The sequence below is a fragment of the Galeopterus variegatus genome, unplaced genomic scaffold (assembly GCF_000696425.1).
Source record: "Galeopterus variegatus unplaced genomic scaffold, G_variegatus-3.0.2 Scaffold4835, whole genome shotgun sequence".
Lineage (NCBI taxonomy): Eukaryota > Metazoa > Chordata > Mammalia > Dermoptera > Cynocephalidae > Galeopterus > Galeopterus variegatus.
The window spans coordinates 106,310-175,113 of NW_007730946.1; the positions used below are offsets into that span (position 1 = coordinate 106,310).

Here is a 68,804-nt window from a genome sequence, read left to right on the forward strand (position 1 = left end):
TAATATTGAGTGAAACGAGTCAGGCAGAGAAAAAGAAATACCACGTTTTCACTTATTGGAGGGAGCTAAAGGTGAATGAATCAATTCACACACATACATACACACACACACACTCTCACACACACAAAAACAAACAAACAACAACCACAACAACAAAAACCCCCCAAAAACCCCCAAACAAGCGATCTTTTAAATAAGAAAACCCTCAGCTCACCTCTTCCTCAGCAGACCTTGTTAGTGATCACCTTGGCCCTTGCACAGAATGATACTCACACTGACGACGGGCTGGAGCCATCCTAAAGTCTTGATGATCCTTCTGAATTGTCAAAGGAATATTGAAATGTACAATGACAGCTTTAATATTTGATGTACTTTAATTATTCTAATTATTTGGAAGCTGGTAATCGATGTCCTCACTTAAGCTAGGTCATTCGATCCGCCAGACCACCCATTGCCTGAGCACATGGAGTAACTAAAAATACATTAAACTACTTCCTTCAATGCTTCTCTCTCACAAATACGAATAATATGCTAAGTTCAGACACCAAAGAGTAGAATCATTACAGAACCCAAATTCACAGTTACTGTTTTCTAAGTCCTAAGTCAGCCCATCAGACAGCACCTCCTGCTTCTCAGCCTCAGCTCCCTGCCCTGTTAGCACATGCCCTATGTTTCAGCCATACAGACTTCTTTGCAGTTTCCCGAATGCACTATCCTGTTCAACAATTTTGTGCCTTTGTATGTGGTGCTCTGTCTGCCTTCAACATGCTCCCCACAGCCCTCATTCATCGGGAAAGCTCCTAATCATCATGGGCATTATCCCCAGGGCAAAGCCTTCCCTACTTCCCTACAGATAAGTCATCCTCTCTCCCTCTGTGGCCTCAATACTCCTCCATGGGAGTTACAAGGTGTTTTACAGATGTGGTCCCACAAGGCTGCAAGCTACTAGAGGGAAAGGAGAGTGATTTGTTCAATTTCCCATCGCCTTTCTCACCTAGGGTCCCACACAAAGGAGTGCTCACAAAATCTTGAAGGGCTCATGAATGCAGGAAGTCTCCAGTCTGATTCATTTCTCTGAAGGAGCCACACTGCCCCAATCCCCTGTTCTGAGTATTTCCTGATCGAAAAGGATCAGAAAAACAGGTTTTTCCTTAAGACAAATGGGTGTGGATTATGAAAATATTATCCAGGATTAGTCAAATGCTACACTGTTTCCTTCAGGAACCATCCAGACATACAACTTTCAGGCAGTTCAGAGGTGGCACTTTTGCGGCAGGTTGATGGAGCCAGTAGAGGGTGCTTTGGTGATAAGCTTCTTTAGAGGATGAATGTCGCATGTCTCCAGAGCTCTACTCCAACCGGGGAAGGTAAGGCTGTTTATCAGGAACGTTTTGTGTGTGTGTGTGTGTGTCTGTGTGTGTGTGCGTGTGTGTGTGTGTGTCTGTGTGTGTGCGTGTGTGTGTGTGCCAACTTAAATATCCTCCCTGATCACTGAAAGAAAAAGCACAGAATGTCTGCTTTTCTTTCTCCCTCTTCTGACTGTGAGAATCTTTGGTCTGTAACCTAGCTAACAGGCATGTGTTAAATGCTGGTGAAATTGATTAGATTGGAGTTGTTAGAAACAAATAGAATGACTTTAAATGCTTTTGGTGGTGAAGGGGTTGAAGACTTCACTGGGGAAGATATATAAGAAGGAAAAATAAGTTTGGGCCATTTTTGCCTGAACGGTAGCAGAGGAGAATAAAAACTAATCTGGAGTAGTGGGGGCTAAAAATTGACAATTGAATGGCGTGGCCAAGAGAGCTAACCAATTTTAGGGAAATAAATAGAGACAGAAAGTCCATGAGGTAAGAACTGCTTTTAAGCATGGTGTTGCTCCATTTCTAGCTCCCAGCTGGTGGTATTTTTGTGTGATGATGTCATTCCAGAACAATTTTCAGAATGCCACAAGTCAGAATGGTATTTTTGTACCTCATCTTTAACAGATATGAGTATAAGTTGCTAATTAATAAAATATGCTAAACACTAATGAAACTGAATATTCCAATCAGACAATAGAACACATTCACACATATATTTACATGTAGACATATATATATATATATATTACTTTTATATAAATAAATATATATGTATTTTTAGCAGATACTTCTCTTCAGTCAGTCAGGGCTCCCTCTCATTTCTCCTGGTTCAGACATGAGAGCCTGGGTCTCTTCAATCACCATCAGTTGGGAATTTTCAGAAGAGAGGAGAGTGATAATTTAGTAATTACCTATACTAGTTTGATAATATGCAGCTAAATAATAGCTTTACTGGGCTATTCCCCTAACTCCTCCAAGGCAAGAGATCAGGAAGTGAGGGAGTGTATGTGGGGGCTGGTTTTTTAAAGAAAATTGTTGTAGGATTGCCTTTTTATTCTTTTCATTACTTCTCCACTGAAAGAATAGTTGAAGTTATAAATGTAATGAAGGGAAGACTGCTTTCTGCAGCAGCAGTAAAGAGAGACCAGAGAGAATCAAACTGTGGTATGTCCATGCGATGGATTACTATGTGGCCACTAAAAAATAAGTCACATGTATGTGCTTGGACTTGGTGTGATATCAACACATGCTAAGTGAAAAAGTCTGGGGGACAATGATTGGTGACAACTTGTGATGATTACAAGACTGAGAAAGTGGGGAGATGAATTTTTCACTTCATTTTATACACATTGTACTGTTTAAAATGTTTGCGATGAGCCAAACTGTTACATTTCTTATACAGAGAAAGAACAATGGAAGGGGGGAACGTGGGTGGAGAATAAAGGAACCAGGAAACAGATCCCAAAACTGTGATCAAGATGTGAAGCTTCTGGGGGCTAATCAGCTTCTGTTTCATCTTAGGAGATGATGATGGTATTGTGTTAAGAAAAGAAATGGGCTATATATTTTGAGTCATCCTTAATAGATTTTTAGGTTCTTAATTAAACATTGACCTTTTAGCAAATGAAATATAGTATTATTAAGAGGAAGGAAGGAGCTCATTTGGGAACCATGGGCAACGCACAACAGCTCAGACAAGTTTCAGAGAATCAGAGACCCATAGGGTTGAGTAAGGGTAGGGAGGGGTCAGAAGATAAATAACAAAACCCTCTTCTTATTAAATATCATATTTTATAATGTGTACAATATTTTATCACCTGAGTGTTTTATTGGACATTTGAGTACTTTTCAAGGCAGTTTATGTGTACGGGGCGGGGGGTGGTGGTGCATGTGTGTATTATCAGTTCTGAGAAATAATTATTGAAAATATTTTCAGAGAAAAGGAGAATTAATGTATCAACCTATATTCATGAACAAAGCCCACCCAAATCACATGATCTTATTTATTTTCTGCTTATTTATTACTACTAAATCTATGAAGTTCAATTATGATTCTTACCATATAATTTAATCCACTCAGGATATCCCTCAAATCTCACATAGAGAAATCTCAGGGATGGTGGGTGGAGTGTAAGGGTGGTAGACAATGCAGCTGACTTTGAAATGACATAGCTCTGGAAAAGAAAGGAGTTTTCTCTAAGTGACACAGGTAATAGACAGTGGAGTCCAGATTTAAATCTATCTGTCTCACCAAAGCTTATATGCATAAGAAAAAAACAAATTTTGTCTAAATGCAAAAGTATTACATACTCCAGTAGCTGTAATTAGAACCCCACATGTTATTTGAATTTTCTAAATGAGGAGTCTTTCTAGAACTGACAAGGTAGTGACTTCTTTGTGACTGGATGTAACTGGTACCAAAAGTGCCATGCTCACAGGTTGCTGTGAAACTAGAGTTCAGCACAAAAGGTGTCCACCTTGCCAGATAACGGGAGAAAGATGGGTGTGTGGTAGATAGAGTGATTGCCCCCATCAACATGTTACTTTACATGGCAAAAGGGGCTTTGTAGATGTGATTAAGTTAAGATCTTGAGATGGGGAGATCATCCTGGATATTCTAGGGATGGGGGGAGGGACAATGTAATCACAAGTGTCCTTATAAGAGGGAGGCCGAAGAGTCAGAGTCAGAGAAGATGTGATGAAGGCAGCGGAGGGTCAGAGTTGGAGCAAGATTTGAAGATGCTACGCTACTGGCTGTGAAGGTGAAGGGGCCATGAGCCAAGGAATGTGGGCAGCCTCGAGAAGGTGGAAAAGGCAGGAAAAGGGATTCCCCTAAAGCCTCCAGAAAGAATGCAGCCCTACTGACACTGTGATTTTAGCCCAGGGCAATCTATTTTGGACTTCTGACCTCCAGAACTACAAGATCATAAACTCGTATTGTCTTAAACTACTAAATTTGGAGTAATTTGTTACAGCAGAAACAGGAAACAAATACAAACTATAAATAGGGTCTTCTTGATGAACTTGATTATTTCAAGTGATCGGTGCCCGTGGAGGACAAGAATGGGATAGCTGGAGAATGCTGCTGAGTAAGAGATGGCAGAATCACCAATCAACCTCAACAGAGGGCCTTTGAGTTTGACTATGAGATGTGTGGACCATGAATTGTGCTTTTCCATCATTTCTCCTTCATCCCAAGTCCAAGGAAAAAGCAGTATAATTAGAATGACACACATGGAGAAATATGCTCACTTCATCATGCAGGATATTTTCTGCATATTGCAGAAAAATTTAAGAAACAATTTTACCAAGGTCTTATGATATAATTACCCTTGTATTTAATCCTTCCGTATTTTAACCATACTCCTTTATTTAGGGCTTTCTAAATTTGCAAGGACACATTTAGATGCAAATAATAAATTATTTAAAACCTATGGAAAAGGCCTTCCGAGCCAACTCCCACAGAGCAGACATTTCCTGAATCTCAATCTTCCGTCACCTTCCAGAAGAGACAAAAGAAGTCAGGCAAAGTCACATACTTTCCCTGAGGTTCGAATTTTGTGAAATTTTGTGTAATTCATTGAGACAGGCAGAGAATCTTGAGTCTTAGATCTAGAAGGAGCCCCAGAGACGACAGTAGCCCAAATTTCCTATTTTATACATGAGAAAACAGAGGCAGTTACTAATCCAAAATTGTACACCAGTTGTACTCTGCATGTGCCCCAAATGCACAGCACACCAGGCTCTATACCAAATAGTGGGGATGCAGAAGTGAGAGGATGTTTTTGTCCTTAAGAAGATTATAATTGAGGAAAGAAGACAGACCAATAACAAAAATATATAAAATAATTTCTGAAGTATAATGACAAACGTAAACACAGAGCATTGGTTTGGCTTGGAGGAGGAGCACGTAGCTCAAACAGGCATCACTCACCGTGACTACTCATTGATGTTTTAAGTAAAGGTTTTATTGACTTTTTTTTATTTTACAAAAATAATTGTGTCTTTGGTCAAGTGTTTTGAAAATGCAGTCAAATAAAATGAAGAAAATAAAAATTGTCCACAATAATATCACCCAAAGATAACTATGTATTCTTATATAGTGATATTCTCCTATAGTGGTATATTCTTATATAGTGATATTACATCTTCACATAGGTATACACACAACCATACATATATGTATATATTTCCCGTATCTGTCACTATATATTTGTAATAAAATCCTGCTGCTATATATCACTTTGCACGCTATAATAAGCATCTTATTTTAGAATCACTGAATCTCAGAGTTGGAATGTATATACTAAATATCTTCTACTTTTTATTTTTAAGTAAGTTTTAGATTTACAGAAAAACTGCAAAGTGAGTTCCTCATACTCACTTTCCCTATTGTTGACATCTTACATAGTTTGGCACATTTGTTACAATTAATGAACCAATATTGATTGATACATTATTATTAACTAAAGCTCATACTTTATCTAAATTTCCTTAGTTTATACCTAATGTCCTTTTTCTGTTCCACCATCTCATCCAGCATACCACATCACATTTAGTTGTCACATCTCCTTAGGCTGTCACAGTTTCTCAAACTTTCCTTGTTTTTGATGATCTTGAAATTTTTGAAGAATACTGATGATGTACTTTATAGATTTATTCAATTGGGGTTTGTCTGGTGTTTTTCTCATGATTAGACTGGGGTGGTAGGAGGATGATCACGGTCGTAAAGCAGCACCCCATTGGATTATATCAAGGGAGCACACTATCAACATGACATCACTGTTGATGTTAACCTCAATCACCTGCTTAAGGCAGTGTGTGTCAGGTTTCTCCACTGTAAAGTTACTCTTTTCCACTCTTTCCATACTTATATTTTAGAAAAAAGTCGTATTCACAGCCCATACCCAGGGAGTAGGAAGCTATGTTCTATCTCCTTGAAGGTGGAGTATCTATACAAATTATTTGAAATTCTTCCATGCACATTTGTCTATGCTCCCACAATTATTTATTTATTCATGCATTTATTTATATCAGTATGGACTCATGGATATTTACTTCGTACTTTGGGTTATAATCTAATACTGGCTGATTTTCTTGCTCAAATTGTATCAGCTTTGGCCATTTAGAACTCTTTTAGTTAGCTTCTGTGTCCTTTTGATATATCACATTACTGTATGTGTGTATGTGTGTTTGAGAGAGAGAGACAGACAGACAGAGAGAGAGAGTTAACTTAGCACTTTCTTACTTTGTGGCACTATAAGCTACTACAAGTTCATCATTTGTATTTCGTGCCTTAGACTCTAAATCAATATGGTATTAGATACCAAGATCTGGATGGTTGGTGTGCTCATTATTAATGGGGTGGTTTGCTTCTACGTCCTCTCAGCAGACAGAGAGAGGAAGTATGTATGTGTATGTTAACCCATGTATATATACATATCTATAAATATTTCTATGTGTAACCTTCTATACCTATATTAAGGTAAGAATGAGTTAATACCAATGTCTCCAAATCTAATTCATTATTACATGGATCATTCTAGACTTTTCTGCTTGCTTATTTGTAAATTTCCACTCCAACTATTAGAAACCTGACTTTGCCATTACAAGGGGTGTCTTCCCTCCTTCTATTCTCAGTTAGCCTGGGTAGAGATTTATCCATTTTACTGATTTTTTCAAATAAGTAGCTTTTGGTTTCATTATTTTTTCTCTCTTGTTTTCCTATTTTCAATTTCATTAATTTCTGCTCTCTTTTTTTTTTCACTTTTTTCTGCTTGATTTGGTCTTTCGTTGCTCTTCTTTCTCTATTTTCCTGACATAGAAGCTTAGATCATAGATCTTTCATTTCTAAACTATGCATTTAATACTATAAAAATCCCTTTAAGCACTGCTTTCTCTTCTAAAATTTTTGATAGGTTGTATCTTTATTTACTTCAAAATATTTTTCAGTTCTCTTGAGACTTCTTCTTTAATCTATATGTTATTTAGAAGTGATTTTTAAATTTCCAAATATTTTGAGATTTTTCAGTTGTTTTTCTGTTATGGATTTCTAGTTTGATTCTATTGTGGCATAAGAACATATTTTGTGTGATTTCTATTATTATAAATGCATTAAGGAGTATATGGCCCAGAATATGGTCTGTCTGGTTGAATGTTCCATGTGAGCTTGAGGAGAATGTGTATTCTTCTGTAGTTGAATGAAAATTTTTATAAATGTCAATTAGATCAAGTTGGTTAATAGTGCTATTCAGGCCATCAATATTCTTCTGATTTTATAGCTGCTTAATTACCAAAAGGCTGGTGTTGAAGTGGAGTTTTACTTTTATCTGCCTTCTGCAGTGTGGACAGAGTCTATATCACTCACTTGGAACAATGCATTCCCTATAGGATCTTATTTATCCAGTACCAGTCTCTATTGGAAACTTTCTCCTTGCTTATGATTTAGTTTGAATGTGTTCCCCTGAATTTTCCAGGCCTGTTTCCGTGATGCTAGGGTATGAGGCAGAAATTCCAGGTGTAGCAAGCCATGTAGAACACAACCCCAAATTTTGAGAGAGTTAAAAAATAACAATAAGAAAAAAACCTCAAAACCACCACACTCATTGTTTGGTAGTTCAGAATATGGCAATTGAGTGTTCTTTGACTTCTAGGTATACAACTGTATGAACCACATTTACCACTCTTCCCAAGTATATGGCATAGTGGAAAAATAAGGGTTTTGTAGGTAGTAACGTGTATTCAAATCCTCCCACCTATATGGTATGGGGAAATATACTTAACCTTGCATCTTCAATTTCTTCATCTGTGCAATGTAAGTAGTGATTTCCTACTTCACAGGGCTAATGTAGCTTTAAATGAGATAATGTCTGTAAAGCATTCAGCACAGTGCCTTGCATTTAGCGGGTACCCATAGTTAGCCCCTTTTTATGTTTGCCTTAACATAAGTTTTTTAATTAAGACAACAAGAAAGCTGGCAATGGTGGTGGGGGGTTATGTTTGCTAAACTGCAGAAAGCATTCTAGTTTTAGTAATCAAGGAAGACTTTAGCCATTTTGATTCCTGTACACAAGGTTGAGATATCTGAATTTGACTAAGAGGCAGATAGCAGGAAAAAAAATGGACATAAAGGCTTCTTTGATTCTGGTATCCAGATTAAACCAGTTGGTTCTTTGAACTGCTGGCAGAAGAAGAATGTCACATGAAAGGAACCTTGATGTCAGCCCTACATTGTGTCCCTACTAAACTGAGGGTGATTGGTTGCTCAGAGAGGCCCAATAGTGATCCAGGAGAGATCTCAGTTGCTCTCAGACAGTTTCATATTCATAGTGTTCATGGTGTGTAATAGTACACATGTAAACTATCCCTCATTAGGATTGTATTAGAAGCCTGAGCTTTTTCTTACTAATTATGTGAGGTTTATTGACATGTTAGTTGTTGGTTCTCCTGATGAGCCCTTAGGACTAAGATGGCTTGGAACCACTGGCCCAGGCAATACTGAGTACATTCTAAGTCAGGAGATCCATGGAAGGAAATATGACAAAAGACAGTATAGGACGTATGTTTCAGTAATAAGACAACTATTCAAAGATCCTGATATTGTTGAGTACCCAAGACAATGTGGATGCAAGATGAGTCCTCTCACCGTTTTCTATAAAATGTCCCTGTATATTTGGTACTCTCCCTTACAACCAAATGTGGTGGCTTGGTAGAGAAAGAAAACTAAATTGCTTTTTAGTTTTCTAAAAAACTAGAAAGTCATTGCCCACTTCCTGTGTTACTGGGTCAGTTCAGTCCAGTTTATCAGACTCATTGAGCAGTCATTTATTTCCTTTGAGCAAGATAACTGCGAATACTGCCCAGCTGCCTGAAGCATTCTAGAAAGCCTTCTCCAAAACATTCACATGCATTCTGAAGGCATTTTATATCTCAGTCACAGTGATGAGCAATTCACAGCACACACAGCCATTTTGAGTCATGACTAGTGGTTCCATTTCAGGATTAAAGATTATAGAGATGCCTCCATTTTGATACTTTTCTATATGGCCAGAATGAACATGTTCGTTGTTAAAAAGCAATTTAGTTTTCTTATTGACTTTCATCTATTCTGTAGAGTGGATAATCTAAGTCATAAGAATGTACATTTCCCCCCATGGGGATCAGTAAATTAAGGTAGTAAGGGAAGATTTTTTGTTGCCGGTTATGATTCAGCCCATAAACTTTTTCATGTCTTCAATTGGCCTGATTCTAAAACACTTCCTTCACCTATCTTCTGCTGTCTTAGTTTACTTTACACAGTATTACAACTATCCATTTATGACTGTATCTTCATCTTACAAAAAGAGCGCCCTAATTCAGGGAGAATGTTTCATTTTTCTATCCACAGTACCTAGAAGAGTGCTAGCCCAGAGATGATACTCAATAAATGATTGTTGAGATGAAATAAAAAGGAATAATATTCAGGTTCAGATTTGAAATTCATCCCAGATTTCATTATTAAGCTCTAGACCTATGTATCCAAACTGCCTGCACAATTATTATTGTTACAGTCATCATTATACATATACTCACGATATGTACAATGATGTTTGTAATAAGCTTGCAGGCAATTTATTATGCGCTATTGCATTGGTCCCTATAATAATTCTGTGAAGAGAGCATCTGTAAAGGAAATATTGTACTGATGAGAATGCTGAGGTGCAGACATTGAGAGCAGCCTGATGTCTCACAGCTGGTAAGTGTTGGAGCCAGAGCTGGAACTAAGCATTTGTGTTCTAAGTCCTAAGCTCTTCATATCTTGTCTTTGATTAATACAGGGTTTGTCAATCTCAGCACTTTGTTTTTAATTTTGTAAATGATATAATTTTATAAGCTCATCTTACCAATTGGGTTTCTGTCATATTTTTGGTTACAGATCAGAAAGAAACATAAATAACACAAAATGCACAATGATTATTGATTACTGAGGTAACTAAGAGGACTTCTCTTGTTATAATATTGTATATAACATCACAACACAGTTGCTTTAATGATAAAAAACAAACATGTGTATCCTACCTGTCAACCTCAGCACTTTTGACATTTGGGGCTAAAAACTTCTTTGATGGGGGTGGGGGCTGTTCTGTGCATTATGACATATTTGACTGTGTCCTCAGCCTCTATCCACTACATATGAGTAGCATCCTCCACCCCATGTGACAATGACAAATGTCTCTAGACATTGCCAAAGGTCACATGGAGGCAAAATCAGTTTCAGCTGAGAATCAATGGTCTCGTAGCAGGCACAGTGTGATAAGTGTTCTGGAATAGGCATAAGTGAAATGATGGGAAAAGATGGGAGTCCCTTTCCTAGTGGGAAGCATTTGATTTGGATCTTTACTGTAGAAAGATTGAATTGACCTGGCAGGATTTATTGTGACAAGAATGAACATCAAGTATTTGTAGAGCATGCACGATGTGTCAAATTTAAGTCTAAGGGGGAAAATATAATAAGCATTGTTAAATGTCTTCCTAAAATGAAACACCATCTTAAAGTCCATCTAGTGGAACATAGAGCTATTTGGGGACACTCAATCTCAAGCTATGCATTTAGCAGCTAGATTTATCATATTATCTACTAAAGATTACTTAGAAAAGAATTGCCTCTCATTTATTTTTGTAGTCTGCTAACCCATAAATCAGTCCCAATCATCATTTAATTGTACTGTACATGGAGATTGTTTTCTAGTAAATTTCTGGCTCATTGGGAACGATAAAAAATTATTGAGCTTGAGTCTCTTTGCATGAATGTGGAAGGAAGGAAAGCTTACCTTTAGTGCTCTTCTCCATTTAGCCAGGGCTCTTGGACCTACTTGGAAACTCTCTCAACAAACACGACAACCAATTCTCTGGCTTAGTTTGGTGGACAAAGAAGAGCTGGGATAAATCGTCCACTTCCCTCCTATTTAGAAGCATTGGAAAACTGAAATTCTGATATCTTTGGAATAATATGCTCTCTTTCGCAAAAATAACCATTTAGAAAGTACATAGGTGCTGTTGATATACTCTTTTTCTGAGTCTGAGCATGTATATAATGAAGAGTATGAATTTAGGAGTCAGATAGGCCTACTCACATTAGTCATGTGATTGGCAACAAAGTGTTTAACATCTGTGAATTTCAGTTTTCTCATCTATAAAATGGGATAATAACAGCTTCCACCTAAATTTTTTGGGAGAATCAAATAAGAAAATGTTGTAAAACTTTCAATGTGGGGCTTGACACAAGCCCAAAATGAATGATGGCTGTCATTATTATCATCTCATCATCTTATTTATTTTTAAGACAAACCCCACCAGATCCTTCCATAAACCTATACCTCCTTCTGTAATCCCTGCTCAGTAAATGAAATGGTGTTAATCACTAGCCCAAGCTGGAAACCTGAGGACAATTTTTGATCACTGCCTTCCCCCACAAAGTGGATCAGTCAGTAAAACCTGCTGATTTTTTTCTTCTATATGGTTCTAAAGTGCTCACTGCTCCATTTCTCTACTCTTGAGGGCCTGGTTGCAGTCACCATCATATCTCACCTGGTCCCCAGGCTCTGTCTTCTGTCTTTTTGCTCCCATTCATTCCATTCTCCATATTGAAACAAGAAGACCTTTCTTAGAATAAAAGTCTGATCAGGTCACTTGCCACTGCTCTCAGAATCAAGTTCAAAGCCCTTACTGGCACGCCAGATCCTTCGTGTTCTGGGTACTCCTTCACTTTCCAGTTACATCGCTTGACATTGACTCTTCATATATTATGCATCAGCCATGCTAAGATTCCTGCCGTTCTCCAAGTGGATCCTTCTCTCTCTTGCCCCCAGACATTTGCACAAGCTGTTCCCTCTCCCTAGATCACCCTTCTTCTCCCCTCTCCGTGCGCAGGATAGGCGCTTACATTTCCTTACTCGTACACTTATGAAGGGTACCCCAGCCAGAGATAATTACAGGTGAACTCAGTGAATTGGGAAGACATTAAAATTGTGCTTCTTCTTTTAGCTTGGTTTTCCAGGACAACCCACTAATGGTAGAAGCGGTGTACAGGGATTCCAGAGACCTTCACCTTAGTATTTAGTATGTCGAAAATTCATTTTGGGATACTGTCCATCTCAGCTTTTCTGGGTCTCTCTTTCCTTGTCCCTGCCACCCTGTTGTAGGATTACCATGTAGGCCCAAGGAGGTCAGCTTTATAAGAATGGTTTACTTATTGAAAGTATGGAAAATGCATGGCATCACTTTTCCAGTCTCACCTTTTGCTATCCTCCTCCGCTTTTAATTTCCTTCCCTTTGCCCCTGCCTCCTAGGCTGACTCTCTCTTCTTGTTTAGGATCAATGCACACCGTCTCTTCTTTTCCATCATTTCAAACTCTGATAATGTAGCTTATCAAAATAGAGAGTATTGTTGGAATGCAGGACTCAAGAAAAGTATTATTTTTAGGTAGTGCTTTCGCATTACTTCATTTATAAGAATGTATGTGAATGTGACCATAGAATTTAACTCAAAAGATGAGGTTGATAACATGCTTACTTACCTTCCTAATGTGAGACTGTCTTATCTTTCACCTAAAATACTTCATAGATACGTTGGGGGTATGTGTGCATGTTTATGGTTTTTCCCTCTGAGCTTTCCATTAGAAGTTCCTGTGAATTAAATCTCTCTACTCTGAACATCAAGTTCTACTGTCCTCATTTCCAGTGACGGTTTGCAATGCAAATCATTGGATCCTTAACACAGTGCCATAACCATGGAAACCAAATGAAGACAAGTTTGCTTTATTTCCTCAGTGAAGTGCGCTCCAGTCCTGCATTCAGACCTGATGCCACGGCCAGCAGGTCAAAGAGCATTAAAGGAACAGCAAGAGATTTCATAGAAATAAAAACACAATTGCCGCCATTGTATTCATTCCCCATACACCCTTCCTCCGAGTCCAGGATTTGTTACTAATAACTCCTGCCATTCCTAATGATTTCTTTGCTTCTTTCTTTCCTGTAGAATGGAGATAATATCATCTTGTGTGTCTACCTCAACTTAAACATGGCTTTTGTCAAACAGACTGTCCTGGCTTTCTATGGCTAACTTTTAAATAGGAGCAGATAGAAACTTGGGTCACAGTTCTGTGGTCACAAGGACTTTTTAGTCTTAGTAGCTGTGACATTCAGAGAGACAGGAAGGCACCCAAGACCTCCTCAAACACTTTTGAGAACAACTACAGCAAGCTACAAAGGCCACTTCTCTGCTAAGATTCCTTCGTTCTGGTACAGTAATTCTTATAATCTGGTTTTTTCCTTGCCTGGGACGGGGGTGGGAGTATTAGCTCTCCTCATTTTCTCTCGGTTGGAATGAAAGGGCAACTATGACATGTTCTGAAACTTCTTTACCTGCAGCTGTGTGACTGGGTGGTTCCTGGCAAGAAAAACTACTAGCAATAAGGTGAAGTGATCTGCTTGTCACGAATTTGGGCCTGGATGACCTCAGTACCCCCAAGACTGCCTAGGTGGTTGACATTAACGTGGAAAGGTCTAAAACACAAGCCATGGGAATGCTACAGACTCAAAATTGTTAGGTTATGCTCCCTATGTTATGAATTCTATTTCAAGCAATACTTCTGAGGAATGGTACAGAAATTATATTTTCCCTTACTTTCGTAGCTAGTCTTTGCATCTCTGGAATTTTGTGTGTTATTTTTTCTTTACCACCCAAGGAGGGAGGTCTAATTTATTGAGATAAAGCTAAAGAGTTGAACTCTTTCATTTTAAATTTATCAGTGAATTCATTAAATATGAAGACTTGATATACTGGAGCTATGTGGGATGTTTTGGTAGAGGTGAAAATTTTGGTATAGATGAAAATATGGAAGTGAAAATTTTTCCTTTTGACAATAGAAAAAGCTGATCAGAGACAGAGTTTCCAGGTAAAATATAGGACACCCAGCCATATTTGACATTTAGATAAACAGCACTACTTCTTTGGTGTACATATGTCTCAAATAATACATGGGCCATGCTTATGCTAAAAAAATTATTTGTTTTTGATCTGAAATTCAAACATAACTGAGTGTCCTCTTTTTATTTGCTAAAGTAGACAACTTGATTCTGGGATGAAAATTGAAGAAGGGTTTAGGAAAACAAAAGAGCATCCATTTCTCACTATAAACTTTTCAATGTAATTTCCCATTGAAAAACTGCATAATTACTATTATCTTAATACATCATATTGGGCAATGTTTTAATGCTGGAGTTCAAACCTTAGCAATAGTCAAAATAATCATAACAAGTCCAGAGTTCAATGATACTTGCTTCATGATGTTAACACATGAGAAGGTTTTTTTGTTTGTTTTTGTTTCTTTTTGATTGGTTTCCCAAGTAGATATTGAAAATGATACAATCATGACTGTATGTAGGATCTACACCTGTTTGGTAGTTAAGACACCAGAGTGCTGCCTGCATAGCCATGCTTGGAGTTCTTTACCAATGTGCCCAAGAAATAAGGAGAAGAATGAGGAAAGGTTATGATTTTTATTGTTATGATTTCCTTCTAACTTGGTCTTGAGGTCTCTCTCTTGAGAGTGACCATTAGTCTAGATAGCCATGTTCCAGAAGAGCCCTGACCAGAATAAAAGTTAAGTTCAGGTGTGTTGGTCAGGTGAGACACAATGAAGAAGTTAAACCAAAATGCATGAAAAAGAAGAAATTTATTGCTCAGTTTCCAGATAGGTTAGGGGTGCTGAAGTGAGGCCTGCTGGAAGACTAGAGGCTGTAGGAGACCACAAGGAACTCAACCAGAGGGTGGGGAGCAAGAGAAAGAGAGAGAGAGAGAGAGAGAGAGAGAGAGAGAGAGAGAGAGAGAGAGAGAGATCTGTGAGATAACGCTTTCGTTAAGGTCCTTGGGTGTTATCCTTAGACTTTCCTGCAGGGGCTGAGGATTGACTAGTTTAAAGAAAACAAGTGTGAAGCTAGGGACCTGACTTTGGTGTAGACCATTAGGTTTTATTGCCATCAGCAGCTGTGGGTTGCCTTGGGTTTTGTGTCAGTGGGATGAGGAGCAAGCAGGCCAAATCTGAAACCACCACACAGGCAGGGGAAATTTACACTAGGCCAATGGTGACAGGGTGTGACTGGGTTTCAAACAACCTACATCAGGCCTAAAAATGGATGCCAGGGCAGCAACTATATTGTACAAACTTATGACAGGAAGAAAATAACCATCATCCTGATCCATGAAGAGAGGTTCCCTATTAGCATTCTAGATTAATGCCTTTCCGTTTTGAGAGAATGTCATATTACGTATATAATTTTATAACATGCTTTTTTACTTTGTTGTACATATGTTTATTGTATTATAAATATTTTTTTATGACATTAAAGTTTATGGTAGCATCCATTTTCATACTGGATATTTGAATGTTAAAATTGAATAATTCTGCGTCATTTATTAGAAAGAGCTTTCTTTTCTGCATGCTGTCTGGGATAAGGACAGTTTTATTTCTTCTTTTCTAATTTTATTTCTTTTCTTGCTTTATTGAACTGATGAGGACATCCAGGAAAAGGTTGAGTAGAAATGGCAAGAGCAGACATCCTTGCCTTGTTTGCAATTTGTGGGGGAAGTGCTCCATCTTGCACTATTAGACATGATCTTACACAATTATACATGACCTTGGCTTTCAGATTTTCAGTTTGAGGAAGTTCACTTCTATTCTTACTTTGTTAAGAGTTTTTAATCAAGAATGGGTGTGAATTTTGTCAAATGCCTTTTCTGCATCTGTTAAGCGATCATATGATTTTATTCCTTTATTCTGTTTTGCTGTATTATGTTGATTGATTTTTGGACGGCCTTAATGCTTTATTGGAAGATGGAATCTAGGGCAGCAAGGGTGAGGGGAAAAAAGTGAGGTTAAGAAGAATGTGGACCAAATACAAGGTGATACTTCAATAAGCTGGCCAAGCAAGCTGGCCACTGCAGAGATGCACTAGTTATTCAGCCATTCAGAACATGTCTGGCTGATATGTTAATAATAGACCAATCTTGCATTCCTGGGATAAACCCCACTTGGTCCTAATGTATTATCCATTCTAAATATTGCTGGATTTATTTGCTAATATTTTGCTAAGGATTTTTGTATCTATGTTCATTAAGGATATTGGCCTTTAATTTTATTTTCCTGAAATACTTTCATCAGGTTTTCGTATCAGAGTTATGCTGGTCTTATACAATAAATCATAATGGGTTTCTTCTTTTTCTATGTTCCAAAGGAGTTTGTGTAGTATTGGTATTATTTCTTCCTTAAATGTTTGGTGAAGACATCTGGGCCCAAGCTTTCTCTGGGAGAATTTTAATTACAAATTCAGTTTCTTTCATGGACATAGAGCTACTGAAAATCTCAATGCTTTTCATGTATTAGTTTTAGTCAGTAGAAAAGAAGAAATTTGTCATTTCATCTATTTTGTCAAGTGTATTGGCATAGTTTCTCAATAATATATTCTTATGTTTTTTAAGTCTGTAGAATCCGTTGTGATGACCCCCTCCTTTTGGGGGCTTTTATGAAAGTTTTTAAAACTTTTCAAAGAACTAACAGTTGAATTGTAAAGTTTTCTTTATTATCTATTTTCTACTTAATTGATGTTTATGCTTATTTTATTATTTCCTTTTATTTACTTTGTATCTTAGTTCATTTAGGCTGCAATAACAAAATACCTTAGACTGGGTAATTTACAAAAAACACATTAAATTGCTCATAGTTCTGGAGACTGGGAAGTCCAAGATCAAGGCACTAGAAGGTTCAGTTTCTGATGAGGGCTTCTTTCCTACAGATAGTGCCTTTGATGTGTCCTCACATGGTGGAAAGGACAAACAAGCTTCCTTGGGCCTCATTTTTAAGGGCACTAATCCCATTCGTGAGGGCTCTGCCCTCCTGACCTAGTCATCTCCCCAAAACCTCACCTCTTAATAATGACATGCTGAAAATTAGATTTCAACATATGAATTTTTGGAGAGACACTAACATTTAGACCATAGCACTTTGGATTTCATTTTTCCTTTTTTTCCTGTCTTCCTTAGATCATTTACTTTATAAATTTCTTCTTTTCCAATATATGCATAAGTTCTTCTCTAATTACTTCTTCAGCTGCATCCTACAGATTTTGATATATTTTAGTTTAAATATTTTATAATTTTCTTGTGATTTCTTCTTTGATCCATTGGTTATTTGAAGTGTTACATTTTAATTTCCAAATATTTGGAAATTTTCTAGGTACTTTATTGTTGTGTGTTTCTAGTTTATTGCTTTTTTTCAACAGAGTACATGATCTGTATTATTTTCACATTTTGAAATTTATTAACATATGTTTATAGCCAGTAGATGGTCTATTTTCATGAATGTCTCATGTGCACTTGAGAAGAATTTGTATTTTGCTGGTGGAGTGTTCGATAAAAATGTCCATTAGAACAAGTTGGCTCATAGTGCTGCTCAAATCTTCTATATTCTTTCTTAATTTCTGTATACTTTTTTTCTATTATTCTTAAGAGGAATAGTAAATCTACAGCTATGAATTTGATTTGTCTATTTCTTTAGTTCTGCTAATGTTTGCTTCATGTAGCCAGGAGCTGTTTTATTAGATGTATGGTAATCTTGTTGATTTGACCATTTCATTATGATATAATTTTTCTTTTTATTCTGCTTATAGTCTTCATCCTGAAACCTACTTTATGTGGTATGTATGTAGCTAAATCAGCTTTCTCATGCTTAGTGTTCATTTGCATGTTTTGTACTTTTTGCCCTTTTCTCTCTTTCTCTGTCTTTGTGTTTAAAGAGCTTTCCTGTAAGCAACATACACTTAAATCTTGCTTTTTAAAAATCCAATTTGACCATCCTCACTTTGCATCTGGGTGTTTTTTTCATTTACATTTAATGCAATTATAGATATGTTTTGCTAAAATTTACCATGTTGGTAATTCTACTTGTCCATCTATTTTTTATTTCAGTATTGCTTCTTTTCTGCCTTATTTTGGAGAGGGAGTTGAATTAAGTAATTTTTAATTTCACTTTATATTCTCTTTTTTATTTTTATGCTTCTTTTAAATTTATTTTTATTTTATTTTTTAGTGGTTTCTCTAGAGCAGCACTGTCCAATAGAACTTTCTGCTCTATCAATGGAAATGTTCCAGTGTGCACTGTGCAATATGGCAGTCACTAGCCATATGTGCCTATTGAGCACATGAAATGTGGCTTTTGCAACTGAGGGACTAAATGCTTAATTTTATTTCATATTGACTAAATTAAATTTAATTAGCCACATATAGCAGGGGCTACTGTGTTGGACAACATAGAGAAAGTGATGTGTCTAACATCAGAATCTATCTTTAAGATATATTATACTATTTCACAATGTAAAAAGCTCACAACAGTATACTGCCAAACATTACTCCCATACCTTTTGTGCTCTTATTTTTATATATTTTGCTTCTACATATGTATAAATCTCACAATACCTTGCAAAAATTTTTGCTTTAATCAATCATTAATCTTTTATAGAGATTTAAATTTATTTCTATCTATCAGTAGGATTACAAGCAGACAGACTCAGTAGATATGTAATTAATATATTATGTAATGTGTGTGTATAATATTCCTATACATAATAGGAAAAAATTTTAAGTCCTTTATCAATTTTTTGCCTTTTCAGGTGTTATTTATTTCTTCTTGCTGAAACAATTTTCTAACTGGTATAATATTTTTTTGGCAATCTAAACCACTTTTTAAAACATTTTTTTTTTTTTATAATATGGATCTACTGAAGAGGAATTCTTTCAGCTTTTTTTTTTTTTTTGTCTGAAAATGTTCTATTTAAGAGTCATTTTTGAAAAGTATTTTAACTGGCTATAAAATTACAGATTCACATTGGTTTGTTGCTTTGTTTTAATTTCAGAATGGTAAATTTTTCTTTCTCTTGTCTTTTAACTTCTTTTGCATCTGATAAGAAATTAACCATCATTCTTATGGTTGTTTCTCTCTACGTAATGTGTAGTTTTCCTCTGATGCTTTTAAAATTTTTCTTTTATCATCATTTTTAATGAGTTTGACTATAATGTAACTCAGTGTATTTTTCCTGCTTGGGATTTATGGAGCTTCCTGGATCTGTAGATTGATGTCTTCAATTTTTGAAAATACCCAGACATTCTGTTTTGAAATATTTCCTCTGCCCCATTCTCTTTCTCCTTTTCTCCTGGCACTCCAATTACACTTACAGTAGATAATTTGATATTTTCCCATAGATTTTGGGTACTATGTACCATATTTAAAATCTTTTTTTCTCTTTATATTTCAGTTTCAGTCTGCTGCTATAGCCATAACAAGAATTCTTCATTTCTGGTACCATATATATTTTTTTATTTCTATCATTCCATTTGGGGCTTTTTTTCCCAACATTTTTAATCTTTCTTTTGAAATTCCCCATCCTTTCACATATTTTCCACCTTTTCACTAGATTCTTATTTATTATAGTTATTTTAAAGTCCCTGTCTTGTATTTCCACCATTTGGTCTATCTCTGGATCAGTTTCATCTCTAATGATGGGTCTCATTTTCTTCCTTTTTTTGTTTCCCAAATTTTTTTTATTAAATGCTAAATGTTGTATATAAAACCAAAAAAAGAGTAGAAACTGAAGTAAACCATTTTATGCTCTTGGAAGGGAACATTCCATTTTTTAATCAAGCCTCTTGTACAGAGCATTGAGTCAATCTAGTCTGTAATCTTGATGGGTCTGGGATTTGCTGTTACTTTTGTCCATTTTAACTCACCACTGGCTCCAAATGATTGGAAGATGTAATTAGAGCCTTCCCTTTATCAGGGATGGGTATTTGAACATTTATAGAACTTGTCTCTACTCTGCCTTCAGTCTTAAGCAGGACTCATTCAACTGTGCCTCAGAGATCATTTCTCTTAGCTCTTCTTCTCCTTCTCCTCTCCCCAGCACAGGTAGCTGCCGCCTCTTCATCAGGGTAAGTCTTGGAAAGCATGGGGGAGTTTTTCTTTGTTATCCTGCTCCATCATGAGACATCCAGCTGTTTATGCTGCTTGAGCCTAAGAGAAACTCTTGCTCAGCTCTCCTGCCCTTCTCCCAGCCATAGTCTTCTGCTGCTTCGTATTTTGTGTAGTGACTGGAGGGTTTCTCTGTTTTTTTGCCCTTTCCAATGACTTCAGCAGCCCTCATGCTTACACCTCTGAGAGGAGCTGCTCTCTTAACCCTCTTACTTTGCTCCCAACCTTTCTTGTGAGTATGCACTAAAGGCCCATAGAAAATATATTATGGGTAGTAACCACTTCTGTCTGGGATCCCTAAAGGTTCTAAAGTGTTAGATAAGCCCAGAATCAACCTTTAAGTTTTTGGTGAAATTATGTCATTTTATCTTACTCATGCAGTCTCTTCCTTTTAGTGCTGTACAAAGATGAAAACAGACATGGGTCTTTTCTCTGCTATAAAAGACTTGTCACTTTCTGGATTTTAATTTCTTAGGGTTTTTTGTTTGCCTGTTTTTTGTGAACTTAACTTAAAACTCTATGATTTTTTTTTAGGCTATATAGCCTAAAACAGTGTTCAGACACATCAGAATTAACAAAATAAGAATGAAAATCACCCATAAAGCCTACCATCCAGGTATAACCACATTTAGCACTTTGAGTTAGTATCTTTCTAATATAAATATTGATTATTTTTCTCTCTGCAAAAATGAGATCATACTCTACATATTTTTCTTAGACAATTTTTTTTTTCCTTTTTGTCTTTTTTCGTGTCCGGCAACGGACCGCAACCCTCAGTGTCACGCCCGTACCGGACCAGGACCGGCAACGGGATCGCAACCCTCGGTGTTGCGCCCACCCCTCGCTCAGCCAGTGAGCGGGAACCGGTCTGTATCTGGGATCCGAACCCTCGGCGAGAGCGCCGCCGCACTCCCAAGTGGCGCACTGTAGCAGTGCGCCACCGGGCTGGCCCCTTCTTAGACAATTTTTTATCTAACAAAATATTACAGACATTTTCCTAAATCAAGAACTACATTTTCACAATCATTTCTCATGGATGCATCATATTCCACCAAACAAAGTCCACAATTTATGTCAGCAATTTATTACTGATGTCCATTTAGGTCTCTTCTAACCTTTTGCTACTATAGTCAAGACTGGACTTATCTTCAGAAATATTTATGACTATTTCCTTGGAAAAACCTATTTGAAATAGAATTATTGGAAATAGACAGTACGTAGGACTCCCATGTATTCTTCAATCATATACCTTAATTATTAACATTTTACTTCACTTGCTTTATTATTGTCTATACACACATGCAGATACACATGCATGCACACACTCACACTACATATGTGTATATTACCTTTTGAGAGTAAATTGCAGATATAATGCTCTCTTTTTCCCAAATATTTTAGTGTTTATTTTCTAAAAACAGTAAAACCAGTTTTTTACGTAATCATAGTATAACTATCAAAATCAGAAAATTTACATTGGCACAATACTAGAATCTATAGACCATATTGATATTTGACCCATTGTCCCAATAAAACCTTTAAAGCAAACATAAAAAATATGGTACAGGGCCTAATCTAGTTGTCATATCATTTTAGGTTTCCTTAAACTGCAACAGTTCTTCAGCCTTTTTTTCATCTTTGTCTTTCATGATATTTATATCTTTTTAATAGAATAGATTAGTCATTTTTTAAAATATCCCTCAATTTGGATTTGTTAGATATATCTACATGATTAGATTTAGCTAATGCATTTTCAATAGAAATACCACAAAAATGATGATATATCCTTCTCAGTGCATTATATCAGGAGGAACATAATGTTGCTATGTTTCATTACCAGAGATGTGAGTACTGATCACTTGGTTAATGTTGCATTTGCCAAGTTGCTCTACTGTAAAGTTGTTATTTTCTCCTTTGTATTTCTCGAGGAGACATTTTGAGACTATTTAGACATCCTATTCCTCATACAGCCATCACCCACTAATTTTTACACCCAATTATGATACTGATTAAAATTGTTTATTTCTATGATGGGGTTCACTTAGTGTTTTTCTAACTCCATCATTTCTTCTATCATTGTTGGCATTCTCCTTTAGAGAATAGCTATTCCTTCTCATAGGTGTGCATCCTGTAGACATTGGTACATATTCCACAATGATTAGTGTAAATTTTCCCCACAATCTAGATGTTTTCACTCTAATGAATTTCAGTCTGAAAAACCAGTATTCTAACTTATTGTACTTTTATTTTTTGTTTTCTTGAATATTAATAAAGTTTAACATATTTACATTTCCAGTCATTCATATATTTTCTATTTTTGAATTGCCTGATCATTACATTGCTTCTACTTGCATATATCTTTTTCTTATTGGTTTGTAGTTGTACTCTACACGTTAAATTATAATAACTTTTAATGTCATAGACACTGCAAATATTTAACAGTTGTTATTTATTTTCTAAATATTTTGACTTATGTATTGTTTTTGCCACAGTAAAACTTAAATTCTTACCTGGTTAAATTCATGATGATTTCCCCACGAGTATTTTATTCTAGGACTATTTTTATTTCATTTTTTCAAATTAAATTCTTAACTCTATTAGAATCTATTTTGATGTATTGTTTGTTGAACTCCACCTAGTTTTTGTTTCGTTTTCTATTTTTTAATTAGATTTTTAATTTAGAAATAATCATAGGTTTACATGTAATTGTAAGGAATAATGCAAAGAGATCCTTTTACCTAGTTACCTCCAATGTTAACATCTTGCAAAACTACCGTGTAATATCACAATCAATATACACAACTTTATCATCAGTACAAGGACCCTAGTGTGGCCCTATAATAACCACACCACTTTGCTCCCATCCCTATCTCCCCCTTAACCCCTGGCAACCACTAATCTATTCTCCTTTTCTATAACTTTTGTCATTTTAAGAATGTTATATAAATGGGATCATATAGTAGGTAAATTTTGGGGATTGGCTTTTTGCTTGTTTGTTTTGGCAGTTGGACAGTACAGGAAGAATTTTTAACTCAACATAATGCTCTGGAGATTCATCCAAGTTGTTGCATGTCTTAGTCTGCTCAGGCTGCCATAACAAAAATCATGGACCAGGTGGCTTAAACAACAGAAATTTATTTTCTAACAGTTCTGGAGGCTTAAGTCCCAGATTAAGTTGCTGGCAGATTCAGTTTCTGTGAGAGCTCTCTTGCTGTCTTGTAGATGGCTGCCTTCTCTCTGTGTCTTCACATGGTAGAAAGAGAAAGCTCCCTGGTGTCTCTTCCTGTAAGAACACCAGTCCTATTGGATCAGGGCTGAACTCTTATGACCTTGTTTAACCTTGATTACTTCTATAAAGGCCCTATTTCCAAATACAGTTATGCTGGGGGTTAGGGCTTCAACATATGAGTTTGGGGGACACAAAATTCAGCCCATAGCCTTGCATACATCAATAGTTTGCTCTTTTTATTGCTGAGTAGTATTGCAAGACATTGATGTACCAGTTTATTTATCCATCTACCCCTGGGGTTATTTCCATCTTTTTGCTATTATGAATAAAGCTACTATAAACATTTATGCACACGATTTTGTATGAACATTACTTTTTATTTCTCCAGGATAAATGCCCAAGAATGCAAATCTGGGTTATATGATAGTTGCATATTTGGTGTTATTAAAAATCTGCTGTGCTGCTCCTCAACTCCCAAAGTCTTTAGGCAGCCTACCTTCTTCTTTCCAACTTCCAGAGACATACCACACTTGCTTTTTGTGTATGTTCCTGGTTTTTTAATTGTAGGGAAGGGACCTGGGAAGAATCAGCCTACTTTATTTTGGTGGAACTGGAAGGGCTTCTATTTTTTTAAATGGTTTGTATAAGTACCAATTTGTCCTCATCTAATCAACCCTTGCTATTATTATTCCTTATAATTTTTGTCAAACAAATATTTTTCTATTTCCCTAATTACAAATAAAATTAAGCACTTTTTACCAAGCTTATTAACCACTGGATATCTATGTATCACCCATTTATAATTTTTGTGCTCTTTCTAGCTAATTTTTTTTTATTTTTCATACTTTATATAACCTATTTACTCATGCTTTTCCAGTGTCATTTGTTATTCAGAAGCTTTATATTTGATATAGCCAAATTTAATAATCTTTTGTTTTAAATCTTTTGAATTTTTATCATGTTAAGAAGGCCTTTTCTACTCTAAGTTGTAAACATACTCTCCTATATTTTCTCATAGTTTTATTTGTTTTGAAGGTTACTTTATTATTTCATCTGGAATTTATTTTAGTTAATAATATGAGGTCGAGATTTAAATATTTTTTCCAAATGAGTATCTTCTTGTCCCAAGAAAATTTATAGTTGATCTTTTTAACACTGACTTGAAATTTCATCTTCATCATATTTTCAGATTAATTTTGGACTAATATATGATCTCTTTTTGTTAATATTTTATCTTGGGGTTAATAATGTGCATCATTTAAGTACAAAATTATAGGTGTATTCATACATATACTTCCCCAAAAAGTTAAATATGCTTACTAAATATAATATATCTCTATTCACTCTTTTTTCTCCTTAGTCTGTCAAATTCTGAGAGTGCTGTATTATAATCTCTCAGTGTGATTTAAATTCTCATATTCTATTCTATTTTCCTCTTTTTCTTTTGGTTTATGAGTTCAGAAGTTATGTATTAGGTACACAAGTTCATTACCTATCTTTTTAGAATGTAGATATTCTTATAATATGATGTATATTATCTGTCATTTTAAAATACTTTTTACTTATTATACAATATTAATATAAAGACAGCTTTTTTCTTAAAGCATTTGTCTGAGGTATATTATTCTTCATTTTCAGCCTTGTCCTGTTTTTTTTTTTTTTCCATAGATGTGTCTCTTGTAACTACTATTAGCTGCATTTAAAAAAAAAAGTACCACCTGAGATTATCCATAATTTAATGTGTAAATTTAACTCATTTATTTTTATTATTGCAGATATGTAAGAACTCATTGTTGTAATCTTATTTTGTATTTTCTATTTTCCTCAACTTCTTTTATCTTTTCCCATTTTTGCCGTGTGTTTATCTGATTATTGTTTTTTTTTTGTTGTTGTTGTCGATATTCTCTATTTATTTTTAATTTTTACTTTTAAAGGATTGAAATAAATAAATAAATGTCTGTTTTCTATTGGTTATGCTTACATTTTTAAAGCACTTACTTAAACAACTTCTAGATTCACTCAGGCCTTTATTCTCCCCTAAAAAAAAAGAAAAGAATTAATCTCAAATTTCAGAAATCATAATAAATATTGAACACTACTGGCAATGCCTCTGATAATAAAAATATGAGTATAATATGAACAACTTTATGTCATATACTTGAAAATTTAGAGAAAATAAGCAAACTCAGGAAAATGCACATAAATAAAACTTATGAAAATTAATAGAAAATCTGATAGTATTACTACTAAAATACTGAATCCATAAATGGAAACCTTCCACAAAAGGAAAATCAAGGTACAAATGGCATTACTGGTAAATACTTCCAAACATTTAAGGAAGAAATCTCACAATCCTAAACAAACCCGTTCAGAGAATAGAAAAATAGGGATCATTTTTCAAAACACCTTATGAGACTGATATATCTTGCTACTTAAATTTGACAAGAAAATTATGAGAAAGAACAAATACTGGCCAATCTCTTTTATTAACATGGAATAAAAAAGACCCTAAGCAGAGGGAGGGGGAAGAGGAACAGGTAAAGGGTTATGAAAATCAACTACAATGTATATTGAGAAGTTAAAATAAAAAAATAAAATAAAAAAACCCTAAGCAAAACATTAGCAAATTGAATTCGATTGATATATAAAAATCAAAATACATCATGGCCTAGTTTATTTTACTTTAGGATTGCAAGAGTTACATAACATTCAGAAAATCAGCCAATGTAATTTTCTACATTAACAGAAGAAAGTAGAAATATTTTATGATCATCATGGTGGAAAAATTATTTTATATAAATCAACATTTACTTATGATTTTTTAAAAACTTAGTAAACTAAAAATAAAGCATTTAAGCTAGGATTAAAGGATATTTTGAAAGTCCTATGGTAAAAACATTTCATATAAAACTTTCCTTCTATATTTGAGAGTGAGACAAGGATGTCTAAACTTTGTTCAAACATATATTTTATAGGTCTAAACATATAAACATATAATATTCTATATTTTGTGCTTATAAACCAATCTTCCCCATTGTTTCCAAATACCCCATTCATTTTATTTCCTAAACACCTCAGAACTACATCCCATGCCACCTAGTGAGGATTTTTTTCCTGGACACCCACTTATTCTAAAAACCACATTAAGTCTGTGACCCAGGGCTCCATTGACCAAGCTGTTGCCAATATTTTTTTGGCATATGTTTCTGAGCCATCTACCAAGCCTCTTGTTAATTGCCTATGTATACCTCATTCCCTATTCTATTCTTGGCCTTCCTAGTCTCCTGCAGCAATAGGGAAAAGTTGCTTTGAATTTTTTGATAGAGATTGATAAGCAAACCTGAGTCATCAAGAATGCAGGGAATGGAGAGATATAGGGAATGGAGAGATGGAAGAAGCTGCTGATGGCTGCCTGTGAAAATGATTGGTCATCCAAAGGTATTTCAAGTCAGGAAATAAGTGCAGCTCGAACTTACTACTATGGCTCCTTCTCTTTTGCACTTAACAAGATCCTGTAGCTGATGTGGTGGTTTCTAGTTATAAATTTGGGGTAGTGAGAAGCAAGCTTACACTTAGGACTGTTTACATGAAATGAATGATGGGGATCTTTAAAACAGAATTTCAAAACTAGAAAGCACCTTAAGGTTATCAAAGTCTGTCTGCCTGCCTTAAAGCATTTAACAATGCGTCAACAGCCTACTTACTTCTTCATATGTAGATTTTATCTAGGACAGGATCTGTGTTCCCAATGTAATAAATAAGGTACAAAGTTGTAATATTATTATAGTTTCTTGTGCTCACTCATAAGAAATAAGATCTCTTCCTTTCTCCCTCTCCCCTGAGATGCTGTAGTTATGATGAGTGCGAGGTATAAAAACACTGTAAATAACACAGATTGAAAAGAGGGTTTAGAGACAGGAGCTGGTTTAAATCTTGATCTCTTCTTCTCACTACCAACTATTTCTTTGTTTTCTTGAACAGAGCACTTTCTCATTTATGTAATTAAGATCGTTACCATCATGATAAATTCCTATTGGAATGAAATATGATGGAATATTTATTGTGGAATGCAATTTTTATTGTGAAACAATGCATTTTTTTTAACCTGAGATGTATTCACCTGAAGATCTTAAAGTGAATTACTTGACCAGTCACACACACATATACTCTTTATTTTTTAGAACAGATTTAGATTCAGAGAAAAATTTAGTGGTAGGTTCAGAGAATTCCTGAGTGGAAAAGACAACCTCAGTTTCTTCCATTATACTCTGACAACACACTTCTGACACTAGATGTGTAGGGATTTCTCCCCAACAGAAACAAGCAATCTGTTCTGCAGCAGACACCAGCTGGGTATCCTCCAATTCAATTCCAAACTATCTACCTGAAGATCACTTCAAATCCCACAGGTGTAGGGCCCAGTCCCATAAGAATCCCCCCACCCCCATTTCCAGTGCCAATCATAAGCCCAGATTATTTTACCTGGGCTTCTGACCAACTAGCTATAAATTTGGGTTCCTACAACCCCTTTCTTGGATTTGATTAATTTGCTAGAGCAGCTCACAGAACCCAGGGTAACACTTATGTCTACAGGTTTATTATATAGGATATTACAAAAGATACAGATGAAGAAACACATGGGGGGGCGACACAGGAGAAGGGGTGCAGAGTTTTTATGCCCTCTCTAGGTGCAACACCCTCCAGGAACCTCCATATTTTCAGCTATGTGGAAGCTCCATGTAACTCATTCCTTTATGGAAACTTATGTAAAATGTGTATGTATATAAAAAGGTATATGATATAAAATTTATAGACTGAGTGGGGAAACCCAGCAAGGACTGTCTGTTCAGATTCTTCTTGGCCTCTCGGTGCAGCCTTCCTTCCTCCTGTGTATGGGGTGGGACCTCTCCTGAAATGGGGGGTCGTATCACCTACAACTAGGTAAGGTAGGTCAGAGAAGTTCCGTATGACCAGCTCCAAGACAGAAAGGTAGGGCAAGGTTAGGGTATATTCTTAGTTTCTGTGGCTTGCCTTGCTCTGAAGCTGTTGTGAAACTGCTTCAGGAACAAAGGACAAAAGGCCAGTTCTTTAACAAAAGGTATGATTATTCTTTTAGTTACTTAGGAAATAGTAAAAGCTATGGGACTTAAGAGCCAGGAAATGTGGATGAAAACCAATATATATGTAAATGTCATAGTATCACAGCTCCTATGTACCCCCTGCTGCAACACATGCATAACCTCTCTCATTATCAACATCCCCCACCATAGTGGTACATTTGTTACAATTAAAGAACCTACATTAACACATCACTATCACCCAAAGTTTATAGTTTACATTAGGGTTCACTCGTGGTGTTGTACATTCTGTGGGTTTGGACAAATGCATAGTGTCGTGTATTATCATTATAATATTAAACAGAGTAGTATCACTGCCCTAAAAATCCTCTGTGCTCCACCTGCTTATCCCTCTCTCCCTGACAACCCCTGGAAGCTACTGATCTTTTTACTGCCTCCATAGTTTTACCTTTTCCAGAATGTCATATACGTGGAATCATACAGTACACAGACTTTTCAGACTGGCTTCTTTCATTTAGTAATATGCATTTACGATTCTCCCATGTCTTTTTACTGCTTGAGAGCTCATTTTTTATTTTTTATTTTTTAGCACTGAATAATATTCCATTGCCTGGATGTACCATAGTTTATTTCTCCACTCACCTGCTGAAGAATGTCTTGACAACTTCTAAGTTTTGGCAATTATGAATAAAGCTGCCATAAATGTTCATCTGCTAGATTTTGTGTAGATGTAGTTTTCAACTCCTTTGGGTGAATACCAAGGAGTGTGACTGCTGGATCATATGGAAAGAGTGTGTTTAGTTCTGTAAGAAACCACTAACTGTGTTCCAGAATAGCTGTACCATTCTGCCCTCCACCATCAGTGAATGAGAGTTCCTGTTGCTCCACGTCCTCACCAGCATTTAGTGTCATCAGTGTCATGCATTTTGACCATTCTGACAGGTGTGTAGTGGTATTTCACTGTTGTTTTAATTTGTATTTCCCTGATGACATATGAAGTGGAGCATCTTTTCATATGCTTATTTGCCATCTGTATATCTTCTTTGGTGAGGTATCTCTTGAGGTCTTTGACCTGTTTTTTAGTCTGGTTGTTTATTTTCTTATTATTACATTTTAAGAGTTCCTTGGATATTTTGAACAACAGTCCTTTATCAGATATGTCTTTTGCAAATATTTTCTTCCAGTTTGTGGCTTGTCTTTCATTCTCTCAACAGTATCTTTCTCAGAGCAAAGATTTTTAATTTTAATGAAGTCCAGCTTATCACTTCTTTTTTTCATAAATTGTGCCTTTGATATCATACCCAAAACTCATCACCAAACCCAGGATCATCTACATTCTCTCTTATGTTATATTCCAGGAGTTTTATAGTTTATGTTTTACATTTAGATCTGTGGTCCATTTTGAGTTAATTTTTGTGAAGGGTGTAGGTTTGTGTCTATATTTATATTTTTGCATGTGGATGTTCAATTTTTCTAGCGCCACTTGTTGAAAAAACAACCTGTTCTTTACTGCATTGCCTTTTCTCCTTTGTCAAAGATCAGTCAACCATATTTGTGTCTATTTCTGGGCTCTCTATTCTGTTCTACTGATCTATTTTGCTTCTAGTACAAAGCTGAAAAGGAGTAGAAAGAGGGTACATTCTTGCTTTCTTCCTGATCTTAGTGGGACAGCTTCTGGTTTCTCATCATTAAGTATGATGTTAGCAGTAGTTTTTTTGTAGATATTCCTTATCAGGTTGGAGATTCCTAGTTGACCAGTGATATTTTTAAAGATGATAGGAAAGGTACATAGAAGGAAAGTGCGATAGAGTTTTCTTAAGAGAAACAACCATTAGATAATCAGATGACTTGTGATTTCATTAAACTAATGTGAAAGAACATATGTTTAATTGTCACAAAGCCACTGCTTAACAGTCCTTTGGTCAAATGTATGCTGTAATTGTTCATATGAATTTCATCCCCCTTGTCTGAAAAGTTTGCCTATCCATCCATCACTCCATCTTCAAGGGCCAGAACCAAGCCTTTCCCTTCCAAGAAGTCTTTCTTATGTACCCAAATGAACAATTTCCTCCTTTAATATTTGAGAATGGTAGTTTTGTATTTAATTTTAAAAGCATATTATATTCTATAATTAACAAATATATTTCTTATACTCAACTGTAGCTCTTCAAAGATTGTACACAGTATACACTCAAATATTTAATTGAATTGAATGAGTAGCTGTCATTATTGAATTTGTTTATTTCTTTAATAGGTCATTTATACAATGCACTTTTTATGAGCGTCTTTTAGAGCATGGTACTGTGCCTGCCATGTTAGAGACTACAAAAATAAGTAAGCCACAATTCCCACCTACTGAGAGCAGAGTCCAAGGTCAGAAGTTACTATTTATTCATTAAACAGTTATTGCTAATCACCCCCTACTATCCACATCCTGGGCTAAGTACCAGAAACACAAAATGAGTAAGTTATGGTCCTTGCCTTCAAGGAGTTCACTTAGTTGGTGGGAAAGGCAGAAGTGTAAATAAACCACTCGACTTGAGAGTGTGGAATGCTTCAATGAGAGGCTGCACAGGCTGCGGGGAGTGCCAGGAGCAGGTCACTGGGCGGGTGTGGAGCGATGATGAGAGAAGTTTCCGTAGAATAAATTCTACCTGAGTGCAGTGAAACAGTATTCAGTGAAGAAAGGGCAGTGCTTGGGAGAACCTGCACCCAGTGGGACCAGAGAGGAGGACACGTTTGGGAACAAGTAGTTCTGTGCATCCAGAGCATGTTGTACATGGAGGAAGCTGGATTGCAGTGATGCTGGGAGCTAGATCACAGATGCCCACTCATCCTTTTATTCCTCCTCCCCAGGATGAGGCAGGGCAAATGTGGAGCAGACAAGAGTAGAGATGGTAAAGAAAGAGGAAACTCATTGAGAAAGAAAAATCTCTCTAAAGTTGGGAAGGGATTCATCTATAGGGCTAGCAGTAGAGGAATCAGTTGATCCAACTTTACCAGCCTCCAAGTCATTTCAAGTATATATGGGCCCTGAATTAATAATCTTTTATTTTCACCAGAAAAAGATGAAAACTTCAAGTCCAAGAAGACTGACTTTGGGTCCCAGCTTGAGCACAACTGCCTTGTCTTTAAATGCAGCTTGCTCCTAAATGGCAGGAGTGAGCACCCTTCCCATATTTCTGGGTGGGAGGAAGCCACCCACAGAACAAGTCATCACAGACGGCTTGTTCCTCCCAGCAGAGTGTTGACAGAACACTCTATTCCCCAGGGTCTGCCTCTACTTCACTGAATCATTTGGAAATCTTTACAAGTGTTTGTGGGACTTTGATACTTGGATAGGGAGAGAGAGCAGAAGGACATTTCTGGCTTGACTTTGTTGCTTGAGTTTTTGAGTGATCTTCCAAACCTTTGAGTAATAGGAGCAATGTTTTATTTATATAATTTTATAAATTAAAATGTTTTGTTTTTATAATTTTAATGAATATAACTTTAAAATATTTTTAAAATGTGAGTTCCATTGTCCAAATTTTAAACAGTATATCTGGACACTAGAAACAGAATAATAACCTTATAGAATTATCTCTTCCAATCCTCTCATATTAGGCAAAAGGAAATGACATTCAAAGAGAACTTGCAACTACATGCCCAATGTCATGCAGCCAATTGATAACTATTTGTTGATGAATTTAAAATAAATTACCTTTTTTTTCCCTGGTGATAGATTAAGACCTTCCATCTACATGTTAGCTCTTGGGAGGCACATAAAAGAAGGTACTCTTTGTTGAACTCAAGTATATACTCATACTGTTGTTGTTGAAATGGCAGAAGAAGTGGGCATCAAGTGATTTCTCAGAAAATTTCACTTCAAAGTGGAGGAAGATATTATGTGTGTGCGTGTGTATAATCTCATCATTTTTCTAATTCTGAACTGTAGTGCATTATTTTCTGATTCTGTGTACCTATTTCTAGCAAGGGAGTAGCAGCTGCACTTTCTAAGTTGTTTAACTGCTAAATACCAAATCATCTTTAATTATTGTATAGCCAGAATTGCTCTGATATTCCTCAATTCTTTGTTGTTATTTATTTAGTCATTCATTCAACAAACATACATTGAGCTTTTCAGTGCAATTATGATATGAGAGCCAAGATCTCTGTCTTGAAGAAATCTTAGGGTGGTTAAACAGAAGTGTAAACACAGACTTATAAAACAATGTGAAAATGCCTTAATAGTGATTTCTGTGGAGCTATGGGATTACAGAGGAGCCATTAAAGTCACACTCATGTAGGAGAGCACGTAGACAGAATGGATAAAAGTGGGTTGAGGATTGAGGTACGGGACACTCAAACTTTAGAGTCTGGAAAGCAGAAAACCAGCCAAAAAGCTTGAGAAGAAAAGCTTTAAGTGAGGTAGGAGGAAATCTTGGGGAATGTGATTTTAAAAACCAAGTTAAAAGATTGTTTCCATTAAGAGGAAGTGGTCAGCTATGTCAAATGCTACTAAAAAGCCTGAAATAATAAGAACTGAGAGTTGACCACTAGCACACTGATTTCAGTGAGTTGTAAAGAGAGTGCAGGTGTGGATCATGCCATAAATGGGAGCCTCTTGCTATGATCCAAGTGAGACTACAAGTTGTGGTTCATGTCAGGTCCACAGCAGTGGAGGTGGCTGGCCTGAGATGCATTGTAAGGGCCCACTCTGTTTTTGTTTGTTTGTTTGTTTTACTGGTTTAATGTGAGATAAAATGGATAGAGGAATCAAGGAAGACTCATAAGTTTCTGGCCTAAGCAACTGCCTGAATAGTGGTGCCATATACTAAGATGGGTAGCACTGGAATAGGGGCAGGTATGTGGTAAGGTCAAGTAAAAGTCAGGGAAAAAATAAAGAATTCAGAGTGGCACGTATTAATTTTAAGTTTTCTGTAAATATCCAAGTGGCAAATCTCAGGTAAGCGGGAATACCTTAGTCTGAAGCTCTGAGGCTGGACCAGATTTGGAAATGGGAATCAACATTGGTTGAACAGAAAACTAAGGTAGGAGGTAGAGATTTGAGGGGATCAATGGAGCATTATTTTAAGATGGAACATTTTACAGTGTGGTGTAAGCTAAAGAGAATAATCCAGTAAGGAGGGTGAAAATGGTGTCCAAGAAAAGTCTCCAAGTAGAATAGAGGTGATGGGATGCTTGAAATTGGGATGCTGGAGGGTGTTCTCTTACAGTGATGAAGTATGACCATGGGAACTGACTGGAGGGAAAGATTTTTGAAAGTGAGCAGGTCATTGAACTGAGTGGGCTGGTATTTTGTGGCCATCTACATTGATAATTAAACCTTCCAGAAAGATGACAGGAGTATCATCCTAAAATTTTCAGTAAATGAGAACAAATGTCCTAGAGGTTGATGATCTCATGGTCTGGTGACATATGCTTCAAAGGACAGAGGACACAAGATCTGGAAGCAGCAATGGAGAGCATGGAGGAAATTCACACCATATGGTCCATATTGTATGATAGGATAAAAAAGGCCACAGCTTGAGGGAATGGCAAAGGAAGTCCCGGTTTCAATTAGAAAAAGGAGATGAAGGGACATTCCATGAAGGGTTAGGATAAAGGTGAGTTGGTAGATGGCAGTGTCTGAATTCTGGAGGGCACAGGGGTTTGGAGAGCCCAGGAAGGGAAAAAGACTGGGCAGGATTAGGCCAGGCTCACTGCCACATGAGCACAGCCCAAGGACACGGTGGGATTGCTCCCATGGTCTCTGGTTCTCTTACACTGTCAGCTTCTCAGGACTGATCTCTCAGTTTGTGGAGGTGAGGTGAGTGGTATCGAGGCTCAGGGTAATCATATTTTTGAAAGCATGAGTGGCCCTGGAGGCTTCCTTTATAAACTTCTATGAGTGATGTCACAGCTGGGAAAGGGGCAGGTCTTTCTGGAGCAGATGGATCTATGTAGACTTCTTTTAAATCCTGCTACTAGAGAAGTCACTGTATATGGAAGGTGCAGAGGAGCAAGGGAAGCCTGGACACTGTCTGAGATCTTATGAAGGTCTCAACAGAGGCTGTGACCATGATAATCCATAGGGCAGACACAAGACGGTGTTAGAGACCATTTGTGGACCCAGCATGCCCTGGAGTTGTTCTCCCATTATGAAGTTCTCTTCTTGACCACAGGGCTCATTCTCAAGTGGTAGTCAAGGCCAGAATGCAGCCTGTAATTGTAACCTTGAACTTAAGTCCATAGTTGAAGGAATTTCAAGATTCTGATATGTGTCTCAAGCTGCTGTCAGGGAAATGTGCATTGTCATTGTCACAGAGCACTCTGTTCTCATGCTCCCCAAGTATATCTACTTCCCAACTAAATGAACAATGTAATCTCAAGACAACAGAATTTATCCACAAACTAAGAGCATCAAATTTATCTTCTATGAGAAAAACTATCGCTTTAATTAGTGATTATTTCTTTACTTGATTAATTAGTGATTTATCTCCTTTAGTTGATAGTTCTTGACAGGATAATGACAAAGGCAACATAGAGAAGGAAAAAGAAAGAAAACCGACCAATATGAATGTTGACTGTTGTGTATTTTTCATTAAATTTTCCCAACAACCCTATGAAGTGGTTATTTCATACCCATTACAGAGATAGGGAAACAACTCATCAGAGACATTTGAAAATTTCCCCAAAATGTCAGAAAGCAGCAAAGTTAAGATTAAAATCCAGAGATATCTGACTTGAAACTCTTTAACCACATAAGGACCAAGAATGCTGGTTAAGCCTGTTGGATGGTCCTTTCGCAAGTAACCAAGCAATCAACTCATAGTTACAGATTATTTGCCCAGGTTAAGTGCTGCACTGGAATCTATGGGGAACACAGAGATAAACAAAACAGAGTCCCCATTATCCCAGTATGAACTTTTTTGGCAAGACAGCCCCTTTAAATAGAGGTGCAAAAAATTAACCCCAGAGGTAAGGAATGTAATCATTGTCACTACTTTAAGTATTAAAAGTATCAAGTTCTGTGATTTCACTGTTGGCTGAAGGCTTTGCAGGAAAAGGAGCACGTATGGTTGAATTTGTTCAAGTTAAAGAAAATGTGAAATAGAATCAATGTAACAAAGCCAATTTTTTCTCATTCTGGTTATTTTTAAAACTGTGAAACCTTGATAACATTTTTCTACATTTTTTTTCTTTTTGAATACGTTGGGATTTTTGTGTTTTGCTTTGTTTTGTTTTTATAAAATTGAGTTCTTGGTATATATACAGTTTTGCTTTTTTTTTTTTAATGAAACATGATAATCTCAGAAATTCCCCGCATTACTGGGAGTTCTCCGTACACATAAGGATTACTGACAGCATAGTAATCGGAATAGAAGGATCTGAAGAGAGAGGAAGTACTCGGTTCCTCAGGCACGATCCAGGATGAGGATTCCACTTCAGGCCAAGTCAAAGTTGGCAAGAATTGGGCTCCAAATGGTCCTGGGGACAGAGGGGTTAACTAGAGATGCCAGCAGAGGTCACATGCCATAACTTCTGCTCTGTCTATCCACTGGGCAATTCAGGGCTGCCACCTGATCTGTGTTCCTTTCCAGGGGGCTGCTCTGGAGGTCAAGTGAATGGATGCCAGAGGAAGGTCATTCAAGCATCAGAGAATCCACTTCCAGAAGCAGATTTGTTTACTAACTGGGAAAGAATCCACTAAAACACAGGGAACAAGAGTTTTTCTTTACAAACTGGTCCCTGACCCTTGCCTTTCGCAAGGGTTCTCACTTTCTTTGGCAGGATTTTTCCTGCTCTCTGGCCAGTATGAGTGCACTGGCAGAGAGCACATCCTCACTGGTTGTGTAAGGCTGGTGGCTGAGGTCTAACATGCCATGATAGAATGCAAGTTTGGGATATACAAATAAAGCAGCACTAAAAGCATAGTGATTTTTACAGTGTTATATTTAAAAAAACAATTAGCTAGATTAAAATTTGACATGGTACAGAAGCAGCAACTTGAGTTCTGTCAGGTGCTTGATAGCCCCTGTTCTCTCTATGGTGCAAAACCCACTGTATGAAATAGAAACTCACTTTCAGCTGAGGTCAGTGAAGGAGTGAGATTATTTGGGGGATCTTACTTTCTGTAATTCATTCTTTCCTTTGCACCTTTTGATTCTTCATTGCATTTAATATTTCATGGATGTTGTTAAGCTTGATTTTAGAGTTTTTCCCCCTTGAGAAATTTTGCACTGCCAAAATTGATGCTCTGATTATCATTCACGCTCACAAGATGCAAAGCACTGCCAAAGAGTTTTTTTTTACTTGAAAGACCCAAAACCTATGTAAAATTAAATCACTAAAATTTCAGTGCAATTCCTAAAGGCTATTTCGTCTAGCGTTATAAATTCTAGTATACTACACAATTATCTAAAGGTTAGAAATATAGTCTAATCTGTGTTATTTTTGTCTTCTGTGATCATCAAAATTTTTATAGTTTTTATAATTTGCTACCAGAGGATATTCCCCAAATTAACTTTCTAAAGTTAAGTGGCTAAACTGCTTACTGTTAATATAGATATTAACTGTGTACATTTTGCCTTAATTTTTAACTAATTGAAATTTCTTAGCTTTTGCTTTTTTAAGAAAAACTGTCATCACAATTATCATTGATTTTTGCAATAATTTACAAGTGCAAAAATAAATGTATATTTATACTTCAGCTGCATGATAGAATTTGAATATATAAAGCACATAAAGAAACAGTCACTGCCAATTGCATCTAGAATGCTCACCTATACTTGCAAGAGAATATTCAGATGTTTACAATAAATTCGAATGGTTTGCCTTTTTCAAGCACTAGAAATGATGTGTAATCGGTGATTATGCATAAGCCTGGAATGCTAGAAATGCTGCTGAGGGAGGTGTTTGGCTATTTGGCCACTTCTTTAAACTTGAAGAAAAAATGAATATAAATTCTAGTATGTGCCATAGAAAGAATTTAATCAGAAAACGTAGATTTAAACCCTAGCTTTGCTGTTTTAGTTTTGTACACGTTGCTTTAACACCTACTATGTGCCAAAAATTCGGTCAAATACTAGAAACACATAAATAAGTAAGACAATAGCCATGGCTCTCAAGGTGCTTATCGTCTGTGAAAATTGTTCAATTGTTAACTTAAATTGTTCAGTTTCCACAGCTGCTCTAAGCTTCTGGTCAAGCAATCAGTTGAAGATTTTAAGGTAAATACATATCAAGTTGAAAAATATATTTACACTATAAAAATTGCCTCATATTTCAGTCCAATAGGATGTTAATAAAGCTCAAATGAGATAATGGGGACAGCCAATTTTCTTGTTTCAGGTGCACAATATATTCATTAATATTCTAATTGTCCCAATCACCTCGCAGGGTAGATAGTACAGCTGTGGGAACATGCGTGGAGTCCAAGCACAGACTGGGTTTGAATCCCAGCTAGCTGTTTGGCTTTGGGCATACAACTTAACCACTTTGCCCTTCAATTTAGTATAAAATTGTGGCAGTTATATTACTTCCTTCATTGGCAATTAAATTAAATAACGGATGTAGAATTCACCATAGAATCTTGCACATAGAAATACCCCACTGAGGTTAACAGTTACTAAATTTCAGTGCAATGTATCCCCGATTTAAAAATAAGAGAATGCATAGAGGTTATATAATTTACATAAGGCCATACAATAAGATGCAGAGATGGAACTCAGACAGGCTGATCTGTCTCCAAAGCCCTCATTTTCCCCAACATTTGGGGTCTCTAAAAATATTTTTATAGATGTAACTGCTGGATAAATTTGAAGCATATTTCTTGGATGCGACCTCAAGTCCAATTTCTTTGCTCTCCATCTGCATCCGAGACCACCAAATCGGATGCCTCAGAGTGTGGATATGGCCTGGTGGCTGGGGAGGCCAAGGTAGTCCCTGGTCTCCAGCTGCCTCTCCATTCAGAGGACAATCTCACCGAGGTGAGGCACGGGGCGTGGCTCGGGTGGGTGAGCCAGGCTCTTGCAGCACTGTGAGGCTGGATCACTCATTTGACTGGAAGCATCTGGCCTTCTCCCAGTCACTGAGAAAAGGAAAGCTGAGATCATTGTATCTAATTTGTTCATGTGTGTTTTAAGTTAGTTTGCAGAATTCCTCTTACAATGGCAGAAAGGTCACAAGGATCTGACAGCCCTCAAGAAGGCCAAGAAAAGAGCAAGCGAGAGATCCTGAGGTGCACCAAGAGGGCCTGGGCTCCTCTGGATGAGCAGCTGCCACCCGGCCCCGAGGAAAGACCGCCTCTCACCACCCCTGAGCTGGGTGAGAAGGGCCCTCAGGCTGTTTGAAAACTTCCTGTTGTGGGTGATGGCTGTGAGCAGATGATTTTGGAACAAGGACTTGGTTTCGCAAATACCAGTGTTCCTGGCGTGATGCCAGAAACTTCTATGAAATGGACACCCTGACTCCTCCCACAGACACTCAGAACACAGCCCCCCTCCACAGAAATAGACCATCTAGAGAATGGGCTCTGCTTCTTCCCTCCCCAACATCTCCTCACCCAAAGCCCTCAGGACTCTGAAGCTGTGTGGGGTCTTATGGCAGAGACATGAGACTTCTTTCAGGACATCACGCATTTTATTAAAAGGCTCTTATTTGTTGTGTCTTGCGTGATGCATTGATATTAATTTCAATAATTTAAAGAATAATATGTAAGTAAATACTGCTCCCTGCACCATGCTGTACTTGTTGCACGGTTTTTCTTCTTTTCCCATCACCCAACTTACTCTGTCCCTTTCCGGTACCTTAAATGAAGAACATTGAGCTCCTACTATGTCTACCTGCTCTTTTTGGTTCACTTGACACCTTGTGAGGGGTGTAATTTGGTTATCTCACTGTTTAGCAGGATAAAGTCAAAGAAAATCAGCCCAGAGTAGATGGTAGCCAACCCGAACGGAAACAGGAAATGCTACCTGTATATCTTCTCCTTTTTGCCTGTTGACTATTTGTTGAGCCAGTGGTAAAGATCCACCTTAAAAGACTAGTGTCTTTATAACACAGGGTGCCTTTGGCAATCCAGGGACTCTAGTGCAATTTGTCCCTGGAATGAATGCAAATTTGGTTTCTAACCTGGCAGAGAACTTCTTGCAAATAAACATGACTGGCTGGCTGCCTTAGGTAAATGTCCTGATTCAATAAGGAGAGGCTCTATGGTGATTTATATCCAGCAAAAGAAAGACAAAAGTCTCATGTGCCTTTTCACCCTGTGTATTCACACCAGGTAACTTAAAAATTATTCTAATGTCTCTTGCTCTTCAGTGATTTATTTTTCTTCTCTTTCATATTTTCTTTCTTTCTTTTTCTTTTTTTGTTTTAAGTTACAGTCTTTTGGCAAGGTTACACTACATTCCCAGGAAAGGCTGATTACGGAAAACAGGAGGTTTTGCCTTCAGGAAAAAAACTGAATGTGCTTATAGGAACATGTGACTAAATATGTAGGAAATAGAGCAATTGAATGGCGGCTGAATAATAGGGTAGAGTCATCGTAGCTGGTTGTGCTTTGACTAATGGTCTGTTTCTTTCTCATTTGTAGAAGATTCCAAACAAGATAGTATTTGGCAGTGGCTGGACTCTGGATTCTTGTAAGTGTTTCTTTGTGCCTTATCCATTTCTCTTGCAAAGATCCATGAAAACAATGTGGGTAAGCCTGCTTGGGCAAGGTGGAATGTGCAGGAATTTTCATTTTAATTGGGGACTTGAAGAATTACCCTATTATTGCAAAAGCTATCTATCAGTTTAAAAGTACAAAATAGAATACTGTTTTAGTCCCTGACTGTTCACTGGTTTCTAAAAGTCCTCTCTTAAAAAAACCGAACTCAGTATTTGCTCTCATTGGTTTAAGTAAAAAGCAATTTGGTGTAATTTATTTACACACATTGTTTGATTCACAATTCTTTTGTTTCTTTATAGTGTCTCTGTAAATGAAAACTTTCAGCAAGTCATCGACTACACTGGTAAGACAAGAGAATCCAGAAGCAGTTATGCTTTGTGGAGCTGAATTAAAATGTCTATGTGAATAAATATTAAAATGAGAATATCAGAGGCTCTTAGAAATGGAACAGACTCAAAATCCATCCAGCTCAATCCCTTTGTTTGCTATATAAGACTGAGAGTCGGAAGGGATAGGTGTTTACCCAGCAGCAGGTCTTAACCATATTATCAGACAGCTCAGACTATAGCAGAAAACTCGCTGGGTTCTTTAAAGATGTTTGCAAGGATATAAGTATGGAAGTGAAATTGTTTGATTTTTTTCTCATACTGTAATGTATTTTTATTTCTCAATCTAGTTTTGTTTCTATTCAGTCTCTCAAAATTACACTTGTATACTCTTTCCAATGGAGCATTTGTTCTCCAGAAGAACAACTCACTGACTGAATTCTAAAGCAAAATGTATGACACTTGTTTTCACTAACATTTGATAAGAACATTATTTAAAAACTAAATTGAATCACAGTTTCCACCTTTATTAAATGAAATTCCATATTTCATAGAATCTAAGACCCCTCAATTATAAAATGGATTCATATTTTAAGTAGCACTGAGAAAAAACAGAAAGAAACAAAACCTTGCAATTATAAATTCCACAAATGTAAAAACGTTAGAAAAGTATGTTTCCACAAATGTAAAAACGTTAGAAAAGTATGTTTTAAAATTGATGAAATGCCATAAAGAATGTGTGTAAAAAAAATGACATAAATTATGAGTTTGATGATGAGGGAAATATTATTAGTCTAATAGTCACTTACTTTGCTGGTTTTAAGTATTTCACTTCCTCCACTTGACCATTGGCTTTAAACCAGTTTAAATTTAGGATTTGTTTACTTTAAAAAAAAAAAAAAACAACCTAGATATATCATTGAAATTTCCTCCTTCGCCAAGCTTCCTTACTTTCCTTTTTTATACACAAGTTCCACAATGCCAAAATCTCTAAAGATTTTTGCCAATAATTGAATTTGAGTTCCTCTCTGTTCATAGTAGTTCATACTCAAGAAAAAGCAAGAACTTAAGAAATAAAGCCAGCATTTCATATCCCCTGACATGCCTCTTGCCCTGGCACTGGTTTTGAGGTCTTTGGAAACTGTATTAAAAGCTTCGCTTCCCAGAAATTAAAGACAAATCATGGCCCTTCCTCCATGACCAAGTCGATGAGCTGCAAAGGCACAGATGTGAGGTGCAGGCCTGCAGGAGAAAAGACACGTCAGCATGGCTCTGAGATCAGAAATGCGGTTTCAGTTTGCCAGCTCCTTTATCTTTGAGGTTTTTAATAATAATGGAATAGCTTCTTACAAGTTTAACTGAGCCTTCACTTTTACAAGGCCCTTTCTCATCGATCATATTTTAAACTCACTAATCTGTGCGGTAGCATGGCTGATTCTCATTTTTGTTTGTGGGTGAGGAATCTGGGGCACAGAGTGGCCAAGGGCATGATTTTTGGTCACAGCTGGTTAGAGGTGGGTGGAGGGATAGGATGGGAGGCCCTGTTTTCTATTAGCCCTGCCGTGAGCTGGCTGCAGCCCTGGTGGGAGATGCCCCTGTGCTCAGGGAAGCTGCGAGCTGCACTGGAAGTGTGGACGCTGGAATAGGCTCAGTACCTGGTGACCTGAATGTCATGGCGAGGGTGGCAGGGAGAAAAACTGTGGGGCAACGAAAAGGAGCTGAGGAGGAGGAAGAAAAGTAGTCACTACTGGAGGAAACTGATCTTACTGGAGGAAAGAACCTGTCAAAACTCAAAATCCTAACAGTAGTGCATGAGTTTCCTAGGGCGGCTGTAATAAATGATTACAAACCTGGTGGCTTAAAACAACAGAAATTTATTCTCTCATGGTTGTGGAGGCTGGATGCCCAAAATCAAGATGTCAGAAAGATTGTCCTCTCTCTGGAGGTTCCAGGGAAGAACTCCTGCCTGCCTTTTCCTGGCTCCTAGTGGCAACTGGCAGTCCCTGTGTCCCTTGGCTTGTCTCTGCATCACTCATGGCATGATTCCATCTCCACGTGGCCCCCCTCTTTGTGTCTTCTCCTTTTCTTATAAGCACACCAGCCATTGAATTTAGGATCCACTCTAATCTGGTATGATCTCATTTTAGCTTAACTAATTACATCCATAAAGAACCCATTTCCAAATAAAGGCCCTTTCTGAAGTTCCAGTGGAAATGAAATTTGGGGGGACAGTTTTCAACAGACTACAAGTGGAATTCATTCTGAGGCTGGTTTCATTATTGATTACTCTGACGCTTTGTGCATTGCAGAAGCAACAAGATCCATGTGTCTATCCATCTTACAGGCAATCCAGGGCCTCCAACACATTTTACTGGGCCCCCAGACCTTAAACTGGTCCCAAATAAAATGGACAGGTGGAGTAAGGCTCCAGTGGTCCTGTTTCTGCTTCCATCCCGAGACCTATGATGGCCAAGGTGAAGCTTGGCCTTTTATGGTGACTCTTGGGCTTTCATGCTCCTCTGTGGCTACCTGAAGTCTCATCTTTATTAAGCCAGAATCTGGTTGGCATATTTCGCACCTTGTTTGCCACCCTTGCGCTAGGTATGGCCCCTAACCTTTGACACTTCAGCCTCTTCTTTAGCAGAACTGGAAGGGGAAAGAAATTAACACATCCCATTATTAAATGTGTCAGGTGCTTATTGCACATTCAAAAACTGTTGCCAGTTACAGCTCAAATTTTTAAAACAGCAAGATGATTAAGCTCATTAAATACTGAGGAAGCAGGTACTCCGAAAGGTTACAAAATATGCCTAAAACCACACGACCAATAAGAGATGGAGACATGATTTGAATTCAAGTCTGTTTGATTTCAAAGTTCATGTTCTTTCTACTAAAAATTAGTAGACCTCCAGTGACTGAACACTGGTGTAAATCAACTGCCACCTCATTTTATCTCTAGGTTTTCCTTACTTCTGTGAGCCAATCTTGGGTGGCAGAAAAGGACGCTACATAAATTTAATGTTTTGATGTTGAAACATGCTCCATTTAAACCTAGAGGTATATAGAGTAGACTTCAGTTCAAATAAAAATTAATTAAAAGCAGTTCCAAAAGTAATAAAGAGGTACAAAGCTAGTCTGAAATTAATCAATAAATAACTCCTATAACTCAAATTTGCCCCAGGTCTCACCAGTCTGTGGGTACCAATTAGGTTACAATGAAATCAGTACCACAATTTTGAGGGATTATTGCCCACATCTTGGTGACACGGGGTCTGCAAAATATCCCCCATAAGTATCTGTGGAAGTCAGCAGATGTCTTGCGTATTTTCTATTGGCACTGCTACTGCTCCAGTAGAATCCTCTTGGTGTTGCCACATAGACAAGTCATTTCAACACTTCTGAGCACCATGTTCTTCTGCTCCTCTGGGCACCACCATCATTGTCTTTGAGCCTTTATAGTACTCTATTTCTTGCAGAATTTGTAGAAACCCTCACTTTCATTATACTGCAAGTCTAAGGAGGGTATCGGTTTTGTAGAAAACTTACTCCCACCACCAGAGAACAAATGAAACATCAGTATTACCTGACTGTGAGAGTGCATCGTCATTACAATACAGGGATTGGACACACACAATGAACGCACATTTCAACACACAGGTTTATGTACTTGGCACTTGTTTAACAACACACCCAACCATAGCTGTGAGTTACAAAACTAGAACTAACTCCTGCAGCAAACAGGCAGTTTCTGTCTCAGACATGCTTTTCTCCAGTTACTACTTGATGGGTGGTTCATTCATTTGTCCCTTTTTATGTGTAGATATTGCTTCTCCAATCTCCAGGGAAGTTTCTAAAGATTAAACTTTCTTTCCAGAAGGAATTCATTAAGTAATAATAACTTACAAAATTTAAAATTTTGTGGCGTATTATAAGATAAGGTCAAAGTAAATCCAATTAAACATAACAGATGTGTCTTAATGCTTGTCAAGAGAAAGCATTCAGAGCAAAGAATTGTTGTTGGTGAAGGGTACAAAGACATAATACATATGACCCTTGCTCTCAAGAATATCACTCTGACTTTCCAAGATCATTATATTCGAATACAATGTACATCAACTTTTCTACAAGACCCTCTAGTCTTATTCTGTCTCATTACATTCCTAGTTCTTTTTCTTGTTTCATCCAGTTTCTCCTGTCTTAAAGTCTTTTCTGTTCTGTTCACCTCTTGGCCTTCTTTGGAGGCCAAGTTCCATATTCTCCATAGGATCTTCCTGACTTCTGCACTGAGACTCAATCTCTCTGCTACTGGTGATGAACACCGGAAACATCTACCAGGTGGCACTGGCCTGTGCTACCTTCAATTATTAGGGATATGATTCATCTCACTGAAAAAATAGTAGACTCCCCTGGGGTGGAAATCATCTCTAAATCATCTGATTTCCCCAAAGTTAATCCACAAAAAGATCTTAGTAAAACATAATGAAGATGATGTTGTCAGGTCGGGAAATCTTAGATAAACTGAGATGTGGGATCTCGTTTCAAAAAAGAGGGATATGGTTTCAAAAAAACAAAGAGGTAAAGCAAGAAAATTAAGTTTGGGGGAAATAATAGGGGTTTGAACAAAAGCCTGGAAATGAGAAGAAAACTAGATGTGTACAGGAAAGTTGATGGATGGCGATCAGGCTGGAGAAATGGTGTCATGCTAGGGAGCAATGGGGGAAATTTTTCTGTTAAATAGCATGTGGTCAAATTATTGATGTCTTAAAATCCAGAAAGAGGGAATCACACTTGGTATATTGGGGCCAGATGGCACAGAAGTGTCATCTCAGGTTCCAGTTCAAGTGGATAGGTAATTGTAACCAGGATCTGGGGTAAGCAGGATTTTGACATCATATCTGTGTTCACCTGAAAAGAAGGTCGTGAATTATTTGTGATAATAATTAATGATAATTACCGTAGGTTCAGGGTTGGGGAACTGGAGCAAGCGTGTTCCACGCTGCCATCTCTGTCATGATGAGTTCTGAACTCACTATAGTGAGAATAGATATTATGGATTCTGGTGTTTATCCTGGCAATGGGAAGAGGCTACACACACTGGGAAGAAGTTATTTTGCTCTCAGGCTGGAGGCCACAAGGGCTTATGCTGGGCCAGCAGGAGAACGGAGAGGAAGTGTCAACAGCATCTGAAAAATAAGAAAATATGTAGGTGAGGAAGGACAGAGCATTCCAATCAGCTTTCAGGTTTTGAGCATGAGTGTCAGGCAGAATGTAGAATCTCTTTTTACTGTAAGAACATGGGTTAATAATTTGCTAACTGAGGCAAATATACACTGCTGGCTCTCTCTACTAAGTGTCCTGGTTATGCAAGAGTTAAATATACAGAAAGCTGCAGAATGCTGTGATTTTAGATCCCTGTGAAAATGTAATTTGATTAGTCTATTGGATGATATTCCAAAGAACCAAATGTCTTCCATGAATCAGTCAGAAATGCTTAGGAAAACCAAAATAAAAAATGCTTTCTAAGCCAATAAAGGTGCTAATTAGTGCCTTCTGCATATCTAACTACATCTTCTCCAATAATACATTTTGCAGGGTTAAGTGTGGTGTCTGCTGCTTCAGATGGCACGGGTCCACCTAACAGTATGGAGGGTGGCTGGAGACTCAAGTATCTAAAAAGGAGTAAGAACTGGCATTTTAACCCATGGCATGGAATGCATTGAACAGAGCAGAAAATTTCTTTCTCACTCTAATTTTCCCAGAAACCAACCCTTAGGAAACTTGGGGAGAGTAACACTTATTTTTTTTTCTTTCCCCCTCCCTAAACACTTTTAGAGAGTAAAATCTAGTTTTAAAAACCTAAGAAAGGTATCCCAGAGGGAGAAAATGGAGAAAATATCAAAAGCTCGCGCCTAGACAAGGGAGCGAGGAACGGAGCAGAACCTAGCAAGCTGGGCTTTGGGTGGTGAACACAGGTTCATTTGTAGGCGGCCTCTACCTGGGCAGCCTCAAGCCTGGCATCTGCAGAAGCTTGGGAAAATTGGGGTAACAGGAACAGTTTGTCTGTCCCATTATGGCATTCCCTAGGCATCAGATTCTTGCTGCGATTGGAGGTAGTAGACACAAGTGCTTCCAGGAGCCAGCCAGGTAATTGCCAATGAACGAAGCAGGCAGGAACGACACTGCAGAAAATTGGAGAGCAAGTTGCCTTTGACAGATTGCTGTCCTCAAGACACCTGGGCTGGTGCTGCTGGCTCTTCCAAGTTTTAAGGAAAGTCTAGGAATCGCAATGCCTGTGAGAACTGGCACATCACGGGCCGCCAGATTGTGCCTCTCCTTTCATTATTGAAAACAGGCAAAGGGAAGAAGAGGACCCAACCCTGAAGAGTCCATTCTCAGGCTTCAGGAAGTAAGGTTTACCATAGAAATTAGCAAAATGAAAAAAAGAAAAGAAAACCTCCAACAGGCAAGGAATAATAGTTTCATGCTGCTTTCTGCAAGACTCCCAACTGCTTGTCTCCAAATGCTAGAAAGGCCAATCGCTGTTTCGGCAACAATCAAGAAGTGAACACACAATAACACCATGAAAATACCACTTGGTCTCCCAGGACCCAGGGAGCTCAGGAATGTGAAATGGAAATCAAGCAGTGAACCTAATAAATTTTCAGTAATTTTATACACAATCTTAAAAATCAGGCTTATCTTGTGAGTTAAAAAAAAAAATGATATCCTTTTTCCTTGACTTGGTTTTCTCCAAAATCTAAGCTTGGCAGCAGAGAAGGCTTTAGGCCTGACTGTATTGGCTGTAGATAGAGATTTGCATCATTTTAAATATGATCTAGAAGAAAGCGTGTAAGGAGTCTAGCAAAGAATGTAAGAGCTGTACTGGTATGTTGATGGGGGGTCATCCCCTAGTTATTGGGGATATCTGGGCATCTCGGGATGCTGGCTGGACACTGGAAGGCTAGAAGGCACTTTTCCCGGCTGGTTTGAAAACTGTGTGAGGCTTTCACAGGTGTCATCAGACCAGAAAATGCCTCACACTGTGATGGAGCCAGGTCCACTTTCATATTCCATAGAAAATGTGTTACTTCTTTTCCTTCTGGAGGCGCCCTGGGTGTCCTGGCCACCAGAATGCTCCTGAATCACAGTGGCAGGGAGGAAGAGTTGGTCCATGGAGTGTTTCTACTAGATCTGTGTGGGTACCATAATCCCCTGAAGAAGTCCTGGGCGAATGGCTCCAGATTCTTCTGGATCACTAGATTTTCTGCAGGGCTAGGGATTTTGAAAACTCAGCAAGGCTGAGCTAACCCTTCTCATCAATATCTGGAAATGGATCATTTCCTCTCTGACAGTTTGAGCAATTCATTGTGGCCATTACATGTTCTAGGAAACCCAGAGCAATAGCAAACAACCAGAAAAGACTGGGGCAGTGGCAAGAGCCAAGGTCCTGGCCGAGCATGCAGCCAAATGTCCTAGAAACATGGAATGTTTTAAGAGAGGGGAGGTGCTCAGAAGCTCTTCAGAATTCTCCAGATGAGCTAAACAAATGGAGGTTTACTTCGTGAGTTACATGCGAGGTAGTAGATAGAGGTGGTGCTGGTAGGAAAGAGGGTAGAGAGAAATTTTTAAAATTTCTTAAATTGATAAATGCTTATTTTGCCTTCCATTTTGGGCAACTTATTTGATTTGTCATGGCATCAAGTCATCACAACATTATTGCCTAAAAATTATACTGTGCTTGCATCTACAACCTGATTAATAAGGGGCAAATAGGCTTTCTCTCATGTACCAATTTTAATCGGTAAGCAGTGGTTTTACAAGTTTAAGAAGCTCTGAGACTGAGTTGAGTTTAGCGAGAAGAGTGCTGCGATGAATTAGCAACGCCCGCCCAGACGAGAGACGTGTGTATTGAACCAATGAGAGTTTTCAAGTTCTGGGTCCTGGAGGTGCCTCACAGGGTAGAGAAAGGGTTAAATGAAAGAACACTCCATTAAGAGGAGCTCTTTTTAAAATCTACTTAAATTGTTAGAATTTTGGGAAAGATTTCATATGGTTGTTGAATTCCTCTGTTAAAGCCCAAAGTTATAAAACTACAGATGTAATGGGCAAAAAAGACCAGAGTCCTGGTTCTAAGTCCATTTTTGCTTTGGTGCATAAGTTTGAGTCAAATATTCTATTATTAGTTACATGAATATCTGTCAGCAGATGTCACATAGGAAATTTAAGAAACATCTCATTGGTACCATAATAATGGCCTTTCATGTTGATATTCCATCCTAGTGGCTCCCTAGGATGTTTTGTGAAGTGCTTATGCAGTTATGCATTTTCTTCACATCACCAACTTCCTAATTTTAGATATGTACCCCCAAATTACACTGTTTTTCTCAAAAACCCACTCACGAAATTTATTCTAAAGAAAGGATGGTAAAGAGCTTTGTCTTATGTGGTAATTCCAATCAGCTGGTAGTGGTTTTCCTGAAGGTTTTGAAAGCCTATCTACGCTCGATCAGAAGTGACCCTATTGGTTAATGACATCTGCCCTGGAAATAGGATTAGGGTTCGTAGCACAGAGGCCGTATATACCCTCACTCTGTATTTAAACCTTTAAAATAAGTTTCCGTTTCTTATCCTGTCTAATTCTTGAGGTGACAGAGTTCCATTAGTCTTGTAGGGCAGACATTATTTATGCCTGTTTTCTTACTACCTCTTTAAATTGGGTAAAGGACATAAAGAATAATTACACTTTGTAGTAATGAATGTACTAGTAATATTTGTTTGATCATCACATATAGTACACAAATACTGATAGTGAATACTGTACCCCCAAAATATGTATAATCAATTATGCTTCAGTTAATAAAAAATTCCTTGGGCAATAAAATATAATTTGAGACTTAATCTTTACTTGAAGGCTAGAGTACACCTAAGCCATTCAATATAAACGTTACCTTGCTTCTTTTAAAAGCTTTCTGGGGGAGAAGATTCAAATTAGAGGCATAAGTAGTCCAGCAACTAATTGTCAAAATACAACTTCTCGGTATCTCTGTTTCTTCTCTAATAAAATGAAAGTAAGTCATCCTAATTACAAAGTCCAGTAAAATAAATAAATCAATAAATTGTAGTCATGTATTCTTGGCTTGGTGAAGAATCCGCACCTCAGTAGTCCATCTCCAGTCTCTATCTTTCTAGACCAGTGTTTCTTTTCCAGTTAGCAGAGTAACTAAGCCTTTGAAAAGTCTAGTGAAAACTATGGGAATTCCTCTCCACACCCCAAATTTGGCATTCCCAACAAGTTTGCAGATACCTTGAGGTCTATTCATAGACCCCTACCTGGATAAGAACCCTGGTCCTTTATTAATTTCAGCACTTTTTCACATGTTTCCATCATTCAGTTTTATTTTTCCAAATTTCTCCCAACCTGTATTAGCTCTCTTGGGGTGACAAACTTCATATTCTCATAGGAGTACAGGGTGGCAACACTCCCCAGTTTTATACATGTCACACAGTTGTACCCAGAAGAGCCACTAGTGAGTGGAAATGAGAAGATTGGAGAACCTTCTAAGGAATTTAATGTATTGTAAACATTGCCTCCTGTAGATGTCTGCCACAATGTCTTGTCAGGACACAGGGTCTGAATACTGCAGCGACCCCTGAATGAACCTCTCTGACATCCAACATATGTGTCCTTAGAGACACTGTCCTCAGCAGCACTGCCCAGCACATGGATTTCCAGCATCACCTTCCTCACGTTTACCTGTTTGCTCAAACACATTTCATGGTTGTCCATGTCCTGACACATACCTATAAACTCCTCTTTCTGGCTTTCAAATAACCTGCAAGACATTTAGTTCATAGTGTGGTGTTTTGATAAGAAATAAAAAAACAACAAACTAAAAGAAGTTGTGGCATCCTACTGGCCATGAGAAATGTATTCAGTCTCTCTGAGCCTCAGTTCTCCCCTCTATTAAGTGGGGATTTATAATACTTATTTCTTGGATTTGTTGAGAAAATTAGAAAGGAGATTGTGCATGTACTGTTTAGCATGTTGTCTCACACAAAGTTGATGCTAAATAGTAATTATTATTGCTATAATCAATAACAAAGGTGGTAATAGATTTCTAGATCTGTACTTTTGACTATATGATTATGAGCTCATTATTAAACTTTCTTGAGTCTCAGTTTCCTTATCTAAAAAATGAGGATAGGACATAATTGTAGGGCTGTTGGAAGGATTAGATGTGATACAAATGAATGGAACATAATCAATGGGGGGTCCTTCGTGTACTCTTTTGCCCGTCCCACCCTTGCTCCTCAACCTTATGTACCATGACAGGGTATTTTGCAGTGCTCTGTGATTGAATCAAACTAGCCCTCACATGTACTTTGCACGTGCTATAGACACCTTTTTTCTCTTCTTTCATGGCAACACCTCTTTTTAATCCATCAAATTCTCCCTATTGTTCTTTTTTTTCTTTCTTTCTTCTTTTTTTTTTTTTTCCAGTGGCTGCTCGGTATGGGTATCTGAACCCTTGACCTTGGTGTTATAACACAGCACTCTAACCAACCGAGCTAACCAGCTAGCCCCCAATTCTCCCCATTCTTAAAAATCCAAGACAAGTACCACTTATTCTGTGAAACCTTTGCTGCCTCTTCCACCTGCCACTGCCTTCCCCTCCCCTGAGCAAGTACCTTTCTTCAGGTGCTTGTCACACAATTTAGCCATTAACTATATTCTGTCTTGTTCACTACAGAGATGCCTTATATTTCATGCCTATACAAACTTGAATATGGAAACTCAATCCCACATTGATTCATTTGGGGATGAGAAAATCATCCACGAGATAAAAGGAGATTAAGTTTACCCCTACTTTTTTTTGTTGCAGCTTCTTTGCATAAAGAAGGAGTGGTTCAAATGACTGTGGAAGACTACATGAGGTAGGTGGCAGAATCAACACTACTTCACTCCAGCGTGTTACAACCACATCTTTGATCAATGATGGAGAAGTGAAGAAGTTTCTTAATAACACCATGGATCTTGGGATCTTGTGAAAGGTGCCTAGAATGTTTTCACTAGCATTGAGAAAAATAGGGGTTCCTTAAATATCATAAGGGAGTGGGCAAATTAAGTCAAACAAATGCTTATTTGGGGGGGGAATTTAATTAGAACATATGTATAAACGGCATTCTACTAGAATGCAACTGTTCATAGGACTTGTTCATAAAACAGTTACATTCATATATTCATTTTGCCAATGTAGTTCATCATGATGCTATTTACTGGAAAATAATATATACGATTTTCAGTGCTAGGTAGAAAGCAGTGAGAGTCTCTTAATATGAGAGTAGACTAGGACTCAAAGTGTGCTCCCGGAAACAGCAGCAGCAGCATAAAAATGCAAATTCCCCAACCCCATCCCAGGTATACTGAATCAGAAAATCTGGAGGTAAGGCTCACAAATCTGCATTTTTGCAAGTCCTTCAAATGATTCTGAGGCACACTCTAGTTTAAGAGCCACCGGAATAGCCTGAGCTCTTTGAGATTAGGAACTCTGCTTCCTGAGCTTTCATCGTTCTTGCATTTTCAGGATAATTGCAACAAGTTGAAAACCAAAGACACATTTCTGTATTCCTCTTACTTGTACCAATTCGTGCCTAAAATGCTACTCATTGTAGTTTTAGTTTTCCTCTTTAAAGGGCTGATTGTTTTTGCTTCTCATGGAGGTTGAGAGCTGTGAGGGACCACAGAAACCTCTCAGGCAACTCTCTCCTCTAGTCAAAGAGGAAAACGAGAGCCAGGCTCAGGGATTGGAATGTGCCCCATGGCCTTATTAGAAAAGTGACTACACATGGATTAGTCTAGATCCAAGACCAGGGCTGCTTCTGGGTGGCTCTGCTGAGCATTACAAAATAAGGTGTGACTCTCAAACCCAGAGTGAAAAATAAATTATGTAGGTCTTCTGCAAACTGAGGATAGGCAACAATGAGGGCACATCTTCTGCCTCTCCTCAAGGCTCCCGGCAAGCTCCACTGTCTGTAAAAAGCAGAGTTTTTATTATCCAGAAGCATGCACTTTCTCGGACTTAATGAAGAGAAGCATCTAAACAAAGAGGAGGCAGGGCCTACCTATTCTTACCATATGGCTAGGACTAAGGCAAATTCAGCAGCCCAAGTAGGTTAACTTGGTCTCCTTAAGAACATTGTTATCTGCATTGTATTTTTGAGAGAAATTCTAATTTTATGCCAAATGACAATTATATTTGATGGGGCTGGATATAATCCATCGTAGGGCTGAGCTACATAAAACTGAGCTGTATTTTAACATAATAGCGCTCTTAGGAAGCACTTTCAAATGATTTGCAGTGCAGGCCTGTTGGATAGAGTGACACTCATTTTTTTTGGTAGTAAAGGAGTTTGCTACTGTTGTCTGTGGATGGCCACAGCAGCCCTGGGGACAGCACTTAGAGACTGTCAGGCATGCAACGTGAAATCCGTCACCATCTTACTTCCGTGAGAAGTAATGTGGAGTCGCTTCAGTGGCTGCCTGCAGTACCTCTTCCATCACACGATTTAAACTTCCCCCCAAAAGTTGATGTCTAACAAAGCTGTGTTTCTGAAAGGTTCCCCAGTGATTTGCCATCTGTCAAAAATGAGACATTCTGTCACCTTTATAATGAGCACTAGCGGACACTTAACACTTAAATTCTCACGCCTTCTGTAACAGAACACTCTCAAAAACAGGAGCCACTCCTCAGCTGCAGGCTCTGTCTTCTTCAAAGGTGTGGCCATTATGGGATTATTAGAAACTAAGAGGAAATGCAAGTGTTGCTTTGGAGGGGAAAGATTCACAATGACCTCCCAAGGACTATCTAAATCAACACATGTCATTGTTGGTGTTTTCCCGGCTGTAGATCTCTGCATCAGTGTTCAGAAACTCCCACCCTATCCAGAGGGGCCAGCTTCAACTCCTGCCATTCTACTGCGAGTAGACCACAAAGGTATGTAATTTCCAGGCATTTTTCATCCAGAGAAATCATTCTGTGCAACAATGGATCTCATAATATTATAAGGAGGCACTTGAGATATATTTGTTGAATGAATGGATGAGAGAACGAATAAAGGATTTTCAGTCTCCAATTTGCAAGGACAATATAAAATAGTCAGTGAAACTGGAAACAGACTAAATATCTGTCAGTGGAGAAATGGCTAAATAAACTATTGGTCCATTCACTTTGTGGAATGCCATGCAGTGATAAAAAGAATAGGTAGAGATATACGTATTAACTTAGAAAGATCTTCAAGGCATATTTCAGAGGAAAAAGAAAGGAAGATGCAAGAAGATACATAGTGTATGTTACTATTTATAAAGCAAACAAGTGAAAACTATATATGTAACTACATATAAAAATGTCTGGAAGAATACACTTGGATTTAACAGAAGGGGGTCAGGATTGGTGGGAGTGATGGCTAAGGGGGGAGAGAGCCTTATGTGTAATGTAATTTTTTTAACAAGGTGAGTATATTTTATGTATTTCTTGCCCAATTAAATATAAATTAAAAAGTTAATGATATTTTATAGTGATCTAAAAATATATTAAACGACAAGTCAATCAATAATTATATTCTTGGACATAAGACTGGAGCCTTTGGAAAGCTAGGACTGTCTGTTCATTTTTATGCTGTGGGTGCCTAGCAATATGGCGTAGAACATGACAGATGTTCAATAAATATTTGTATAAATGGGTAGAATAAAAATTTGTACAATGAGCTCTATATGATAATAGATTAAATTTTTCATGCACAATTTAGATTTCTTACCAGGGTGTTTTTCTCCTTTGAACCACCTATATATTAAGGTGTCTGTGTCGATTTAATCAAGTGATTGGCACCCCGAGCTCTCCGGTTAATTCCAGTGATTAAGATTATCCAAGTCGAGCCAGTGACGATTCCCGGCCTACCTTTTCTTCCGTGATTGAAGGAAGGGGAAGATTTTTTTGGTGGCAAAGGAGTTTGCTACTGTTGTCTGTGGATGGCCACAGCAGCCCTGGGAACAGCACTTAGAGACTGTCATCCCTGCAATGTGAAATCCTTCACCATGTGAAGTGGAGGCAAAACCCAGATCTCCACATTACTTTAGAAAGTATGAGCATGACGTCTAGTGGTGTCAGGTGAGGGGGCCTGTCCAGTGAGACTATGGGTGGCTGTTGTTGAATGCATGGCTCAGTAAATGAATTGTAGTAAATCCAATTGAAATGATGAAGTCACAAAAGTAAAATTATACAAACTATCTCAAATAAGTTCATTAGTATTTCATGTGAAGGCAAACAGAAACTTCACCAAAAGAGCTGAGCAAACCCGGTAAAACCTTAGTAAAGTTCTGATTCCCATAGAGTTCATGAGTTTTACAAAGGCCCATAGCATAGCAACCCAGAAGTTCAGTAATTGAGAAGTGAATTGGTATACATAAATACAATTTTCAGATAACTTATGTTTATCATTTTAAGTGCCAAAACATACTACAGCAATTTGATAAAAGCATTTCTTGTTTCTGGGCCAAATCAAAAAAAATTTACATATATATATGCACACACGGAACATATTTTAATCTTACCAAGGGACTTAAAATCATTATTTGTAAACATGAGTCCTTGTAGTCAGCATTTAGTGATATCCTTGACAGATTTGTATAGGTGAGGATGACTGAGTGATCCATTTTAAAAATATTCTTCTCTGAGTCTACAGTCCACAATTTTTTTTCTGTTTCTTCTCTGGCCATCAATTACCAAGTCTTTGTCGTTGTCAGGGTGCTATCTCTGGCTTCTGTCCCACAGTCTCCCTGTCCTATATAATTTAACATGTGCCAGTTGTGAAATTGAAAGCAGATAAGTAAACTCATTGGTATTGTTTGTAGTACAGGCGAGCAGTCCCTGAGCTGGGGCACTGGTCTGTCCTTTAAGTAAGTATATTCAGGCTCTAGTAAATGCACCATCTGTTTGTCTATTCAGTTTCCCCTTTCACTCAATTTCTGGAAGATTGGGTGGTTGAAGTGACTAGAAAATGGCTTTTAGTTAAGTGAACTGTTATTGGATAAAGAGATTCAATGTTTTTACCACAGCATTCCTGAATGGCTGGAATTTGGGGAAAAAGATCCAGTGGAGATTCTCTTGGATCTGGGATTCGGTGCTGACGAGCCAGACATCTGCACACAAATCCCAGCCAGATTCTTCCGTTGTGGCTCCGCAGCCAGAGGAATCAACATTCATGTTTTTCTTGAAGCTCAAAAGCATCGAATGGACGTTGAGAGCCCTAACTTGTACGGTAGGTGAGGACCATGTGGCATCCCAATCTCAGCCATGGCATGACTGGTTGGAGGGCCACAATATAGACAGGATGGGCAAGGAGGCTCTGCACTGTAGCATTCAACCCCTCTATCACAGTGGCTTAAAACACAAAAGATTAATTTCTGGATCACTCTACATGTCCACCATGGGTTGGTGTGTGTTTTTGGAAGATGGGGGTATCTGCTCCATGTTGTCCCCACTCGGGGATCTGGCCCTCATCTAGAACATCACTAGCTGCTAAGGGTGGAAATGGAGAACTATACTTGGCTCTTAAATCCTTCTGCTCATAACTTAAACATATTAGGTCTGCTCAGATTTCTTTGGCCAAAATAAGTCACATGACTACCCCTAACTCCAAGGGGGTGGGGATGTAAGATTCCATCATATGCCCAGAAGGAGGAAGCCAGCAGTACTGTGGGCAGCACTGACACATACTATAGCCACACACCTGGAGGCAGAGGAAAGATGTGACAAGGCTTATCGTGAGTCTTTAGGTAAAACCCTCATTTCTTCATCTATGATGCTTAGAACACTACAGTTTACATGCTGGGCTGTAAGTGGTAGTTATTAATTTGTCATACCTCCAGATTTGTGGATTAACTATGCCTAGGCCTTACAGTTGTTATCATGCATGCTACCGTATGCCCCCAACCGGTGGTCATGGAATACTTTTCTTTAGGACATTACTAAGGATGTTCTTGGCGTATGTGTACTGTGCTCAAACAGTTTGGGGTAAAGATGCAGTAAAACAAGTTCATCTAACTACAGGATTCATTTAATATGCTAAGGTGCACTTTCAGTGTCCTAAAGGAATGCACTACAGTATTTCCAAAATCATTTAAATAAAAAACCCCTCTTGGAGAAGCATCGAAGAACACCTACCTCCCTCATGGGATGGAGTTTGAGGAATTCTGCATGGGGAACACGTCAGAATTCTATTTCTGAAATAAATTATTTTAAATAAGTAAATTCGATAAAAGGAAAGTCAAGTGAGATGACGTGTTTTTCTCAAACATTTATCTGGAACGGAGACTTCACTTTGATTCCTCATTTAAGTTCCTGTATCTCTTATGTTCATGTGAGTGAAATGGGTCTAAAAATCTCAGCAATGAGATTTTTTTTTTCTTTATTTTGTGTCTGACCAGTATGGGGATTCAAATCTTTGATTTTGTTATAGCAGTGAGATTTTTTATTTTATTTTTAAAAATTTTATCAATATACAATGTAGTTGATTTTTGTGTCCCTTTACCAGTTCCTCCTTTTCCTCTTCCCTCTCCCCGCCTCCTCCCTCATCAACATCATATCTGTTCACTTGTCTTAGCAAGTTCAAGGAATTGTTGTGACTTCCCCCCCATTTATTTGTGTAGTTATTTATTTATTTTTATTAGCTTCCACAAATAAGTGAGAACATGTATTTCTCTTTCTATGCCTGGCTTATTTCACTTAATATAATTTTCTCTAAATCCATCCATTTTGCTGCAAATGGTAGTATTTCTTTTTTGTTTTTTTATATAGCAGAGTAGTATTCCATTGTGTAAATATACAACAGTTTCTTTATCCACTCATCTGATGATGGACATTTAGGCTGGTTCCAACTCTTGGCCATTGTAAATAGCACTGCAATAAACATGGGAGTACAGGTATCCCTTCAATATGATGATTTCCATTCCTCTTGGTATGGAAATCACATACTATACCCAGCAGTGGAATAGCTGGGTCATATGGTAGATTTAGCTGTAATTGTTTACTCAGTGGTAAAGCACATACTTCACAATGAAATTTTTTAAGAAGAGTATGTAAACCTGAAGGTGTTGCAATGTATGTTTCTTTACCTACTAGAAGCAATTACTATGGTTCTTTGCTGTCTCCTCTTCCAAGCAGCAAGGAGATGCAAGTTCTTTGATCAGTTCTTTATTGGGGGAGAATAACAGCACTTACCAATATCTGACTAGTGTTTGAACTGCTCTGTGAAGTAAACATATTACAAATGAAATTGACTCATAAGCTGCAGAAGAACTAAGAGTTGGTCTCTGATCCTGCGATCTCTGGCCCACTCTTATTCCCACTATGTAACACTTACCAATATACTTTTGAGTCAAGAGAGATGAGGACAAATGTAAAACAAGCAATAATAAAATTAGTTGAATGTTCAAAAGATAGAATGGAAAATAATGTCTCATTCAAAGTTAATACAAAAAGTTCAAATTTGAGTGATGAGAATCAATTAGTTAATTGTTCAATCCACTCAAAGGCAAAAATAAAACACTTCAGATAACTGTGTTCTCTGAATTAAACTGATAGGTTTTGTCTTAGTCTAAATATAAAAACCTGCTATGGGATGGATGTAAGACAATCATAAAAACTGAATTAGGATTCAATCATACCCACTGGCTCACAAAAAAGATTTAGTTTCAACTTCAGCTTAACTTAGGAGGAAAATTTAATCAGAATTACTCTGAAACATCTAGAACCCAAGAGTTTTTATAGGTCTCAAAAGAATATAACAGTCCTCTGTGTGAAATCCATCACATTTTTTGGAGTAGAAGGATGACTAGTCAATATCTTCTCCTCTCAGGTGAAGGAAACAGGGAGGTACAGGATGTGCTTACAGAAGAGTCAATAGCATTGCTGTGATGGCACAAACAACAGGCAGAGGACGGCCCTGCCACCCGTGTGATCCTTGACCATTTCTGAGTTATGCAGCCCCACATGCCGTCACTGGGGTTGAGAGAAGGCTGTGCAGTGAAAACAAAATGCTCCATTTCCATCACCACGGTTTTATTTTCTTGCAATACCAAAACTACTTTTCACCATTTTTTTCCAAACTGGCAATGTGTTCCCAAATCAGCCCTTGCTGCATTAGGTCTCTCTCATATGCTAATTAAGTCAATATTTGCATATTTCCTAAGTGATTGAGGCCAGATCATCCAGAAAGGTTTGTAAGTTGAGGAGCTCGTTTGTTTTAAAGGGTAAGTGGGTTTTCACATTAATGTATATCTTCTCTTGAAAGACAGAGGACAATATATTTCCTTCCTGAGTCTCGGACATCTATAATTATTATTTTAACAACTGGTACTTACATAGCATTGTGCTTTTACAACTTTGCTTTGGTGCTCACAATGGATGTGAAGGATACATAAGACAGGTTCCATTCCCCAAATAAGAAACCAGCCATTTACTGTGTGCCTGGCACAGGCCTAAGCACTATATGTACCAATTCATGTACCCTGAGGTCAAATTTCCGGTGATTGGTTAACCCAGGACTTGTGTCCAGGCCTTTTGACTCCATCTGCCATGGTCCTTCCACACTCCCAGGTGACAGTATAGATGGGGGTGATGGAAGTGATGATGAGGACATTCACCGCACAAAGCTGTGGAAGAATGCTCAGGCCACCTCATGCTGACAGGGCTGGGTCACTCACTTTTAGTTTAGTACATGCAAGTGCATAGATTTGCCTATGCTTACAGTTTTTAATAGATTAACACATAAAAACTACAGACATATATAAGTCTATGTAGTTATGTATATTTAACTAAACGTAAAAGGTATTCACTTTCCCCATAACACAGTGATACCTCATCCTGTAGAGGCATAATCTGTATAATAACAATGGCATGGACTGAGAAAACTTGAGTTTCAAAGAGCTTAATGCCCTTCTCATCTCGAAAAACATATATTAACTGAGTCTTCAGTTTTTGCTACAGTTAACACAGGTTCATCAAAAAGACACAGGCTAGCAATTTTGTGTTCCTTGTGTTGTTCAGGCCATTTCCGACAGCTGGAAATCCTGCACCAGGTGACAAGTCCCTTCTCATCTTTGCTGAGTGGTGTGAGCGTCCTACAGAACAAAGCCGAACAGAGAGCCGGAGGAGAGAGTGTGCAAAGAACCTCGGGGAGCGGGGCCAAAGAGCATCAGAGAAGGATGGGTAAACTTCTAAGGAGAGCCTCGAAACAAAACATCAGGAGGGACTGTAGCTCAGGAGCATCAGAGTCATTCAAGATGAAGGATGAATTTTTCACCCCCTCTGCAAAGCCAGAGGAGAGTGGAGCAGACTTACCTGCGGCCACATTCAACCAGGACCAAGGGCATTTGTCTCCTTCAGCAGAGCACCCGTCTCTCCCAGCCTGCGATGACTTGACACCTTGTCATCCTCCCCGAGCTCTTCAGGGCAAGCAGCTGACCAAGCAGACCACTCCGTCCTGTGTGTCCGAGGGGTCAGCCAAGGGCAGAACTCAGAAGAACTTAACTCAGACTAATAAGCTCAAGAACTTGTCTCGTCTTGCTCGTGAAGGACCAGACTCCTTCGAAATGGAAGAGGTCAGTGTTGTAAGTGAGCGCTGAGCTTCCCGAGGGAGTAACCTGTCCCATGCATCCTTTGCCTTCCAGCCCTCGTTTGCCCATTCCATCTTTCAACCCCTCAGCATTTCTTCTTACTTTCCAACTCGGTCCGGGACATGCAAAGTCATTCTACTGGCTTCAGTCAAAAATAAACGAGTATGAAACCAGCCTTTGCGTTCTCCTGTTCCTTCTCTTTTTCTTGCTCATAGTTAAACCCATAAGTCATATCTGACTTTGCTTTATTTCAGGGCTTTATTATGCATCTTCGTATGCATTTTATCTACTCTCTAATTTTCCACCTTTCACCCTCTTTGAGGGTCAGTGCAACTACTTCCCACCCTGAAACTTGCTGTGGCATGCTCGCGGCTGTGGCAGGGAGAGCTTGGCCCAGAGGTTAGAGACTGTGTGAGTGTCAATGGCATCTCGCCCACTAGACTCTCAGTTCCTTGAGGACCAGGGGATGTGCGCCAGAAACGTTTTCCCACTATGACTCGCCCATACTAATTTCACCCTCATTTAGATGATATCCTCACCTGTACTTCTCATTTTCCCCCCCAAAATACGAGTATACATTTCCACTCATTTCTCTATTCTTAATGGCAACCTGGACCGGGAGTTAGCTGTTTGATAACTCTGTTACATACAAAAGAAGAGCATGGCTCTTCTCCTCCTCTCATCTAAATAATGCAAAAGTAGGGAAGGGTGTTTATGTGTAAATCCCAAGGCGGGTTCGTTGCTCCATGGAGCCCTCTACCGGCCAGGCACGGAGTTACCAGCACAGAAATGGTAACAGAATCTTCCTTGAAGGGAGCTACCGTGAAACGGCAGGGATGGGCACAAAAACCAACAGCATGGCAAGGACGGTGACAGCCCTAGAGATATGCTTTTATGTCTCTATACATGCATGTTTTGGGGTATTTGAGGAACAAGTAGAGGCATTCTTAAACGGCTGGGAGACTAAGAGGATCAAGAAACTTGTAGGAAGTAAGGCTTAACCATAACCTTAGCAGAAAAAAAAGGATTTGGTGAGGTGGATATGCCTATTGGTAGCCCTTCCCACCCTACAAAGATATAAAAATTACCTCAAAATATGTAGCTGTTAATGATACTAATATATATGTATATATGTGTATGTATGTACATGTATGCATATGCCTTATCTAAAAAAAAAAGAGCCTTAAAATATTAAACTGAATTTAAAATACGAGCGCTAAAATGAATTAAAATGATAAAAGGAGGAAAAAAGCAAACCTTTGGTCAAATGCCCTAATTTGAGGAAAGACTGAGTTGGCACTGAAAATGATCATTTTCTTTTAACTCAATCTTGCAAAGATGATTCAATCACCAAGCTAATAGTTAAATTACTATAAAGAATGTCAAGTCAATCTGCAATTCATTAGTCAGTCTGCTATGTTAGCTAGGATCTAAACAAGAAGTTTCACAGAAATTCAACCCAATGTCAAGCCTGTTTCAAGTTTCCTCTGCTTCAACCTACAGTGACTAACAGGGAAATAATTTTCATTGCAGGCTATCTGTATGTGAGAGTACATGTCAAATTTCACATAAAGAAATAAGAAAAGAATGTCAGTCCTTGTCCAGTATATTTTTAAATATTTAAATGACAATTATTCAAGGAAAAACTATATGTTAGTATATTTTGGGAGGAAGGAAGGAACACACTCAGGCACCAAAACAAAAACAAAAACAAAAAACATTTCTCTGGCACATAGTAGGTACTCAGTAAATATTCATTGAATGAGTAATATGACTTTTAAAGTGTTTGATAATATTAATTTATTCTACAAGTGGCTTCCATAGAAAAACAGAATATTCTGTTGAATTTCATAGCCAACTTTGTTTATAATGTTCTTTTAATATTTTCCTGGATTTTTGCATATGAAGGGCTTTATGTATATGTAAGACAGAGATAGCCCTAAAAATGATAAAAAAAAAACTTCACTACTCAAATTTTGTTTTTGTAAAAAGTATGTATCAAATATTACATTCTCACTGGGGAAAAGATATTTGTGTTGCTCAGTACCAATGGGTGAGTAAATAAAGCTTGGGTAGAATGCATCTTCAACAAGATCCAATGCCAGATTTAATATTTATTTTCAATGGCAAATCTACAAACCCTATTATAACAAATTAAAAATATGTGTGAAATTGGCAGATTTTCATGGCATTTAAAACATGAGTCAATGTACTTAAATATCTAGCTATCAGAATTGCAACTATGATTGGCCAAATTTTGCCTCTAGATCAATCTATGATGCTTTCCCTAACATCCTATTAAAGGCTGAATTTGGCAATATTTGGCTCACTTCTCAAAGTTATGATTCCAACAAAATTGTGCATAGATTTTTAATGCAAAAATAAACATATTTTTGTGTTTAATTTTACTTAGTGAAATTGAGTCAGTTCCTTTCTTCCTAAATTCCCAAACATATTAAGAGAATTTAATACCTGAGAAACTTGTGCAAAGAGATTTCTTTGTATCTACAATAAATCATCTTCACCCTTCCCTCCTGCTTGCATACAGGGATCCTGTTCTCTAAAAGACACTCCCGTGAGAACATTAACCATATTATTAAACTATGTCAGTTGGCATCTTGATTAGGTGGAGAATATTTGAAAAGTTATAACTATTTCTTCATTTTAATTTTCTAAATTAATTTATAAGTTTGGCTAAGTTGGAATAGCCCAGGAATACACCTGGCTTCCATTTTAAATTGTTCTTTTGTTCTTTTCTCAATAGACAAATATGTGCTTTACAGTGAACTAAGTGGATTTTTCTACATGATAATGGTCACAGCAAAAGAATTTTCTTTGTTACATTTGAAAATTCATATGATGCACACTGGTTAGAGTTACCAAAACCAATAAAAGTAATGCTGAGAAGTATGTCTAATTAATTACAAGTATAAAGTAACTTCTTTGACAAAAAGAGATGAAGAATTAAAAGAGGAAATAAATATTTTTTCTTATTACATTGTTGAGCTATATCCTCTTGGTCCTCAGTTTATTCCTGGGCTAAAGGTCATTTTTGGCCATATGTGCCGCAATGTTTCAAATGTTTATGTCATTTGGTTCAGCTTTTAATAGTAAGACATCAGTCCCAAATAAATAACATGACGTGTAGAGATAGATTTATGTACAAGGACAGTCATCTGAGCGTTATTTCTAACTGCAAACTTTAGAAAATATTCCAATAGTGGGAGAATTTTTAAGTAAACTAATGCACCCTCAAAGGATGGCCTATCGTGAAGTCACTAAAGATGGTGTTTTCTAAGAAATTTTATGATGTGGGGGAAAAGTTGCCATTCCAAATTTTTGAGTGAAAAATTTTTGCTATGTAACTATATCCAGAATAAATGTATGAAAAAGAAAACCTACAAAGAAACACTCCAAAATATTAGCCATAACTGTTTTCTTACCTTCTTTAACTTTTCTTACGTGTCACGTTTCTACAGTAAGCTCTATTACTATTCTTAAAGTAATATTTATTATTTTGTTTTAATAATAACTTCATTTTCATTAATAGGGTTTTAATTAACTTCTAAAAAGAATTTCAAAAACAAAGTTTGTTCTATCAATTTGAAAATTATATTTTCTTTGATCTGTCTAAGCACTAGATAGCAATGGAATTTTCTGAATTACTCTCCATAAGTTAATCAAGCCATAATTAACTTGCTTTCTCCAAATATATTTACAGTTCTTTGGGAGCAAAAAGAAAATCTAGAATAATAATATTATTATTATTTTAATTTAGTTCAAATGCACATCTTCCAGGAAGGACCCTCTATCCTCTGCCTTAGAAGTGATCTTGCCGTCTCCTAAAGTCCTTTAATTCTTTGAATCTTTGTCATGGGCACCTTGTCCATGCCACCTCTTCCCAGCAGACTGCAAGCTATTTGAGTTCATCCCTATTATCAGTTACCAATAGAGCCTCATTATATGTTGATCTAATGAAGTGAATTTATTATGAAAAATCTTCTAATGAGATTGATACATTTTGATGTCTTAGGTTCAGAGCTTTGAAGAAGAGACCAGTAATCCTCTTGACATGGCTTCAGGAACTGTAGGTAAGAATTCATCAAGGTGTGTGATTTCATCAATAATCTTTCAAAAAAAGAATGTAAATAACCAGTACTTAACTTCCTTAATATGTACAGAGCTTAAATTATCTCCAGGAGATGCCCTACATTTACGCATTTTCTGAGATGTCAAAAATCTACTAGCAATGCATATATACAAACAAATTTTAAAATATGTACTACAGAAATGTTCAATATCCCTGGGGCTAATGGAGTATGTGGCCTGTCTAACACTAAGTGTATGTAATCTGATTACCATAGTGAAGTGGATTTCACACAGGACTGAGACTAACTGGTTGAGTGAATACTTTCTTATTCTTACTGCTAAGTGCTTGACATTGCACAAGTCATATCATTTTACTAGGCCTCAGTTTTTCCATCTGCAATAAGGAGATAAGAGCAGATAATTTTTAAGTTCTCTGCCAGCACTTACATTCTAAATTTTGTATGACCTTGATATTAAACTCTCATTGGAAACAAGTCACCTAGATAAAACTTTCTAAGTCATCTCTTAGAATGATGCTATCTCACCTTAGACAACAGAGAAGGAAACCCCTCTGTTCTCCTGGTTCTTATCCATCATTCAGCCTTCATTGTGATTCAGCATTCCTGTGATCCTATAATGCAGCTAGAAGTAGGCAGGGATTAGTCAAGCAAAATAGGGCAGATGAAGCTGGTGCATATCCTGGAAGAAAATATGCAAATCTTTAATTTAATTTAGTGTGGTGTCAAACACATCTTTTTCATTACAAAGTGTATGTATGGGCCTCATTTTGCTAAATGCTGTTTAGAAATTATGCATTAGTAATTATAGGGTCCTGCTGATTACATAAATTATTATCCTGCTCTTCGAAGTAATTACCACATAACCTACATTGAGGTTTATAAGACAAAAATAAGCATCTGTTTTCCATCTAATTGAATGCTTCTCAGTGAAGCTGGAGGTCCCTTTGCCAATAGGAACTGCATCTCTTGACATTCAATTAAGAAGTCTACTGATACTATGTAAGTGACCCCACTCATTCCAAAAAATTATTTGGGAAGTTGGGCAAAATTTACTAATCTACATTAAATATCAAATTAAGAGAGCAAAGTAAGATAGGTGAAGGTTATCCTAATGGCAAAAATCCAAATTATAGTGCAACAAATGGGATTTTATTATTTTCAAAAGTAACATTGTTAACCTGAGAAAAAATAGGATGGGAAGCAAATGAGAAATACTAGTTAATTAATGAGGAAAGGGGTGAAATTACCACAAACACACACAAATATATAGTATGTATATGTTATCACTTTAAGATCTATAAACGCACACATATAATTTTTTTTTACTCAAAGTCCAAACGATGACCTCATTTGAAAGATGAAGCTGCAAGGACTGTTTTTACCAATATAATATGGCCGAACTGATTCTGTGCTAGTTCCAGAGCATAACCCTTAGCCCACCTGGCTGCTTCCTGGCTCTTAGAATACCTGTACCTGGAACACTCCCTCTGGGAACCCAGCCCCCAAACAAGATGGAGATGCCACATGTAGGCACTCTGTTGGACAGCCCCGAATGAGCTCCCACGTGAATGAGCCATCATCATTGTTCTGACTGTCTAGTCCAGGTGCCATCTGACTGCAACTGTGTGACAGCTGGACTAGCCAGCCCCTAGAACCATGGGAGATAACAAATTACTCTTTTAAGCTACACATGCACACACAAATAGTGAAGAAACATGAAGAACTCTTCAAATAACTTTAAAACTTTGTTAAAAACCATTTTAAGACTGTATTTCCTCTCCTTATGCACAGTATTCTGAATATTAGCAGAAAAAGGCATTGTATCTATGTAAGAGAACAATCTCCAATGAGTGATGATTTCTTTCAGATAAAATATATAATGTCTCATTCTGTTTCTGTTAATGGCTATCTAACTCCCAGTGGGTCAACCTTCCCACAGATAATAACTATAAACTCTGGAAAAAATATTTTTATATCTCCTACCAAAAAGCAGGCAAACAGTACAAGCAGTTTCAACACTTGGAAGAAAGGGATGGTACTGGTGAGTGTCTTAATTTCTAAAACCCTTTTAGCCTGAAGGCAGGCTCCAGTTGGTACCATTTTAACATTCTAATAGAAAGTAGCAGTCTTACTGGCTATGAAAACCAGAAGAGAGAATTTGGGGCAATGACCACAGCTAGAAAGCAAGGAGGGAAAATCCCAGGAAGGAAAGAGCTAGAAAGAAAAATCCACAAATTTGGCATATAATACCAGCCCAAATCCCTAGCCAATTTTGAACTAAACATGCATGGGAAAGACTTGGAGAATCTCAGGCATTTGCTGGACATATGAAGAAATAAGAAAATATAACCCATGCTCAAGAAAAAAGGCAATTAATGAAAACAAACCATGAGAAAATCCAGATGTTAGAATCACCATATAAGAGTTTTAGAGAGGTTATTATAATCATTCAAAGAATGTAAAGGAAAATATGCTCACAATGAATGAAGAAATAGAAAATCTCAAAAGCAAAATAGAAATTATAATAAAGAATGAAGTAGAAATTCCATAAATAAAAACTATAATTCTTCAAAATTCATTGGATGAGCTTAACAACAGATTGGAAAAGATAAAAGAATAATTTGGTGACCTTTAATATATATCAGTAGAAATTATCAAACCATCTGGTGTAAGCAAAAAATAAATAAATAAATAAAAATTATATGAAAAAATTATTTGCAATTCAGAAACCTGTGGGACAATATCAAAGGTCAAATATACATGGAATTGCAGTCTGAGAAGGAAAAAAACAGAGAGAATTGGGCAGGAAAAAAACAAGGAAAATTGGTGGATATTTTTCCTAATTCACATAAAGATTTAAATTTATAAATTCAAGAAGCTTAGCAAACTCCAAGTAGGATAAATACACAGAAAACTACAACTAAACAGTGTTAATATTAAACTGATAAAAATCAAAGATAGCAAATGTTCAAAGCAGGCACAGAAAAATAACATATCAAATGCAGGGGAATAAAGATTTGAATGAAAGAAGACTTCTCATTAGAAACAATGGAGACCAAAAGACAGTAACTATGAGCCAGAATTTTACATGCAGCAAAAGTATCCTTCAAGAATGAAGATAAAATAGACATTTTCAGATAAAACAAAGTAAGTGATATAACCCCCAAAGCTCATGTTGAAACTTAAATCCCCACTGTGACAGTGTTAAGAGAGTAGAAAATCCTATTGTGGTACTTGGAATGTGGGGCTTTAGAGATATAATTAGATGTGAGGACTCATTCATGGGATAATGGTCATGGTTCTGATGGCTTTAAAAGGAGGGCAACTGAGAAGCTTAGTCTATCTGCTCCTGCCATTCTCACCATGTGATACCCTGCATCACTGCAGAGTCACCACCAAGAAAAAGCCATTACCAGATGTGTTCCCTGGACTTTGGACTTCCCAAACTCCAGAACTGTAAGCAAATAAATATTATTTCTTTACAAACTACTCAGTTTCAGATATTTTTGTTGTAAGTAGCAGAAATGGAGTAGCACACTAAGATAACTCATTACCAGCATGCCTGCACTGCAAGCAAGCTAGTATCTTACACTTTGGTTTAATGAATAAATATTGCAACAAAAATGGTTTTTACTATGTTCAGGCATGTCAATGAAATGAGAACACCTAACTATCATAGTATAAAATGTATGAAATAGAAAGGATATGGTAGCACAAAGGGTAATCCACAAATTTCCAGACAGAAAAATAAAAATTACTTACAAAAACAAAAAAAAATTCAAACATTCTATTAGCATCAGTAAATGACAAATGGAAATAAGCTAATATACATAAAATTTAGACAAGGAAAAAAATGTGAACCAGTGATTTTATAACTAGTCATCCTCTCCTCTACTCATATATACAAGGGCAGCATGAAGTCATTCTCAAAAGTAGGAGGATTCACCAAGTATACCCTCCACTATCCTTCCAGGACAATGTCCTCAAAAAAGTGAGAGCATAGTTGGAGCTTGAATTCCAGAACCAGCATGCCTGGATTCCAGTCCCACACTCTAGCAACTACCAGCTCTGTAACTTTAGACAAATCACTAAATCTCCTTGCTTCTGTGTCTTCATCTAAAGAAACTAAAAATAGGGATAATAACAGCATCTACCTCATGGGATTGTTAAAAAGAGTAAATGAGTTAATACGTGAAAAGTTCATTTATCAGCTCTTTTTATGACTACTCAAATTGATTAAGATGTTACTCAAGAGAGGGAAAATGGCGGCGGGTCTGGAGCACCCGTGTCGGGAAACAGCGTGATCCTGAGT

The 68,804-nt window shown here is 37.4% G+C and overlaps 1 protein-coding gene across 1 annotated transcript; it reads left to right on the forward strand.

Annotated features, from left to right (window-relative positions):
* Positions 1 to 38,880: 38,880 nt before the first annotated feature.
* LOC103603869 (coiled-coil domain-containing protein 129-like) lies at positions 38,881 to 60,541 on the forward strand. Its single transcript, XM_008588452.1, has 7 exons — positions 38,881 to 39,037; positions 40,308 to 40,356; positions 40,685 to 40,728; positions 51,595 to 51,646; positions 53,620 to 53,706; positions 55,824 to 56,026; positions 59,815 to 60,541. Exons 1-7 carry the CDS (start codon positions 38,881 to 38,883, stop codon positions 60,390 to 60,392), a joined length of 1,170 nt encoding a protein of 389 aa, XP_008586674.1. The 3' UTR covers positions 60,393 to 60,541.
* The last annotated feature ends 8,263 nt before the right edge of the window (positions 60,542 to 68,804 follow it).

Coding starts and splice junctions, on each gene's coding strand:
- LOC103603869 (XM_008588452.1), top strand. CDS start 38,881: ATGGCAGAAAGGTCACAAGGATCTGACAGCCCTCAAGAAGGCCAAGAA. Junction 39,038..40,307: donor TCTCACCACCCCTGAGCTGG/GTGAGAAGGGCC, acceptor TCTCATTTGTAG/AAGATTCCAAACAAGATAGT. Junction 51,647..53,619: donor ACTGTGGAAGACTACATGAG/GTAGGTGGCAGA, acceptor TCCCGGCTGTAG/ATCTCTGCATCAGTGTTCAG.